The sequence below is a fragment of the Oncorhynchus tshawytscha genome, linkage group LG25, assembly GCF_018296145.1.
Source record: "Oncorhynchus tshawytscha isolate Ot180627B linkage group LG25, Otsh_v2.0, whole genome shotgun sequence".
Lineage (NCBI taxonomy): Eukaryota > Metazoa > Chordata > Actinopteri > Salmoniformes > Salmonidae > Oncorhynchus > Oncorhynchus tshawytscha.
The window spans coordinates 14,252,860-14,324,372 of NC_056453.1; the positions used below are offsets into that span (position 1 = coordinate 14,252,860).

Here is a 71,513-nt window from a genome sequence, read left to right on the forward strand (position 1 = left end):
CATTATCCCACTCATAGATTGACTAAGCGAGACCATCGACATGACTTCTCACAAACTTCTGGCATCTTAAAAGCAAGCTATTTACACACAGCAGTAAACATTTCCCAGCCTTGAGAGAATGTGACGCCACAATGACCATGTCTGTCCCAGCCCTGGGACCTAGAGGCTTTGCACACAAGCTCACACTCATGGTCATCCTACAACCCTCTTCTCCATAGCTAGTAGTACTGTTCATTATCCAGTTCTACTTGAATCAGAATGCATCAACATACTTAATGATCATTTGATGTGTCAAGGACCATAATAGGATACTTCTCTAATTAACACCATTCATCTAAAAGTAAAGTTATGCTTGATACGAAAATCTGTCCAGAGTCTCCCTATGGAGGGTGTGATGCAATTGCACAGACCTCCTCCGTTGCCATGCAGAGGCCAAATTGAGCTCTGTACCGTGTCGCCGTGCGCCTCCCAAATTTTCCAACAATGCGGAAGGCTACGTATAGCTCCGCATTGACATGATTGGTTGATTGTAGGTAGGGGGTGGGAAGTCCTGTATAAACACAAACTCCCTTCCTTGACAACAGCTCTGCTCAACGCCACGAAGCATGAATGCCCGGCTATCTGCTGAGGCCGTATCACCGTAAACGCTGTCAATGCAGATGTCGGATTGACCATGCAGCACCTTTTAATAATGGAGATGAATAATTCTGATCTTACTGGTCAGCATAAGATAACGGTGGATCACAAATCAGGTATCTCACACAAACAGACAAGAATGAGACTTTATTGGACTTACGTGAAGTTTATAACACTAAGATAATGGGCAGTTTACACACAATAACAAACAGACATCTGATTTGTATGAGCATAATTATAACCTGTACAAGTCTTTCCGTACATTGTTGGTTGTGTATTCTCAGTGCATAGCATTACACACAGAGCAACTGTTGCACAGCACAATAGTATCCGAACAGGCTGAAATGGAATAAGGCTGTTTTTTTGTGTGTTTTTTTTTTTAAAGACTGAAAATAGTGTGAGTTAACATACCTTTGCACAAAATTAAACCCAGGGAGAAAAAAAATCCTAAAAATAAAAAAATGGCGAGAGGCAGGAGCCAGGCAGCTAGCCCTGCCCACTTTTGCAGGTAAACGCCTATTTTGATTTATTGCACCCCTTCCATCTGCATGCATGACATGTCCTACAACAGTATTTAACAAGCACTTTTTTTTTTAAAGTTTTTTTTTTTTTTTTTCAAATAGTAAACAAGAGGCACTTTGTGGCAACCACAGACAGGCATCATAACATATTGCACAAATCAGCTAAAAACAAGTGACATGAATCTTACACACTGGCACCTTTAAGATGATTTTAATTATTTTTTAGAGCTGAAACTTAATTTTTGATGCTGCCCGTGAACTCCACACAGGTTTTAGCCTGTGCCATATAGAAATGGTTCCCGTAGGTTTCCCCTTTACTATATTTGTACTTTATGTTAAGGTACTGTGGCAAAATGTTTTTCAAGTGGGGCTACAGATGTCTAGGGGATGGCTTATGGCCTTAACTTGAAGTAACGGTCCAGTGTTTCCAGAGTTCTACGAATGATGTCCTATAATTATATTACAATGAGTGAAGTACTTTTCCTTACAAAAATGGGTAATTAAGCATGTTAAAAAGTAGCTTCTCTGTGTTGGAAAGGTGTGGGCGTACCCAACAGAACGGTGTGGGCGTATACCAGTCATTAAAAATATCAAATGCAAGTAGACAGCTGATTGGACAGCTCAGCCAATAAGGCAGGATGACATTCTCAATGAGGAAATGGCAAGCATTTTTTTTTAAACAGTCTGAGACAACTTTTAGGTGTTGAGTATTTTTTTCCTCCAATGTATGCTTTTGCCACAAATGAGTATAAGACGAGTCAACATTATATGGATAGGAGTTAACTTTTGAAAAAGTTTGAATTTCACTGGACAGTTACTTTAAAATAAGCTCGTTAACAGGGATGCCCTTGAATAGATTCATACATTTAAGCTGCTGAACATCCAGAATAGTAAGCATATGATCCAGATCTACTAATCGGGCTAAAAATAAATACTACCTGCAGAGTGTCTTTAACAGAATACTGTCATAAATAGTTTATTCATTTTTTTCCTCCAGATTTTTTTCATTTTTATATAATAAAAGGGTCAGGACATTTTTCATTCAAACACCTTTTGGTTTCTATGGGGGGATGCATGGATACAAGATTAAGGTACAACTAGCCATATTATTCCACCTTCTTTCACTGATTGCAAGGCATTTGTTTTACTGAGGGGAACAACGGAGGGGGGGGGGGAGAAATACTGTGGACCACTGACTGAAACCCTGCAAAAACCTGTAACAGTGCAAAAGTCTAGTACAATATGTTGCTCTATTAATAGTAGCTTTAAATAAGTACTTGAACTATCAAGTCAGTGCTTGGGCAGAATGGTAGATTTCAAAGCAGTAGCAGAGTAATAAGCATTGTCAACTTCAAGTAAGGCAAAGAATACCTCCATAGGCCCCGCCTCCAAGAACAAAGAAAATGTTGAATAAAATAAGCTTACTTTTGGCAGGTTTTCAGTGAAGTAATAAAATGTAAACAAAAATATAACATCTAGATTAAGTGTTTCTGGGTTAGCTAGTGTACATTTTGCAATGAAGAAGTGTCTCCTTTTGACACATAGGGAAAGTATTCTTTCTAAAAAACAAGTCGAGATAAAACAGAATGTGTGATGGGGTTGTGAAAAGAGGGAAGCCTTAATGTCAAAAGTACAAGAAAAGGCAGCTTACTACCCACTGAAGATTCCTGCCCAAGAGACTGAAGATTTTTGGTCTGGCCCGTAGCATGCCACAGGTCAGGTGTTATTTTTTTTTTTTGGCATGCTTAAAAGAAATTATGCATAATTAAATATGCTCATATAGTTTAGGGATTTGTATATATTTCTGAAGCAAGCACAAGACTTTGTCAAATCTGTAGCTGCATTATTCTCATTCCTCCACGAAATGAAACCTGTTTGTAAAAAGGAAAAGAACAGAACAGAAAAAGAACCCCAGCCAGTTAGGGACAGCGACTGCAGAAGTATGCACGTGGGCGTGCGCGTTAACAGTTCTCACACACAGAAGTAGTGTGTGCCACTGAAATTACTTGCACCATATGATTGGAACAGATTCTTGGCTCTGTTGTTATTATTGATCTTAAGTATGCAGTTTGGCAGTTTGTAAGCACCTTTTGTTGGATATACAAGTGCAACTCCACGGTAACAGAGTGATGCAGAGTCTTAAGAGTTTTCACTTAAAATGTCAAACAAAAACCAATGATTGCAACGTTAAACAAACAATACAAGTCTATGGACAAGGGCTACTTCATTTCCACTGAATTTTACAAAAACGCTTTTACTTGAAGGAAAAGCTTGGTAACAGAATGATTTGTGACGTTGGTGCAATCATTGTTACCAAACTTTACATCTGCACTTGTCCTTCAAGTAAATGTGTTTTTGTCAAATTTTCTGTGGAAATCGTTAAGTAGTCCTTGTGCATAGAGTTGTATGGTTTGTTGAACTTTCCAATCATTTGGTTTTTGTTTGACATATAAAGTGAACAATTTGAGTCTCAGCATCACTCGGTTTCCGTGGAATTGCCAACAAGTGATCCCGGATCTCATTGGACCAAGTACGATAAGGCTGCAAACAAGTCAGTCAAGGAGCCAAAGATCTGATTTCACAAGAGAAAGATACCTAGAGCGCCTAAGTTCACATATTATCCACTCCTGGGTTGATCAAAACCTGCATTAACACCCTTGGATCGGTTCAGAGACAACGCTTTTACATTCAATACCTCTGCTCCCACAGTCTCTGACCAAGCATCAGCTCTAAGCCTATGGGCCTTACTGAACTCAGAGTAGGTCACCATCACCACCAATTCTGGTGTGTCCAGACACATACTAAGATGACAAAAGTGCAGTTTGTCAACAACAACAAAAAAACTACACTTTCTAGAGACTGAGGAGAAACCGACACAATCACTAATGCAGGTTTTGATACATGTTCTAGTACGGCATGTTAAAAGGTACACATTTGGAACAGCTTACCCCTCTATAAGCACATGACACACTGAAGTAGTCACCAATTCAAAACATGAACCATCAAGTCAGTCGGCACTCTATGCTATTGTCTTCTGTGATGATCCCCAAAACTATCTGGTTACCATTAAAATGAGGGGAAACGCCATGTACTGTATCATAAAAACACAAGGCCATTCTAAATGGCTTGCCAAAAGACTGAAATCATGCCTGCAGATACCATGAGAATAAAGTATGTCATTTTTGACCTCCTGGCTAAATACAATCAGATCTTAAATGACTTTAGAAATCTTAGTTTTTTGTTGTTGAAAAACATTGTATACAATTTATTAAACAAGATGGACATCGATTCCAATAACATGCACACTGTTTGTCGTTTAACTATAGTGTTAACGTTATTGCAACACTGGCTTCCCTGCAGTTCTCTGTTATATTATTTATCTTAACATAAAAACATCAACAATACACGGGATACTGCTTTTCTGCATACCTTGAACAGAAATGGTAGAAGGAATGGACATTGGTTAGATGTCATGTAGCTTAATAATAATGACAATAACAATAATCAAAATTCAACTGGAGAAATTCTAACATGCAGTTTATACTGCACAAACTCATGTGAGACAGCCTGCAAAAAGCACAAGGAGCATTCACAGTAGGTAGGATGAAAGGGGGGGGTAAGGGCGTGGTGGAGGACAATGGATGAAGGGGGAGAAAGTGACAGAAGCACTGGCCTTGGTTTCCACAAGGAGATGGAGCAGCCAAATGTAGATTTCCAATAAGCCTCTCCAATACCAGATCCCCCATCTCCTGATCGTGGAAATCTTCTCTAGTCTTTGACAAAAAAAAAGGTACATTACATTACAGCTACTGAACCTTTTTCCACTCAACAACGGTGTCAATACTTTTCGGATGAAAGAGTGGGGGCGGGGCAAAAAAGTAAAAAAATAAAATAAAATTGGTCAGCATTATTGTTCTTAAATTGGTGGCATTTTCCATGACGCAAATGTCTTGCTGCCATAGGTTGGTGAGGAAAAAAGAACTTGCTTTTCAGTTTATATTCAAGTTCTCATTTTTTCCCTCTGAAAGCAGTATTTTTTCCCTCTTTTTCACATCCCATAGAAATCTCTCACACTTTTGTTATTTGTGTGAGTTGCTCCTCGTCGAACGGTTCATTCTCTGGGTCAGAGTCTGTGGTGTCAGAGTATCGGTAATGGTCAGGCTCGTTGTCACTAACGTCTGGCGTTACCGAGGTGGAAGTGCTGGCCTCGGAGTTGAAGGGGTCCTCCACAGTCTTGGTAAAGTACAGCTTCACCTGTAATACCAGAGAAAACAACATCATTATCCACATTCTGAAACATGGTAACAAGAGCTATACCAAGCGGAAACATTTGAATCTAATTACAATGATTTGCTCTTATGAACTGCGGCAAAAGTTCATGAGAGCAATTACGTTGGCAGTCAAATAATTTCCCAATTACTAATAAAAAGGGTACCCCCAATGAAATTAAGTCTCAATCACCTGACTGACCTTGAAGTTGGGGGAGAAGTATCTGTTTGCTTTATCCTTGTTGGCCTTGTCCAGGTCGTTCTTCGTCAGTGAGAGGATCAGGCATTCCTTGTCGTTGTCTCCCGTTCCTCCTGTGGTTTGGATTCCTTCCTGCTCCTTCGGTAACGTCCCGTTCTCCACCTTCTCGTCTGGTCCAGGGATGAAGAAGGTGTTCACCCAGAAGTGAAACATCTTGTCCTAATGGAAAAATACATGGGGGAGGGGTGAATAAAGGCAAGACATGACTCCAAAAAGCAGTTACATCATCTCAACCGCAAAACAAATGTAGGCTATACTCCAATCCAAAATCAGAACGTGTTTTTCAGTTAAATCCTGACATTCCTCATAATGAATCAGAATAGGCTGCTAAAACACCTCATTTAACATGCACATAAAAATCTAAATCATATAATCAGGAACCACACCTTCTTCATCATTTTGTTCTGTTTGTGGAAGAACTCCACCTTGATGTCTCCACACACAGGCAGCGGCTGGGGGAACTCAAAGAACACGTACTTCTCCTCCCGCCGTGTGTTCACCGGGTTGGACGTGTGGATCTTTACCTTCAGCTGGTACACCACAAACTGAGGATCTGTGGGGGGGCACAACAAGTTAACGCCAGTCACTCTCCTGGAGGGTGGAGAGACCACAGCACAGCAACTACAACTGGGTATATATTATTTACATCTAGGCAAATTATGAAAAGAGGACAGCAGAGAAAGGGACAGAATTACATAGTACCACTGCCAGGAATATTAAATATAGAAAAGACTGTTACAGTAACATGCGATAAGGGCCCTAAGAAGAGAAGAGTTGACCAAAGCCAAGCTCATTTAAGGGAGCACTTCTAGTCTAGAATCAGTCCACTGGGTTGTGCGGGATGCAGAGTTGATTGTTACCATATTAAGTTCCACCGACTCCAACAAACACGGACTTCTAAATCTACAACAACCTCCTAGTCAACATGTAAACATTGGATGAAAGCTGCTTATTATTACCCCAGTGCCAATTCCCTTTTCTGAAACCATGTGGAATCTGCTCACTCTTGTTTTTAACGGAAGTGTCCCCTTAGAGAGAGAGAGAGAAAAAAATAAAAAAGAGATTAACACAGAGTTCTGCTGCCCTGCCTGGGCTTGGGGAGGGAGTGGGTGGGTGGGTTATCACCAGGGCTATGTACAAACATACTGTATACAGGCTTACAACCACCCATAAACCGATCCTGACTCACCATTTCCACATGCGAACAGCAACTTCCTGTTGTCAAGTTATTAGGAGCTTAACCAGTATAATAAAAATTACATAATGGCCCTTAAAATCAATCCTACTGACACAAAACACAATCTTTACATTGCTGCTACTCACTAAGATTTTATAAAAAGGAGAGGGGCGGGTGCTTGGGTTTTGATTAAATTAAACCACTTCAAATGTTGTGTGTCGTGTCATGGGAACTGACCACATAGGGTGGGGGGGGGGGGGGGTCACATCATGCTGTGTGTATGTGTTCAGAATTGGGCCAGGGATTGACAAAGTCTGAAAGGCACTTGCCAAATCGAGCAGTCAGGAGTATGTTTTGATTTGCCCGAAAATGTCAATTCATTATTTACAGGAAGAAGTGTCATATATTGCTTGCCTATCCCCTACACACTTTGGGGAGGAATCAGAAATATAATAACTGGAATTCTTTGTATTTTGGTTGTTATCAGTCAAATAAATCTCAGAGCAGGCTCAACTTGCCAGACTGCCGTAACTTGTCTGTCTTTCGCTTAAACAATGGGGAGGAACCAGAAAGATCAGTTTTAGGCTACTGGAATTCTTTGTTGCTTAGTCGTTTTCTCTATTTTTTTTAAAAAATATCACCTGCCCAAAGGTGCAACCTCAGAGCAACTGCTCAGTTCACTTCCCCCAGGCAATAGGTCATCCCTGTAGGGCCCGCTAAAGGGACAGGGGAAGTGTCAGAAAAATGTGGACAAAGGAAGTGAAGAGGTGAAATGCCAGACACAGCTGACAAGAGCAGCCACTGACGACAGACTCAAGCAAAGGGGGTTGTTATATCATAGGTCCTTATAGGCCTGTAGTCATCTTCTGGCTATCCAGCAAGGTATAAACTCCCTTATCTGATGATGCATGCAGCCAAGTCAAATGACCAGTGAGCCAAGCAAATAATAGCAGTGAAAATACACCATGCTGTTTTGACTAGCATAACCATAATTGCAAAACGATACACTCCACTGTGGTTAATGTCAGTGTTGCATGGAGAAAAAAACAACAACAAAAAACATGCAACATCGAGAACCAAAGCTGTGCAGAGCAAAGCAGAGGATAGGGGCAGGACAATCAACTGAAGATCACATTGTGAAAGTGTGTGAAAGCCAGTAGCACACAAGCCCAAGGTAAGACAGGATACAGGAAAGAAATAGGATTGAGACCAATGACAAGAGGAAAGCACTTACTACACGTTCCGCCACTGAACATGGGCACCGTCTCGAACACCATCTTGTGGAACAGCAGAGCCACTGGTTTGTACTCCAGCTGGTTCTTCAGAAGGTGGCTGTAGTAGTAGACATACCGCCTCTGACTGGGGATCGTTACTCCCTGTGGAATGGGAAAGAGAAACACTTAGTGAAACTGAAGATTTTCACTGGCAGTAAAGGGGATGACGACAAGCCTTTATGATTCTAAAAAATGTTGAAGCCTGCAACTATTCATCATGTAGCCTACAATTAAAACAAAGATTAGCGATACTAGCAACACCCATGATGAACAGGTCTATGGTGTTGACATTATCATCATTTTATCTGTTTAACCCTTATCTTACCAGCAAGGTAAGTTGAAAATGGCCTGGGGACGAGTTTGAGTGGAGATCAGAGGGGTTGAATGAGCCAACTAGAAAATGGGGATGATCAGTTTCCATGACAGTAGGACGGCCAGATTGGAACAATAAAAAAATTTACCTTCTTATCTCTGGTCCTGACTTCGCCGTAGAAGTCGAGAGCTTCTTGTGCTTTGAGGAACTTGCCCCGGTGTAACAGGTAAGCACAGATCATGACACCCGTACGTCCCTTTCCAGCTTTACAGTGAATCGCCGCCACATGATTGTCGTCTTCACTTAACCAAAGGTCAAGATCTTCGCAGAACGGTTTGATCAGCTCCAGCTGGGGCGGATTGTGATCCTCAAACGGATATTGTGCAACTGGAGAGAAACAGACAGAGACCGGGCTCAGTTATCGTCACACGTGGGTTTTTAGTGAAAGATTGATTCATTCACTGACTGCCTGAAAGACAGTGATAATGGTTTCACTCTGATGTAATATCTAACCTCTGCAATTGAATTTGGTTGCGTCATAATGTCGCTCAGCGCACCTATAAAAAAGGGACAAACAAAATACGTTGTTATAATACTGGGATTCAAACAGCCGCCTTCTTTCTTTTGTACAGTCTGTCAGCATATTACATGTTGATGTAAGATCCCTCTGATGTGTGCTAGAGTGTTACAGCAACGGCAACCTCAACTTCCACACAGATTCATGAAAAACTGTTAATTGTATATTTTGTGTCTACTTCCCCTCTGATTCTCATGACCACTAATAAGAGAAATGTTGTTAACCAGTAGATATGTTTCCATCCAATTACCAACAGATTTTCAGGAGAATATTATTATTATTTAAATTTTTTAATCTGCATAAAAACAATGAGAATTTCCCCACCAGAATTTAAATAGTTGCATATAAAAGGCTGTGCATGATGATGTAATGCACATAAAAATAACTTGCGGTTAAATTCCCATGTTCCAAACAAAAAATGGGACAAGTTAAATGGGTTTCAACAAGTTAAATGGGTTTCAAATCGTATTTTCAACAATACTGATGCTTTTGTCACACACACACACACAAAAAATGGTCTTGGCACACACATTTTAGCCAACAGTTCACAGATACAGTGCGAGTACAGCATACAAGATAATATTATTATAGACAAAAATAGCAAGATGTTTATTTGTCAAACAGCAGCCCTGAATTGATAATCATGTCACCAGAATCTATATTTATTGGAAAGGAGCATCAAGCTCATCAACGTTCACTTTCACCACCCTGTGAAGTTCATCTCAACTTATCTGTAGCATAATAAGCTGCAAGCTTGTAGTGGGAGGACCACACAATATATCATTGTGTGACTCCCAAGTTTACTTCAATATGGTTATTTTATCAATATTTGTGCATTTAAAAAAATCCCACCTTGTCTAGCGTATTTTGTTTTGTTGACATTTGGAAAGTTCACCAATAGATTTGCTGTTTCGTGACATTTTATCCAGCATATACTTCACTACTCACATTAAAAAAAAATTGGATGGAAACCTGGTTAATGAGAAACCTGTGGTCTTTAGTATCTTTGTAGCGCGCAGTGAGTCATTCGTTTAATGCCAGTCTACTAACTAAACGACTTCATACTGAGTGAGGAAGACATTGTCGTAAATTCCCTTTCCAGGGTAAAATTATGCCAAAGGTTACCATGATATGATTGTTCTACCCCTTCATCACAATGCCTAGGCCTATCCATCAAGAACCACTGATGACTAAAGGCAAATAAGTGGCTACTGCGGTTTGCATTCTCAAAAACATGAGGACTTTTCTTCCTCCGGGCCTATACTCCACAGACATTTTCTGCATGCATCAGACATAACTTTGCAGCACAGCAACCGCCACTGACCATACTGCATATGCACAAGCAAAATAGTCAGACACCCGGGTACTCACAGATTATATATCTTGTAATGATTTTTGTGTTTAGAGTCCAGAAACCTGAGGAGAGAAAGGGAGGAGAATTACTTTTCCATCCGGCACAATTTTTTTCACAGATTCTGGTCCGATCTAAACCTTTCAACACTAACTTGCAGAGTGTAATGACAGCATGTCATAGGGGCAGACTGACAGGCTCTCAGACAAGCACAATAATAGTGTTACAACATTGACTATCCAGGGTTCTACTTTTTCCCAATGGCGACACTGGTGCTACCAACTTTTTCAGCTGGTGGCACTAGCACATGATTTGGTCGCACCAGTTTTATTTTATATTTGATAAAGGCCTGGCCTGTCCCCCATAATGTGCCTGCATTCCTTCCAAAACCTGGCTAACAATGACTAGCCATCTTTTAACTTAGCCCTTGTGTTCTTACATTGATTTGGATAGATTTACTGTAACAGCAAAAAAGAGACTTCAAATAAAATGCAACATTTATTTATTGAAGATTTCAAAGTGCCATGTGTTCTTTTCTGCAAAATCCTCTAGAGAGCAGAATTTGACAAATTTATACTTAATGACTGCAAAAATAAGGCGGGGGGGCACCAGTGTTTGGCTAGCAGTATTTCTTATAGCGTGAGCACCAGTGTTTGGCTAGCAGTATTTCTTATAGCGTGAGCACCAGTGTTTGGCTAGCAGTATTTCTTATAGCGTGAGCACCAGTGTTTGGCTAGCAGTATTTCTTATAGCGTGAGCACCAGTGTTTGCACCAGTATTTCTATAGCGTGAGCACCAGTGTTGGGCTATCAGTATTTCTTATAGCGTGAGCACCAGTGTTGGGCTAGCAGTATTTCTTATAGCGTGAGCACCAGTGTTGGGCTAGCAGTATTTCTTATAGCGTGAGCACCAGTGTTGGGCTAGCAGTATTTCTTATAGCGTGAGCACCAGTGTTTGGCTAGCAGTATTTCTTATAGCGTGAGCACCAGTGTTGGGCTAGCAGTATTTCTCATAGCGCACTTGCGCATCAATAAAGTATCAATTTATGTAGCACATAATCATGATTCTACCAGGTAGGCATAAAAACTGTTTTATAGTTACATTTTAATTGCCTTTTCATCTATCTGAAAACGGTTAGGCCATCATTAGTATCGCTAACGGCTACACAAAGTGGTAATGTATAGGCCCAACATGCACCACACACAGCAGGGCTTGACATTCAGGTAAATTTGCCAGTGTCAACTTAAAGCTACGGGGTAGCTTTAGCCCGGGTCGAGACCTGACAGGAAAGCGAATGATGTGTGCATAATTTCAAAAGCAGGTGATTTTCATATTTCATTGGCGGGCTGAGAAAGTAGCCTATACAGGGTTCAAACAGAGATTGGCAAGTCAAATTCAAGGATTTTCAAGGACTTTTCCAAGCACTTAATTGAAATCGTCAACGACCTACATTTTATATTTCATTGCTGTAATAGCCTAAAGAAAAAAGCTCCCTCCAATGTATGCAACAAAGAAAAGTATGCATTACCACTAAGAATAATGCATTTTTAAATAGGCCTATCCAATGGCACTATGCATTGCCATTTTTACATTCTAAAATATGTCAGAATTACTGTGGGTATTGCCTGACGAAATAGACAGCATGCTCCCAACACACTAATTATATCTGTCCATGTGGTAGCTAGTTAGTCTCGCCATTTGAGATGTTTAAGAGTTGAGGGGTTACTGTATCATGTTTTAAAATGAGAAGGCAACACACACAAAAAAAATCGGAGTATCCTTTGTAATGGAACACTTTGTATGGAAAACCAAGTTGAAGCCAACATTGATGTTGTGATGCTCATAATAACTGCACATGGATGCACATGGATTTACCACAACAGACTAGTGCAACACCCTTCAATTGAAACGGCGTGAAACAAATGAAAGTGCCTACTACCCTCAGAAAAACTGATTAGAAATGAAACCACGAAATAAGTATATTGTGGCAGTAGAACTTCTAAAAATCAGCTACCATAAATTACTTTTCAAGGACAAAAGAGCCCAGAGAAAATGTCTTATTTTGAAGGTGGGCTATTCTATGATGACTAAATTGGACTTGGACAAATATTCTACCAAAATTTCAAACTTTTTAAATACCCATTCTTGCCTTATCATTTACTGGTAGATATCAAAACTTGGAGCATCTTTCCTGCCATTACCGCTGTTGGTCTTTGCTCCACGCAACAACCAGCTGTTGGGAGAGCTGCGCGCTCTCTTTGCCTGACAGATTATCTATAGGCTGTGTGTGCGCAGCAAGCGTGTGATAAATAAACAGACCCAACGAACGCGTCGGGAATCCATCTGTTTTCTTAGCAATTATAGTCTAGAATAAAAATCACATTACAATATTTTTCTCACTGGCCCAAGCGGGCCTCTGACGGGGATGATCGACTGGCCCGTAGAGGGTTTTCAAAATCGCCCCTGTATGTTGAGCCCAGGGGCATTCCCGTTCCGTTGTTGGTCAACTGAACATTACCGTTTGAATAAACCATGATAAAAAAAAGCTAATTGTGAACCAAAGACTAAATGTGACCAGGTAAAAACTTTTTTTTTTTTTTTTTTTTTTTTAAATACTGGCACCCTTGTGACCAATTAAAAATGTGTGTCGCTCAGCCAAGTCAAACGGTTACAAATGCGACTGTTTTGGTCGCAGTATTGAACCCTGCTATCAGTAGGGCATGTTCGTTATGTCGGTTTATTTATTTAACAGATTGGTTAACACATCTAAAAACTACAGTGTCGGGGAAATGACGAAGGCTGCTTTTTCTGTTCACATTTCAAAAAGCCAGCAACTTTCTGTGTCTACTACAGCCTGCGTAAATCGAAGGAAATTGTTTGGACAATACAACAACCAGGGTCAGGTTAAGTTCACAGGTGACTTGCAGGTCACTCCTTTGGTTTCAGTTGACTAATTAGGTAAACCTCTGCAGCTGGGATGACAGAATGCATTTCAAACATCCTATTCTTACCACTGTTGCCCATATAATGATAATCCGTGAGAAACAAGATGAGACCAAAGATAGGCCTAGTTTACCAAAGTTTGTGCAAATTCTGTTATGGAATGGGTTTGGTTAAGGTAGTTAGGACATGTTAACTACCTGCTGTTTTCATTTACATGTAACCCTTTTCAGTCATTTACATTCTAAGAAACCCCTTCATTATTTCGACTGGGACATCCACATTTGGTTTTTTAAGTACTTACCGTACTACGTCATCGATGTTGTTTCTGTAGACACCCTCAAGTCTTTCAGCAGGAAAGCCCATAGCAATTATGTTTGGATAAATATCTGAACGCAGGAGTCAAAGAAACCAGCAGTTTGGCTGCTGAGGTCAGAGACTAAAGGGAAGAATCACACCTAGGCCAATATTAATCACCAACATACACATACAATTATGATTGTCTAGCAATCGTTATTCAATTCACACATCTCGACAACCGTCGCACACACAAACAACTCCTTGATTTGCCCAAACATAGATATCGTATATCACATCTTACACCATACTGTACATGCATTGCTTATTATGCCAGACCAATCATGACAGAGCTGTATGGAGAACAGGACAGAGCATGTGTAATATGGAACAGATGGTGCTCTCTCTACGAGACCCAGTGACGGACATCTAACCTACCAGGCCCCACAAGGGCACCAAATAAATCACATTGTGCCACAGCCAACTGCCCCCGCCCTTCCCATCATCTCTCCGAAAGAGCATTACATCACTCACATCATCACTTAGATATATGTATAATATAAACGCACACGTCGGTCTAATTTCCTCATGTCACTTGGGAAATATATCCAAGCACAAAATAATTGAATTCTTCATACAAAGAAAATGACCTATTTTGTCAAACAATTCATCAGAAATAGGCTATTATTATATGAAATACAAAACGTGATCTCTAAATGATTATTCTATTACTGTTAATTTACTGAGACCCGGGCCGTCTCGTCACACGCTCAACTCCTCCGATAGCGTACTTTACATTTGAACTGGCATAACATCACAATGACATCATGCTCAAAAAGTACCCGAGACTACTGCAATGACAAACGCAACGTCAGCATGAGCCTCACATTTAACTGTTCCTATCAAATAAATAGTCAATGGACTGAATGGGATCAATTAAATTGTTCCAGAACATAGGTAGTCTAAAGGCCTACTGCCATTTTCCAGCAACACCATTTAGGAAATTAATGTAGAATCTTCATATTCTTAAATAGCACAGACGTAGGCCTATAATAAAATATATTTAAAAACCTAACATATCATTACAAAAACCTCTTCTAGTCCCATGAAGACGAGGAGTTTCAAATGGCAAATGTCAGTTAAGGCCCAAACCTCTGCTACTAGTGTGGAGGGAAAGGCTTGCTGCTGATGTGAAATCTCATCACAATTTTAAGGCCAATTCCTAGAACTGAATTCATTACATAACAACCATGGCTACATTGCCTTCCCAAACACTGACCAACAATGCCTGGCACTATAGATATATCAAAACAAAGTGATTTAGCTATAAGACCACGTTTCACTCATACAATATCTAACTCACACATTATCATAGTTGCTTAGTTAGGAAAATCCTAACCCCTTGGTTCCAAAATGTGGGGTTGGGAAAATGTAAATGGGGTACACTTAAGAAATCTGTACTCTTATCAAACAAATGAATAACTTTCTCTTCAAAATGAGTATAGAATACAACCTTTTCGTGTCAACCAATGGCGTTATACAATATGTTGGGACAGCCTACAGGAACAACAATTTTGTGAATATGAACACAGGGCGTTTACTAGGGAATATAATGTTTCCAAATGGGGTCCCCTGCATTTTCTTACATCAATTTGCATTTGTGTGCAGAAAATATATGGGAATCCCTGCCCTAACCCTATTCCAGTTCTGGTTTTTGCACAGAGCTTTCTGAGACCACTGAACCAAGGGACCACAGGCACAAAAAAATGGCTTTGATCATTTCAAGTGCAAGACAAGAAGACATGACAACTGAACATGCCAATAGTACCCGGCACTTCCTCCAATCGCTCATAACCTTTACCTGGCTTTAATTTGTGCATTCTACATGCACCTATACTTTCACAATTTGATTGCATACCTTGGTTAGGTGACCCATTTCAGACAAATCTAGCATCTGAACACTTGTCTTTTAAAGAATGCTCTTCTTCGGTCATTCATAACTAAACATTTTATCCCTGACACTGCTCAAATCAATACAAACAAGCTGACCTCATTAAGACATCAAGACAAGCAAACCAAAGGACTACTGATTACGTTCATTCTAGCACCATGAAATTGGTACATCCCACTAATGAGCAAGTACTATTACCATTTCCCCTCACGCTGATAATGATTCAATGCTTTTGGTCTTTGTGTGGCTAGCAGCAGCAACACTGATTGTGAATATAACGTTAATCCATTAGCTATAGTTTGCTAGATTATTTTGTAGGCCAGAGAACTGCAACAATGCGTCGCAAAAGGTTGATCTCTTTGTTCCCCATCCAGGAGTTAGCTGGCTATATTAGCTAACTAACCAGTTAACCAATTTACAGTTGACAACCAAATAATGAATCAAGACTTCACATTATCAACATCAATTAACTACAGAACATTACCTAGCCTAGACACATTTCATTATGTTCTGATGTTGAATCTCTCATTCAATCATGATGATGTGCAAACTACTAGCTAGCTAGCTAACGTTATGCAAGTTATGGGATATATTTAGCCATCAAGACTGCATTTAATTGAACAGGACAGACACCTTTATCAAATAGCAATTTAGCAAAGAGTAGGTTAGTGTCATTAGCTCCCTAACGTTAGTTATTATTTCACGATATATTTAAAACGTTAACTAGCTAAAGATATATATATATATATATATATATATATATTTATTCGAAGTAATGTTCACCGACTACGTTAGCTAGCTAATCATCTTATGGATAAAGGTTAAGTTATCAATATAGGCATCCATGTGTTAGCTACAGTAGCTAGCTAACTGGATACAGTAGCTAACAACTTAATATAGACAATGATGAACATAGACACATTACTGTAGCTAGCTAATATTACAGACATTGAACAAAAAGGATACAAGTCAAGTCCAAGTCAAACCCATCTTCCTGGTATCTCCTTTTGTTTCGGCTGACAATTTCCTTTATGATTGCAGCCATATCTGTGGCAGGAGTCTTTAACGTTTTTAAATTAAGAGAAAGTATCGTTGCCTTTGTATGAAATGTTGCCAATATTTTTCTCCCTCTCAATCCCGTTGGTGTCAAACGTTGACAGCTAGCTAAGCTAGCCGTGCTAGCTAGAATAGTTTCTGCTGCCGATAGGTCATAAAGGAGGGCCTCACTCCGTTCCACCACAGGCCCGGCTTCACAGGTCCCGCAATTTCACATAAAATCCCCCAGATGAATAGGTGATTAATTATCCAGCCCCCGGAGCGTTGTATTTCAAGAGAATACCAAGTATCTGATTTCGCCAAAAGCGCCGTGATTATGCCAGAAAAGTGGAGAGAAATCTCCCCGATGTTCCTTGCCCAGAAAAGTGACTGACACACTCGATCTCAGCACACACGTAGCTAGATATGGCTAGCGCATAGCATGTCAATTCTTTTAAAAAAGAAAAAGAAGCAGTCATCCGACAATTGTTTTTGAGGGAAAATTGACAGCCTCCAGTTCAAAGACTACAAATGTGTTCGATTTTTTTATTTTTTTATAACACGCCTGCCGTTCTTCCCTGAAACGTCCCTTTCCCAGTACTGACTCGTTTCTCCCAGCCCCAGGCTGCACTCGCGAACTTCCATCATGGCTTCCGTAAGTTCCGTTCCAATTGAAAAGGGCTACGATTGGACAGAACGTTATGCCGCAGTGTAAAATAGTTCATCAAAGACGTCTCTCCGACAAATTGTAAAATAGTGTAGAATACATTGACAAAGCTATCATTAAAATGTATCTTTAATCGAATAATTTAATTTAGAATGAATTATTTTAATCGGTGTTGGAAGGACATGGGTACTGTAGTTGGGGAAGTTACCAATATTTAATTTAGGATTCATGACATTGATATGTATATAATCAAATCAGAGACTTTGCGTTGTGCAACTATATACTCGATGTGCTGGATGCATTTGATGTAGCCTTTTTAAATAAGTACATTTCATTGTCTCATGGCATTGTATAAAATAGATGTCTATGGAGCAAATTGCAGGTGTATTTGATGAGGAATAAATACATTGTCTGTTGCCTTTTCACTATGCATAGACTAGGAAACAAAAATAAACAGTACATGTGACTCACAATGCATTGCTCTCACCATTTCAATGTTTTGATACTTGACAACTTCGGAGTTGTTGCACATTATGCACCTTTTCACAATGCATTACAGACTAGGAAACCAAAATAAACACAGTTGTTGCAGTGTGAGTATCTTGACTTTTCCTAGTTCTCTACCCGGACTGGAGTTTGTAAGCCAGTGTAGATGACAAGGTACTAGTTGTGGTCACTGGACTTGCTGTGTTAGGGCGCCTCCTGTCAGCTTTGCAAGGAACATGATGTTAAGTACCTATATACACATTAAGTAACAATAAAAAATTACGTTTTATGAGAGGGGAGTACCTTCTTTTGCACAATATGGGTTGTAGCCACCTCATTAAATCTAGTTTAATTTATGTTGTTATTTACCTTAAATTGCATCGGTCTGTACTTTACTATTTATATTTTTGCCAACTTTTACTTTACTACATTCCTAAAGAAAAACTCCATACATTTTCCCTGGTACCCAAAATGACTCGTTACAGTTTGACGGGGAAATGGTCCAATTCATACACTTATTGAGTATTTTTTGTCATCAGTCCCATGCCACAGAAATATTGAGGAAATTATTTTAGTGTCTATTCCAAAACAGTAGGGGGCACCTATCACGCCGAGCCTCATGCTGACAACTCCCGGACAAGAGTAAGAGTCGGAAGCGCGAGGTGAGTGTCACACCAGTCCACATGAGCAAACGGTGATGGGTTATTTGTTTTTCTACATATGTTAAATGTTCTTATTAGAAATAGATGGATTGATCCAAAACATTTCACAAGGTGTCCGGGCTAGCAGGATTTTTCCCCCTACAAAGTAACGACTAATTTTGGCAAGAGGCTGCATGCTAACTGGAAGGTCAAAGCTAGCTCTCGAAAACCGTTCAGCGGTTACATTCGCCCACATTTGGCTCCATGTGAACTACAATTCCGACGCTGTAGTTTAGAAAAGGGGGCATATCAGTAGATTGACTTCTTTCATATCAGCAAGACAGAATCACTCATAAAAAAATATACTTACTGTAGCAGTTTTGCACAGAGCCACAAGCTGTGTGTGCCTCCAGTTGACGAACTAACTTGGGTATAAACAAAGGTGTTCAGATCACGGTAGATGGCTAATTAGCACTGGTGGCCGCCTATGTCTTCCTTAAACAAGCGATGTAACGTGAAGATATGACATATGGCCATGTGGGAATACTAATGCCGTGTTTACATGGTAGTAGGAGGTAGATGGCAAACCGGATGTCATTGTTTTCAATGAGAGCACGACTAAATGCCGGCGGTGAATCCCGTCAGCCGCCACCGTAGACTGGACTTGCCGCCAAAGTTCAAATATTTAACTTCTGCCGTCAGTTGTAGCATTGTTTTCTACCGATGTTGATTTGTACTGATTGTTTACTGAAATCACAATAGCAACACATACATACCGTGTGTTGGCTTGGCTTTGCTGTCACCCTCTTTCTTACATGCTTGATCCGTTATGCCAACAGGTATGATGGTTTTTACGTCCCTCGTCTAAACGCAGCATAACCCTAACCTAGCTTTCAAACTGAGGCATTCTGCCTTAGTTTTCAGCCATTAGCTTCGCCCACTTCTACCTCTTGTGAACTACAATCCGATACTTCAATAATCATTGCTTTCAAAACACACGGCCCTTATCTTTCATCAGCGAGAAAGAATCCTTCAAATAAAAAACTTAAACTTACTGTAGCAGTTTTGCATAAATCCATACAGCAATGGATCCGACAAAACTACACTTCCGCTACAGTTCCAGAGTTACGCTTATACACAGGTGTTCAGAGCATGCTAGGTAGCTAACTAGCACAGCTGGTCGCCTCTTGTTTTGTGTAAACAAGCGCTGTAACATGGAGATATGGCCTTGTGGGAAACACTAACCTGATAAATGTGTAGTAATTTAACTTTTCGTTTTTTAAGTATTAATTGGGGAGTGTATATTTTTCTCTGGGTGATTTGTGATGTTTTATGCCATGACTGTGTTTTTGTATTTTAAAGTATGTGTGTGTATATATATATTTATTTATTTTTAGGCTCCTGAGTTGCACAGCGGTCTAAGGCACTGCATCTCTATAGACACCCTGGTTCGAATCTAGACTATCACAACCGGCCGTGATTGGGAGTCCCATAGGGCGGCGTACAATTGACCCAGCGTCGTCTGGGTTTGGCCGGTGTAGGCCATCATTGTAAATAAGAATTTGTTCTTAACTGACTTGCCTAGATAATTTAAAGTTAAAAAAAAAAATTTAATAGAGATTTGATACATTTTGTAATATTTACTTATTTTTTGTTTTTGTTGATATTTTTAACCTTTTATTTAATTAGGCAAGTCGGTTAAGAACAAACTCAAGGGCCGACTGATGTCGGGATGTTGCTTCAATATATCCACATAATTTTTCTCCCTCATGATGCCATCTATTTTGTGAAGTGCACCAGTCCCTCCTGCAGCAAAGCACCCCCACAACATGATGCTGCCACCCCCGTGCTTCACGGCTGGGATGATGTTCTTCGGCTTGCAAGCATCCCCCCTTTTTTCTCCAAACATAACGATGGTCTTTATGGCCAAACAGTTCTATTTTTGTTTCATCAGGCCAGTGGACATTTCTCCAAAAAGTACGATCTTTGTCCCCATGTGCAGTTGCAAACCGTAGTCTGGCTTTTTTATGGTGGTTTTGGAGGAGTGGCTTCTTCCTTGCTGAGTGGCTTCTTCCTTGCTGAGTGGCCCTTTAGGTTATGTCGATATAGGACTCGTTCTACTGTGGATATAGATACTTTTGTACCTGTTTCCTCCAGCATCTTCACAAGGTCCTTTGCTGTTGTTCTGGGATTGATTTTCACTTTTCGCACCAAAGTACGTTCATCTCTAGGAAACAGAACGCGTCTACTTCCTGAGCTGTATGACATCTGCGTGGTCCCATGGTATTTATACTTGCGTGCTATTGTTTGTACAGATGAACGTGATACCTTCAGGCATTTGGAAATTGCTCCCAAGGATGAACCAGACTTGTGGAAGTCTACAATTCTTTTTCTGAGGTCTTGGCTGATTTCTTTTGATTGTCCCATGATGTCAAGCAGAGGCACTGTGTTTGAAGGTAGGCCTTGAAATACATCGACAGGTACACCTTCAATTGACTCAAATGATGTCAATTAGCCTATCGGAAGCTTCTAAAGCCATGACATCATTTTCTGGAATTTTCCAAGCTGTTTAAAGGCACAGCCAACTTAGTGTATGTAAACTTCTGACCCACTGGAATTGTGATACAGTGAAATAATCTGTCTCTAAACAACTGTTGGAAAAATTACTTGTGTCATGCACAAAGTAGTTGTCCTAACCGACTTGCCAAACCTAGTTCAACAAGAAATTTGTGGAGTGGTTGAAAAACGAGTTTAACTGACTCCAACCTAAGTGTTTGTAAACTTCCGACTTCAACTGTATATATAACCTGTACATTTATGTTGTACATAAATAAAAAAAACTTTGTTTCCAAAGCCGTACCGCAAGCGATGCGTTTTAATGTTCAGAACAGGCGTTGAGATCTTAACAAAACACCCACGGTCAGAAGATACTATCATCAGTAGGCAAAAAGGTAGTTGGCGTCTATGAATGAGTTAGGTCAAGCTTTCGAATATGTAGCACGCAAAGTGAAACAACTAGCTAGCAAGTCGTCTTTTCACAGTTTCAGTCATTGTCAATAGTCTGTATTGTAAAATATTTTTGGGGTAGACTTTTAAAAGGCCCAGAGCAGTCACTATTGATTTTCCTCTGAATAAAAATCTAAATGCAACATGTAAAGTGTTGGTCACATGTTTCATGATCTGAAATAAAACATCCCAGAAATGTTCCATACGCACAGAAAGCTTATTTTTCTCAAATTATGTGTAAACATTTGTTTACATCCCTGTTAGTGAGCATTTCTCCTTTGCCAAGATAATCCATCCACCTGACAGGTGTGGCATATCAAGAAGCTGATTAAACAGCATCATTTCACAGGTGCACCTTGTGCTGCGGTCAAAAAAAGGCCACTCAAATGTGCAGTTTTGTTACACAACACAATACCACAGATGTATTACGTTTTGAGGGAGCGTGCAATTGGCATGCTGACTGCTGGAATGTCCACTAAAGCTGTTTTCAGAGAATTGAATATTCATTTCTCTACCATAAGCCGCTGCCAACTTCTTTTTAGAGAATTTTGCAGTAAAGCCTCACAACTGCAGACCACATGTCTGGCGTTGTGTGGGTGAGGGGTTTTCTGATGTCAATGTTCTGAACAGAGAACCCCATGGTGGGGTTATGGTTTGGGTAAGCATAAGTTACGGACAACGAAGGCATTTGCATTTTATCGTTGGCAATTTAAATGCATAGAAATACCATGACGATATCCTATTTTTTTAAGCTATCTGTGACCAACAGATGCATATCGGTATTCCCAGTCGTGAAATCCAAATATTAGGGCCTAATGAATTTATTTCAATTGACTGATTTCACCCATATGAACTGTAACTCAGCAAAATCTTTGACATTGTTGCATTTATATTTTTGTTCAGTATATATACACTGAGTATACCAAACATTAGGAACATCTTCCTAATGTTGAGTTGCACCCCTCTCTAATAAATACCGCTACAACTCTACAAGGTGTCGAAAGCTTTCCACAAGGATGCTGGCCTATGTTGACTCCAATGCTTCCCACAGTTGTGCCAAATTGGCTGGATGTCCTTTGGGTGGTGGACCATTCTTGATGCACACGGGAAACTGTTGAGCGTGAAAAACCCAGCAGGGTTGCAGTTCATGACACACTCATACCGGTGCGCCAGGCGCCTACTACCATACCCTGTACAAAGACACTTAAATATTTTGTCTTGCCCATTCACCCTCTGAATGGCACACATACACAATCCATGTCTCACTTGTCTTTAGGCTTAAAAATCTCCTTAAACTGGTCTCCTCCCCTTCATCTACACTGTTTTGAAGTGGATTTTACAAGTGACATCGATAAGGGATCATAGCTTTCACCTGGTCAGTCTGTCATGGACAGCACACGTGTTCTCAATATTCTGTACACCCAGTGTATTTCACAGAATAATTCTGTGAAATTGTGAAAATTATGCTAATGCCCTTTTAGTGTTTTGGTTGGATGGAGTTTTGGCCATAGTAGCTACTAGCCAAGCTTTATTGTTCAATTTCAACTGTGATCAAGTTGGGAGAGTTTTTTTTTTTTTCCATCCTGCAGACATCTAAGAAGATGGTGTTGAAGGAGATTCCAACTGAAAGTGTTGCCCGGCCTTTGGGCCGGAATGAAGTTATTGGTTTACTCTTCCGACTGACTATATTTGGTGCAGTCACCTACTTCACCATAAAGTGGATGGTTGATGCCATTGATCCCACAAGGAAACAGAAAATGGAAGCACAGAAACAGGTGAAGTTTTCAAATATTGACAAGTTTGACCTGTTTGATTCTGAGCTGATCTTCTGTGGATTATGTATCATGTTTGTTGGGACTGTATTGTAATGTGCAAAGGTAGATGGCTATTTACAGTTGGGGTTTTTAGGCAGAGAAACTCATGAAGCAGATTGGTGTGCAGAATGTCAAGCTCTCAGAGTATGAGATGAGCATCGCAGCACATCTGGTGGACCCACTGACCATGCAGGTAAGAGAGCTGCATCAATACACAATTTCTTGAACCCCAAACCTCATGAAAATATTCTACAGAGTATACAAAACATTAAGAACACCTTCCTAATTTTGAGTACCCCCGCAATTCGTTGATGCATGAACTCTACAAGGGGTCGAAAGCGTTCCACAGGGATGCTGGCCCATGTTGACTCCAATGTTACCCACAGTTGTGTCAAGTTGGCTGGATGTCCTTTGGGTGGTGGACTATCCTTGATACACATTGGGAAACTGTTGAGTGTGAAAAACCCTGCAGCGTTGCACCTGCTACCTGGCACCTGCTACCATACCCCGTTCAAAGGCACTTAAATCTTTTGCCTTGCCCGTTCACCTTCTGAATGGCACACATACACAATCCATGACACAGTCCATGTCACAAGGCATAAAAATCTTTCTTTAAACTGTTTCGTCCCCTTCATCTACACGGATTGAAGTGGATTTAACAGGTGACATCAATAAGGGATCATAGCTTTCACTTGGTCAGTCTGTCATGGAATGAACAGGTGTTCTTTATGTTTTATACACTGTGTATGTTTATGCCTCACAACTAACCAATGTGATGCTCTCTCTACAGATCACATGGAGTGATATTGCTGGCCTAGATGAGGTCATCACTGAGCTGAAAGACACTGTCATACTTCCCATCCAGAAGAGACACTTGTTTGAGGGATCCAGACTGCTTCAGCCACCAAAAGGTGAGTCTCTTGTTTCATAAAATATTAGCTTATTGAGACCGGTAATGATAGACACAATGCATATGAAGGTTCAACAGACCACCGTCAGTCTTTAACACTCCTCGTACCTATTCATTATGATAACAGGTGTGCTGCTGTATGGACCACCTGGCTGTGGAAAGACACTGATTGCCAAAGCAACTGCCAAGGAAGCTGGTTTCCGCTTCATCAACCTGCAGCCTTCCACCCTCACAGACAAGTGGTATGGAGAGTCCCAGAAACTGGCTGCTGCTGTCTTCTCTTTAGCCATTAAGCTCCAGCCCTCAATCATCTTCATCGATGAAATTGGTAAATGCTTATTTTACCGTTGGTATACAGTACTTTGAAATCTTGTCTGGGTACTTCAGTTAAGCCAGTTATGTAGTGATCATAACCACCTCCTGTTGGTCCTGTAATTTTCTGTTCCAGACTCTTTCCTGAGAAGCCGTTCCAGCTCTGACCACGAGGCCACAGCCATGATGAAGGCTCAGTTCATGAGCTTGTGGGATGGGCTGGAAACTGACTACAACTGCCAGGTGGGTCCATCATGAATGAAATCCAGTGGGGCAAAAAAGTATTTAGTCAGCCACCAATTGTGCAAGTTCTCCCACTTAAAAAGATGAGGCCTGTCATTTTCATCATAGGTACACTTCAACTATGACAGACAAAATGAGGGAAAAAAATCCAGAAAATCACATTGTAGGACTTTTAATGAATTTATTTGCAAATTATGGTGGAAAATAAGTATTTGGTCAATAACAAAAGTTTATCTCAATACTTATATACCCTTTGTTGGCAATGACAGAGGTCAAATGTTTTCTGTAAGTCTTCACAAGGTTTTCACACACTGTTGCTGGTATTTTGGCCCATTCCTCCATGCAGATCTCCTCTAGAGCAGTGATGTTTTGGGGCTGTTGCTGGGCATGACTGACTTTCAACTCCCTCCAAAGATTTTCTATGGGGTTGAGATCTGGAGACTGGCTAGGCCACTCCAGGACCTTGAAATGCTTCTTACGAAGCCACTCCTTCGTTGCCCGGGCAGTGTGTTTGGGATCATTGTCATGCTGAAAGACCCAGCCACGTTTCATCTTCAATGCCCTTGCTAATGGAAGGAGGTTTTCACTCAAAATCTCACAATACATGGCCCCATTCATTCTTTCCTTTACATGGATCAGTCGTCCTGGTCCCTTTGCAGAAAAACAGCCCCAAAGCATGATGTTTCCACCCCCATGCTTCACAGTAGGTATGGTGTTTTTTGGATGCAACTCGGCATTCTTTGTCCTCCAAACACGACGAGTTGAGTTTTTACCAAAAAGTTCTATTTTGGTTTCATCTGACCACATGACATTCTCCCAATCTTCTTCTGGATCATCCAAATGCTCTCTAGCAAACTTCAGACGGGCCTGGACATGTACTGGCTAAGCAGGGGGACATGTCTGGCACTGCAGGATTTGAGTCCCTGGCGGCGTAGTGCGTTACTGATGGTAGGCTTTGTTACTTTGGTCCCAGCTCTCTGCAGGTCATTCACTAGGTCCCCCCGTGTGGTTCTGGGATTTTTGCTCACCGTTCTTGTGATCATTTTGACCCCACGGGGTGAGATCTTGCGTGGAGCCCCAGATCGAGGGAGATTATCAGTGGTCTTGTATGTCTTCTATTTCCTAATAATTGCTCCCACAGTTGATTTCTTCAAACCAAGCTGCTTACCTATTGCAGATTCAGTCTTCCCAGCCTGATGCAGGTCTACAATTTTGTTTCTGGTGTCCTTTGACAGCTCTTTGGTCTTGGCCATAGTGGAGTTTGGAGTGTGACTGTTTGAGGTTGTGGACAGGTGTCTTTTATACTGATAACAAGTTCAAACAGGTGCCATTAATACAGGTGTGGAGGACAGAGGAGCCTCTTAAAGAAGTTGTTACAGGTCTGTGAGAGACAGAAATCTTGCTTGATTGTAGTTGACCAAATAGTTATTTTCCATAATTTGCAAATAAATTCATTAAAAATCCTACAATGTGATTTTCTGGATTTTTTTTCTCATTTTGTCTGTCATAGTTGAAGTGTACCAATGATGAAAATTACAGGCCTCTCATCTTTTTAAGTGGGAGAACTTGTACAATTGGTGGCTGACTAAATACTGTTTTTGCCCCACTGTACAAGGATCACGTGACACCTGTCTGGTTGAATCTGTTTCTCACTTGCCTCTCACCTTTTCCACATGCAGGTCATCATTATGGGGGCCACTAACCGTCCACAGGATCTCGACTCTGCCATTCTGAGGAGAATGCCCACAAGATTTCACATTAATCAGCCTGTGAGTATATTCACAAACTGTACACATGTTTATCAGTACTATGAATATGTTCTATGATATGATTATGCAGTACTATATGAGATGACCTAAAAATGTATTTAATTCCTGCTAAAAAAAGTATTGTTTTCTTGCAGAATGTCAGGCAGAGGGAAGAAATCTTGAAACTCATATTGGACAATGAAAATGTAAGTTCTACGCCTAAGTCATGCTAATTAAGTTATGCTTTTTGGCAGTGTGTGTTTTCACTAAACTTCCCCATGCATTTCCCAGGTTGAGCCCACTGTTGACTTTGTTGAGATAGCGAAGGAGACTGATGGATTCTCAGGGAGTGACCTCCGAGAGTTGTGTAGGGACGCTGCTCTGCTCTGCGTGCGGGACTTTGTCCATAACACCCATGCCAATGACAGGTACCACACCCCTTATTGAGCCCTTCCTCGAGGACCATTACCACTGTCTTACATTGGCGTTTATATATGAGCATTCGTAGTGATTGAAGATGTCACACAATTACAGTGCCTTCTGCAGTTACCGGCAATATACTGACCTTTTCTTTGTCTCCTGGCTCCCCCCTCCAGTCTAGAAGAGGACTGCATCCGGTCCATCCAGCAGCAAGACATGCAGAAGGCCATCCAGAAGATGAGGAAGTCCAAGTCTGCAGGGGGACAGAGCATACTGATGCATGCTGCTATGGATTGAGACTCGATGTGCAAAAGAGAACTATTAAGCCTCTGGATATGTTTTCCTTATGTATAAAGAGTACTGATTGAAACCATGAAAAGATGCACACAATGTAATGTCTATCATAGTATCACTTTAACATTTTTACTTCAACAATTAATTTACAACATTTGGTTCATTGCATTTATATTAAATATTTTGGTCAAAATGCAATTTATTATCTTGGAAGTTAGGAGTTACATGATACTTGTGTTGGTGTTAGTTTCTTATCCATATCTGCTCAACCGAGGTCTCACCGAAGCATGCTCTCAGACTGCAAAATATGAGCACAGCTTTGGATCCGTTCAGGTTTGACAATACACATGCTCGTCCTTATTACACACACACAGCAATATTGATTTAGCCTTGGGCCTTTCACCTTCCATTTTTATCTGAACATGAAATGTTTCTTTTGATACTGTATATTTAGAATTATTCTTTTTTCAGGAAAGCTGTTAATCAAACTAGCTCGTGTAACATCTGTAGTAAAATGTGCTACTTTTAGTAGGCACTGTCATCCTTTGACTATTAGGTAAATGTTATACAATGAGTGGTTCTCGGATGTCTGAATTATATGCGTTAGATCATACATTTTATCATGCATGATAAAAGTTTCTATATCAGAAAGAGCAATTCAACTTTTCACCGAAAGTGAATTATCGCTGTGGATGTTGTGAAGAGAACACGATGCAACGATGCTTGGGGTAAAGATTAGTGTCATGGCCTTCCATTTCCTTCTTTTAAATACATAGGGGTAGGTTAGAGCTGTAATATCGTGAGCTGCTAATGTTAAGGTATTTATTCATTTATTATTCAAGTTTAATTTTGTTTTTAAAACTTCAATAGATCAGGAAACCTGTGTGACAGGTTGTGTGTCTGTTGTGCTTTCAGGTCCTTTTTATGTCCCCTTGTCAGTCCAGGTTTCATTAGCAGTAGAATATAGAAACTGCTTGTGAATACTTCCTGTGCCGTTTGTCTCTTATGCTGCATTCATGTGCTAGAGCGAACTAGGAAACTCGGAAATGTCAGACTTGCTAACTGGTTGTAGTTATATACGTGCCGCCTTCAACCAAGTCGTAAATGTCAAGAGATTCCTAGTTCTGACTAGCACGTGAACACAGCATTGTAGTTTCTGTTTATCTCTTATGATGACCAGGATGCTTAATTGTTGAGTGATTGATTATTTATTCATGACAAACTTCTAGTATCTCCCACAAGCAACAGCCATTGGAACTTGTAAATATATTGAATGTGTGATTGCCAATTCATAGTTTACTTGAATGACAAGTTCTGTGGACATACAGTTTTGGGGATTGGTGGAAATAGTTGTGTTTATTTTTTAAACTTTTGTTTCGATAAAATATGCTTGCTTTTCTTTTTTCTTTTAAATAATGGTATTGTTGATAAGTTCCTGATTGTGACTAATATGTTAATTGAATCATGTTTTTTCAATTAACAAATCGGCCAATGTGCTTCGTTTGTATTACCCTGCATTCTGGTGTCTGCTAAAATATATTACACAAATACATCTTTTGATGTCATGTAATTTATTTGCTTGACATTTCCTATACTCTGAAAAGTATTCTGAAATATAAAAAGGTAAATACAGTCTAAGAACATGAGTTAATATGTCATCACTTGATATAGTTTCATTCCATTATACAAAGGTAGTTAAAACCCCTTCCACTCACATACCACAAACTTCTTGGTCACTCATCAATGGAATTACATCATTTGTCTTCTCACAGCTTAAAAAACATCTATCATAAATGTTTTAAGTTACTAACTTGGCTGTTAAGATGCATAGATGGGTAACAAAAGTGATCTGTTAATAAAATATTCATATTGACTTCAACTTAGGTGCTTACAGATTCCCTTTGATCCACTCATAAAATTAAACGATATAAAAATACATGTTTTTAAAGCTATCAGGCATGTATTCCATTTATGCCTAGATTTCTACAGTACTTGTTTGAAAATGAGAATATAAAATAGGAAGGAGTGATCCGTCTGTTCAAACCAGGATGTGTAGGTGTTCATTTGGCCTTCTGCAGGGAGCTGTAGTACTCTGTGAGGACCTTCCAGGCCTTATTGGTCACCCAGAGGGTTTTCCCCACTGCGCTTCCCCAATCCTCATCTTGGTCACTGAGATTAACTCAAATTCCTGGTGTCTGGAAAGGTAGGTAAGAGAAAAAAAAAGTGAAGCAGCTTGACTCTCAGGGATAGAAACATTTTTCTTGAGCCCTAGTTATTGCTTACAACTACATCCCAGAGATTTTCCTGGTCAGGCCACATACAGTCATCTGGAAAAACATATGTGCCAAGAAAATTGCTATGTCTATGAACCTCTCCTTATCATAGAAGTCCACAGTTCTTTGAGTCTTGTTGTAAGGCAGAGGTGAGGCCAGGGGCCATGGGAGCTCATACAGGTCCTGTTTGGTTTCTGGGTGAGGCATGAGCGATGGCCCGACCCACGATGTAGAAGTTGGCACCAGCTATCATCCGTGCCCTGCAGTGTGGCTCAACTGATGTGACCTGATTCTACTGAATAGAACAATACTTAGAAATACTTCAGAGATTAGTGTCCAGTAAGTACAAGTTAAGTCCAGTATGTACAAGTAAGTTAAAATATATTTAAGATGTAGTGCAGGTGGAAACCATTACTCTACCTCAGTGGGTCTGGTGTACTTCATGGGGGAGGGGAATAAGGACCAGTACAGGCAGTATTACCATCCAGAAGAGTGTTGATGTGCAGAACCTGCAGGAACTCCCGCTCCCTCCAGAAGCCCTTGAGGGCCAGCAGCACGTATCAAACCCCAAAAACATGCATACAAGAAGGATTTGTTACCTTGGTAATGCTGACGGTGGGCGGCGTCTTGGCATCACTCAGTGCCAAGTCAAGCTTGTTCTCTGGCACAAAGCGCTCATTAACTTCCTCTGTCACACTAGTTGGCACAATACAAAAAAAAAGGGATCAATATGTTAGTATATTAACAAGTTCACACAGTTCAAAGGAGCCTGAAAATACTCATTTGAATCATTTCGTCCAATGACTAGGGCATTTTCGTCATGGTAGAGATAGGGCAGTCCCAGTAATTGGAAAAAAAACTGAATTAGCTACACCGCAGACAGACGAGTCCCAACAAGGTCTCAGGGACCATAGATAGACAGTCCTGTTACTTCAGCAGCTCGACCACCTGCTGGATGCACTCATTCGCTGAAATCTCTCCGGTCTTCAGCACAAGCTCAGGTAACTCAGGCTTCTCCAAGGGTGAATCGATGCCCTTAAAGCCTAAGGGGAGAGGATTAGGATACCTGTTCAGGACCATGTCAATAATTGACACCTCGTTAGTGCTGTAGCTGTACATTCTATGACCCACTCTCTTTGCTTGTTTAATAGCATAGCATGTAAAGTGGTAGATTTTAAAGCCATATGATCTTTACTGTTAAATGTAGCTCTGTAATGTAATGTAAAAGAGAACTGGAACACTAGAGGGCAGAGTCAGTCAATCAATCACATTTATTTATAAAGCCCTATTTACATCAGCCGATGTCACAAAGTGCTACACAGAAACCCAGCCTAAGACCCCAAACAGCAAGCAATGCAGATGTAGAAACACGGTGGCTAGGAAAAACTCCCTAGAAAGTCAGGAATCTAGCAAGAAACCTAGAGAGGAACCAGGCTCTGAGGGGTGGCCAGTCCTCTTCTGGCTGTGCCGGTTTGAGATTATAACAGTACATGGCCAAGATCTTCAAACGTTCATAGATGACCAGCAGGGTTGTAGAGGGTGCAACAGGTCAGCAACTCAGGAGTAAATGTCAGTTGGCTTTTCATAGCCGAGCATTCAAAGTTAGAGACAGCAGGTGCGGTAGAGAGAGAGAGTGGAAAACAGCAGGTAGCATATCCGGTGAACAAGTCAAGTTCCATAGCAGCAGGCAGAACAGTTGAAACTGGAGCAGCAGCTCGATCAGGTGGACTGGGGACAGCAAGAAGTCATCAGGCCAGGTAGTCCTGAGGTATGGTCCCAGGGCTCAGGTCCTCCGGGAGGGAAAGGGAGAGAGAGAGAATTAGAGGGAGCATTCTTAAAATTCACACAGGAACCCGGATAAGACAGGAGAAATACTCTAGACATAACAGACTGACCCTAGCCCCCCGACACAAACTATTGCAGCATAAATACTGGAGGCTGAGACAGGAGGGGCCGGGAGACACTGTAGCCATGTCCGACAATACCCCTGGACAGTGCCAACCAGGCAGGATAACCCCACCCACTTTGTCAAAGCATGGCCCCCACACCACTAGAGGGATATCTTCAACCACCAACTTACTACCCTGAGACAAGGCTGAGTATAGCCCACGAATATCTCCCCCACGGTACGAACCCGAGGGGGGCGCCAAACCCAGACAGGAAGATCACGTCAGTGACTCAACCCACTCAAGTGACGCACCCCTCCTAGAGATGGGATGGAAGAGCACCAGTAAATCCCGGTTGAGAGAGGGGAACCGGCCAGGCAGAGACAGCAAGGGCGGTTCGTTGCGCCAGCGTCTTTCCGTTCACCTTCACACCCCTGGGCCAGACTACACCCAATCATAGGACCTACTGAAGAGATGTGTCTTCAATAAAGGTGTCTTCAATAAAGACTTAAAGGTCGAGACCGAGTCTGCGTCTCTCACATGGATAGGCAGACCATTCCATAAAAATGGAGCTCTATAGGAGAAAGCCCTGCCTCCAGCTGTTTGCTTAGAAATTCTAGGGACAATAAGGAGGCCTGCGTCTGGTGACCATAGCGTACGTGTAGGTATGTACGGCAGGACCAAATCGGAGAGATATGTAGGAGCCAGTCCATGTAATGTTTTGTAGGTTAGCAGGAAAACCTTGAAATCAGCCATAGCCTTAACGGGAAGCTAGTGTAGGGAGGCTAGCACTGGAGTAATATGATCACATTTTTGTTGGTTCTAGATAAGAGTCTAGCAGCCATGTTTAGCACTAACTGTAGTTTATTTATTATGTTCAACATAGGAGGGCCAAGCACAGGAAGCAGCTCTTTCAGTAGTTTAGTTGGAATAGGGTCCAGTATGCAGCTTGAAGGTTTAGAGGCCATTACTATTTTCATGAATGCGTCAAGAGATATAGTATTAAAAACCTTGAGTGTCTCCCTTGATCCTAGGTCCTGGCAGTGTTGTGCAGACTCAGGACAACTGAGCTTTGGAGAAATACGCAGATTTAAAGAGGAGTCCGCAATTTGCTTTCTAATGATCATGATCTTTGTATCAAAGAAGTTAATGAATTTATCACTGCTGAAGTGAAAGCCATCCTCTCTTGGGGAATGCATTTTAGTTAGCGTTGTGACAGTATCAAAAATAAATGTAGGATTATTCTAATTCTTCTCAATCATGTTGGAAAAATAGGATGATCGAGCAGCAGTGAGGGCTCTTCGATATTGCATGATACTGTCTTTCCAAGCTAGTCGGAAGAGTTTCCAGTTTGGTGGAGCGCCATTTCCGTTCCAATTTTCTGGAAGCTTGCTTCAGGGCTCAGATATTTTCTGTATACCAGGGAGCTAGTTTCTTATGACAAATGTTTTTAGTTTTTTGGGGTGCGACTGCATCTAGGGTATTACGCAAGGTTAAATGTAGTTCCTCGGTTAGGTGGTTAACTGACTTTTGTACTCCAACATCCTTGGGTAGGTGGAGGGAGTCTAGGAATCTTTGGGTTGTCCGGGAATTTATAGTACGGCTTTTGAGGATCCTTGGTTGGGGTCTAAGGAGATTATTTGTTGCAATTGCAAACTTAATACATTTCTGGTCCGATAGTCCAGGATTATGAGGAAAAACATTAAGATCAACAATATTTATTCCACGGATCAAAATTAGGTCCAGAGTATGACTGGGGGGAAAAAAAACACTGAGTCAATAATGGCTCCGAAAGTCTTTTGGAGTGGGTCTCTGGACTTTTCCATGTGAATGTTAAAGTCACCAAATGTGTGAATATTATCTGCCATGACTACAAGGTCTTATAGGAGTTCAGGGAACTCAATGAGGAATGCTGTATATGACCCAAGAGGCCTGTAAACAGGAGCTACAAAAAGTGATTGAGTAGGCTGCATATATTTCATGCCTTAGAAGCTCAAAAAACAAAAATGCAGTAATTTTTTACATTTGATTGAAATTTGCTATTGTAAATGTTAGCAACACCTCCGCCTTTGTGGGATGCGCGGGGGATATGGTCACTAGTGTAACCAGGAGGTGAGGCCTCATAACACAGTAAATGACACCATTCCTCATTTACAGCGATGTTTCAGTCTAGGCCAATCACATCAAGATGATGATCAGTGATTGGCTCATTGTCTATACTGCCTTGGAAGTGAGGGATCTAACAATCAGTAGCCCTATTTTGAGATGGGCGATATCACAATCTATTTCAATAATGACAGGGATGGAGGAGGTCTTTATTCCAGTGAGATTGCTAAAGCGAACACTGCCATGTTTAGTTTTGCCCAACCTAGATCGAGGCACAGACACGGTCTCAACGGGGATAGCGGAGCTGACTACACTGGCTGTGCTAGTGGCAGACTCCAACAAGCTGGCAGGCTGGCTAACAGGGTGGAGGCCAGGCCACAGGCTATCTCATTGTGGAGCTAGAGGAGTTAGAGCCCTGTCTATGTTCATAGTTAAGATGAGAGCACCCCTCCAGCTAGGATGGAGTCCATCACTCCTCAGCAGGCCATGCTTGGTCCTGTTTGTGGGCGATTCCCAGAAAGAGGGCCAATTATCTACAAATTCTATATTTTGGGAGGGGCCGAAAACATTTTTCTACCAGTGATTGTTGTGAGACTGCTGTAGAGCTCATCACTTCCCCTAACTGGGAGGGGGCCAGAGACAATTACTCGATGCCGACATCTTTCTAGCAATGAACACCTCGAGGAACGACAGCCCAGAGCAACCATGGATCTTCCTGGCTTCATCTCGGTCCTACGCACAGGAGGAAGAGACTGGGTAGCAAAAATCAACAGGATTGGTATCTTGATTTTACTTCCATAACAAAAACAGGTTTTCAAAACCAGATAGTAACAGAAGTGAATGCAGAGACACAGTATAGCAGCTATACAAGCCAGAGCTCAGATCCAACACAGTGGATGATTTAGAGATGGCCCTTTGATAAGTTTCCAACTAAGTATCTCATATCAAGTGCGAATTGAACAGGTCTGTCTGTTTATCCGTTTCATTCACTCACCTTAGTGAATGGAGTAATGAAGCTGGTGATGCAGGATCAATCCTGCGTCTGCAAACAGCTTGGCCACCTCAGCAATGCGCCCGATGTTCTCCCTGTCCACAGAGGTGAAGCCTACGTTACTATCCAGTCCCTGTCGGATGTTATCCCCGTCCAAGGAGTAGCAGGGAATGCCAAGTACTCGTCCAGGGCAACGCCGACGGTTTTCTTTCCAGCACCTGACAAACCCTTAGTACACAGTGACATAGTCAATATTGACAACACATCCATTATCCAACAAGGCTTATGTGAAACTCTGTAGTGTAGTATTGGAGAGAGGGTTTTCTTTGCTTACCTGTGCATCAAGTCATTCCCAAGACCCAGTATACCTTCACATATGTTTAATTTCCAAGCAGAGCAATATGTCCGTCTTTGTCTAGCTTTGATAAGAGAAACTAGAGAACAGCAATTCATTGTTCCTTTGGAAAGGGCCCTGTGCATAAATGAGAAGGTGGTGGGAGAATGCAAGTGGCGAGTGACACCTGATAAATGTCTTATGATCCATCTATAAGCTTTATGTACATGAAATAGCTGAAAGGAGCCATGCACAGTGAGCTGCACTACTCTGGACTCTCCTGTACAGCTGGCTACTATTACTCTGAATGCAATGGGAAGGATAGTAAAGAGTTTACAGCTCATTGGGTCCTTGTTAGAAGTTTTTAAAAAAGGGATCCGACTACTGACCATCAGGGCAGAGATTAGAATGACATAGATAACCCAAACCCAGGGAAGCTTTAACTGGATAGAATGGAAGTCTTTCAGATCTGGAAATAACAAGGTACACTAATGTCGCTCCAGCCCTTTCTAGTTATACTGTCCAGCCTCACTAGGTGCATCTCTGTGGCTTCGCACGCTGTGTGCAGGCGGACCAGGTTGGTGGGGGCTGCAGAGGGACAGGGGGAAAACAGAAAGACCTATTCATTCATACATTCCTGCAGTGTGGCAGTCAGGCCCACTGCTCGCTGGCTGCAACCCCTCACACACAGGCCTGGCTGTGCCTCTCCCAGGTCTGCCCAGAATGAGCTTCATTCATTTGGCCCATGGGCTCAGTGACTCCCGCAGTACATAGCGGCTTACTGATACCGTTAGACACAACTTCTCAATGAGCCCTTGTTAGGGACATGGATAAGCTTAATCAGAATTGGTCCAACTGGCACAACTTTGCGCACTGTTTTGCAGCCATAACCCAGATCCAGGTGTGTAGCCTGGATACCTGTCACTAAATATGCCACAACCTGTAATAGCACACATCTCAGCTATTTGAAACAGTTAAACACATCATACACTATCATATCATATAGTAAACCATAATACATTCTATACAATAACCTTCATTAGGTTGATATTATACAGAGCAGTCTCAATTCGCCAGTGCGTGGACTCTGCAAGGTGCCGAAAGCGTTCCACAGTGATGCTGGCCCATGTTGACTCCAATGCTTCCCACAGTTGTGTCAAGTTGACTGAATGTCTTTTGGGTGGTGGACCATTCTTGATACTCACGGGAAACTGTTGGATGTGAAAAACACAGCAGCGTTGCAGTTCTTGACACAAACTGGTGCTCCTGGCACCTACTACCATACCCCATTCAAAGGCACTTAACTCGTTTGTCTTGCCTTTTCACCCTCTGAATGGCACACATACACAATACACATCTCATGTTTGGCGTAAAAGCAACACAGCTCATCACCCTGAACACATCATCCCCACTGTCAAACATGGTGGTGGCAGCATCATGGTTTGGGCCTGCTTTTCTTCAGCAGGGACAGGGAAGATGGTTAAAATTGATGGGAAGATGGATGGAGCCAAATACAGGACCATTCTGGAAGAAAACCTGATGGAGTCTGCAAAAGACCTGAGACTGGGACGGAGATTTGTCTTCCAACAAGACAATGATCCAAAACATAAAGCAAAATCTACAATGGAATGGTTCAAAAATAAACATATCCAGGTGTTAGAATGGCCAAGTCAAAGTCCAGACCTTAATCCAATCGAGAATCTGTGGAAAGAACTGAAAACTGCTGTTCACAAATGCTCTCCATCCAACCTCACTGAGCTCGAGCTGTTTTGCAAGGAGGAATGGGAAAAATTTCAGTCTCTCGATGTGCAAAACTGATAGAGACATACCCCAAGCGACTTACAGCTGTAATCGCAGCAAAAGGTGGCGCTACATAGTATTAACTTAAGGGGGCTGAATAATTTTGCACGCCCAATTTTTCAGTTTTTGATTTGTTAAAAGTTTGAAATATCCAATAAATGTCGTTCCACTTCATGATTGTGTCCCACTTGTTGTTGATTCTTCACAAAAAATACAGTTTTATATCTTTATGTTTGAAGCCTAAAATGTGGCAAAAGGTCGCAAAGTTCAAGGGGGCCGAATACTTTCGCAAGGCACTGTACATGTATTGTAGCGTCATACCGAAGAAGACTTGAGGCTGTCGTCGCAAATATGATATTTCAGTTTTTTTTTTTATTACATTCACAAAAATTCATAAAAACCTGTTTTTGCTTTGTCATTATGGGGTATTGTGTGTAGATTTGAGGAGGAAAAAACGATTTAATACTTAGAATAAGGCTGTAACTTAACAAAATGTGGAGAAGGTCTAGGGGTCTGAATACTTCACGAAGGCACTGGCTCAAACTGAATAACACGTTGTTCGGAGGCAAATCTCAGGTATTTTCAGAGTGCTGGCAGAATGGGGATATGGAAGTATGCGTCTTTCAGGTCCACTCTACTGAACCAATCCCCTGGTACTGACTGAAGGATGGTTTTGATTCTAAAAGATGATTCAGGCACCTTAGGTCTAGGATCGGACGGAGGCCTCCGCCATTTTGCGGCACCAGAAAATAGATTGAGTTGAACGCGCAGTTTTGTTGCACTGTTTCCATCTCTTTGATTGCATGCCTTTCCAGGAGCAAGGAGACTTCTGAGCAGAGCTTTTGCTTTTGAGTAGGGTTGCGAGCCGTTGCTTTCAAGACATCCCTGAAGGGTTGGGGGTCGCTGACAAAATTGTAGTGCGTAGCCCTGTGTTAGAGTGCATAACACCCATTTGTTGGCCGTTGACCTTTTTCTAGCTGGAAAGGTGGTGCTCGAGGAAACAGTCTTGTGCTAGGGAGTTAGTCTCATCAGGACAGAGGCCCTCTGCGCGAGGTGGTGAATAAGGGACGCGGTCTGCATATGGTGCACCTCTGCCTCTTTGGGGAGTCTGCGCTCCACCTCTTTGGTAAGGCCATGAGTGTCTGTTCCACCATTCCTGAGCAGGTACAGTGTGAGTCTTTACCCCTTTTTCTCCCCAATTTCGTGGTATCCAATTTGTAAGTTACAGTTTTGTCTCATCGCTGCAACTCCCGTATGGACTCAGGAGAGGCGAAGGTCGAGAGCCATGCGTCCTCCGAAACACAACACAACCAAGCCGCACTACTTCTTGACACAATGCCCACTTAACCCGGAAGCCAGCTGCACCAACGTGTCAGAAGAAACTCCGTACACCTGGCGACCGTGTCAGCGTGCACTGAGCCCAGACCGCCACAGGAGTCACTAGTGCGCGATGGGACAAGGACATCCCTGCCGGCCAAACCCTCCCCTAACCCGGACGACGCTTGGGCCAATTGTGCGTCGCCCCATGGGTCTCCTGGTCGCGGCAACCTGCGACAGAGCCTGGACTCGAACCCAGAATCTCTACTGGCACAGCTAACACTGCAACTCAGTGCCTTAACTGCTCCACTCGGAAGGCCCTAGTACAGCGTGAGTCTGAGCCTGGTTTCTTGGCTTCCCAGTTGGGGCTCTGGGATGGGAGTAATAGTTTGCTGGCTGATGCATTCTAGGCTTTGGAATGAGGAGCTGAAGATCCATCTGTGCTTCTCGGTCTTCCTTAGACACTTGGAGGAGGTGGGCCACTGTTGGGCCAAATGTCTGGCCAGGTGATATGGCTACACCTAGGAGTGGAACCTTCTCTTTGTTAGGGAGCTTGGACTGCGCTAACCATAGGTGGCGCCATGCAACACAGTGTTGCTAAAGATTTCCCAACCATCTGAGTATTGCCTTGAAGGTATTGGATGAGCAGGTCTACATCCCAACCATCTGAGTATTGCCCTGAAAGCCTTGGATGAGCAGGTCTACATCCCGACCATCTGAGTATTGCCCTGAAAGCCTTGGATGAGCAGGTCTACATCCCGACCATCTTGAGTATTGCCCTGAAAGCATTGGATGAGCAGGTCTACATCCCGACCATCTGAGTATTGCCCTGAAAGCCTTGGATGAGCAGGTCTACATCCCAACCATCTGAGTATTGCCCTGAAGGCATTGCATGAGCACATCTGTAACTAAAAACAGTTATTTTATGGTATCAGCATTGGAGTTTGCAGAGGCATTCCTGCAGCTCTTTCTGATAGTATCGCTGCTGAATTTCTAACCTAATCCTGGCGGCTAAATCAGTGCCGTCATTTTTCCTGCCTTGGAATCAGAGGAGGCTGGTGGGAGGAGCTATAGGAGGAAGTGCTCATTGTTATGGTATAATATACTACAACGCACGAAAGTCTTTGAACAACGGGATAGATGTCTCAGTCTTTGAAGAACTTAATCAAACTTGGATGTGGACACCATGGCAGTAGGTGCATGTTCCCCGTTGAGGTTCCTGCATGCCATCGCAAAGATTTCAGAGAAGGGCCTCCCGAGTGGCGCAGCGGTCTAAGGCACTTCAGCGTCACTACAGACCAGGGCTGTGTCGCAGCCGGCCCCAACCAGGAGACCCATGAGGCGGCGCACAATTGGCCCAGCGTCGTCCGGGTTAGGCCGTCCGGGATATCCTTGTCCCATCACGCTCTAGCGACTCCTGTGTTGGGCCCGGGCGCATGCACGCACGCCAGTTGTACGGTGTTTTCTCAGACACATTGGTGCAGCTGGCTTCCGGTTTAAGCGAGCAGTGTGTCAAGAAACAGTGCGGCTTGGTAGGGTTGTGTTTGAGGACGCATGGCTTGACGACCTTCACCTCTCCATAGTCCGTACGGGAGTTGCAGAGATTGGACAAGACTGTAACTACCAATTGGATATCACAAAAAAAGGGGTAAAAATAAGTAAATACACTTTCAGAGAATTATATTTTCTAGTTGACCGTCACTGCCAGGAAGGGAATGGACGATGCTAGAGCTGTGGTACAGAGCATCATCAAAGAGTGCTCATAATCTGTGCCATAAGAGTGGGAGGCTCAGGGACAGTACGTCAGTGTCATCTGATTCAACAACCACACTCCGGTCAGAGGTAGGGGTTGGGTTTGGTACCAGCGGGGGAAGCCTGGCCAGGATGTGCTCGAGGCCAGACTCATTGGTTGCCATACAACAGTGACAATCTCCTTGTATCTCAGTCGAGGATGAGCGATGGCATTTATTGGGCAGTGGATTGGAGCGTTTGGAATGATCATTGACCTGTGTGGCAGACTCATCTGATGAGAATCCAGAGGCACCACCCCTAAAGCTCACAAGTCAAGAATTCAATGCTCTTGGTTAGAATTTCTGACAGTGAGTCCAAGAGCTGCTACCCTGTGCAGCCATTTGAGCATGTTCATTTCCCAAGCCAAGAATGCAAAGTGTGTGCTCATCTGATGCTGGGAGTTGTTTTTCACACTGTTGACATTTGTGAAACATCAGTCTGTGTACAGCACTGAATCAGTGTGCAACAAATAGATTTTCACATAAAGTCTGTTCCATGAAAAAAATACAAAAAAATATATATTTTTGTTCTGGTGTATGCTTCAATTGCTCTCGGTATCGGCTTCAGATCCTTTGAGAGAAAGTTAGATTTACCTTTGGCTCTGACCAGTCGTGCTTTGGGGTCGAGACTCCCGCCTAAATATTTATCAAGGTCCGTGTTCGAAACTCCCACTTATATGAAGCCACCTTACTGGCACAGTCAAGCTTGTACTGTCTCTGTCAAGCAGGGACCGGTAGCCTACATCACTGCTGAGCTCCTTGATTGGCTAACTTCTGAGGTAATAGGATAGACTCAAAGCTAACTAGCTAGCCAACACACAAGGATGGAAAATGCTTGACAAAAAGCAGAAATAGTTAGCTAGTATGTAGAAAGGTAATCTAAAGACTATTAATAGCAGTCTTGTAATGTAAAACACAAACGTGCAAGTGAAGAAAAGGCTGTAGGTCACGTCACACTGCCTTTTGCATTGACGTATCACGTGGGTTCAGTAAGGGTGTGGCGTAACAGTAAACATATTTAATATTCATCTCAATCGCATCGCGTGAAGGGGAAGGAGTTCCCATAGGTAATTTGCTGATCCGTTGCAAAATCGAAAGAAAACCATGTAATCAAGAGAACCCATGAATGGCATTTGATGCCATTTACAAATAACCACTGTCATGGAACATTTGAACCATATGACATCATTTACTGATTTTGAAATGGGTTGCTCAATTTGCATTGGATACAAAAGCAAATATGTCAAAATCTCAAGGCATTTACTTTAATCTGAAATATTTCACAAACAAATCAAATGACAATGTAGAAAATAATTAAATAAAGCTAAGGTAACCCCAAATTAAAAGCTTATTGTTCAAAATGTATATTTTGTTCACAATGCAGTCCAATGATGTTGGAGTCCATATTAAAAAAAAAAAGCTAACTTGAGTAAATGTTTCTGAAAATGAGTGCAAATATAAAATCAGCCCAAACAAAATGACTCATTACAGAGCAAAAAAATGTAACAAACAAACAATTTCAAAGAGTTTCTTTCTCAGCAAGTAAACCCAACCCACTGCATCTATCCAGTGGCAGACGTTATATTCTACTCAATGTTTCTTTCTGCGTTTGGAAAAAGCATACTGTATGAAAACACAAAGGCACCTGAAATCTGCAATATAATATAAATCAATATGAAACCGTGAAATAGCATAAATATAAAGCTCTCCCTCCTCTAAAAAGAGTGAATTCAATTAAGACCCTGGATGACCCTAGAAAAGAAAGCAAGCATCATGATAACTTGTGCTAAAGTGACACCTGGGGAAAAAAGGGGGCCCAGTAAAAGCTATCTGTGAAACCTGTTACTTCTAAAAAGATACCAGAAAAAAAAGGAACTGGTTTAGACAAAACCTTTAAAACACCTTCTCTTGCATGACACAGACGTTGGAGTCTTCAAACCCATGTATAGAAAGAGCCCTCCACCTTCACATGCCCCAAGCTCACAGCTCACAGTTTCTGTTGGGTCTGGACGGCTCGCACTCCTTCTCAAAATTGCAGCCGTGCAGCAACTCTCTGTAGGTCTCTCTGACCGTATTGTACAGAGGAGCCAGGTGGTTTATATTGGGGAATTTCAGAGGTGTCTCGTTGAGGAGGAACTGCAGCCGGAGGCCTTCACTGCAGTCATACAGCACAAAGACCAAGTTGGCTGCGTACGGCACGATGCGGCTGGTGCGGAAGGTGCGGCCATGTTGCAGGTCAAAGTTGTCGGCGGTCAGGGGCGTCTCGTCTCTGAAAAAGCCCATGAGGGCCAACAGGGGCAGGAGGGTCTCGGCATGGCCCACCTGAATGGTCACAGCCTCAGATACATGCCCAAACCTGAACAGAAAAAAAAGGGGACGTAAGTAACAATTCAAAAATCATGATGATAACCAGCCACACTTACTATGTTATTACAATGTTATAACTACTAAGGGAAGTGAAGTGAAATGCATCAGAGGGAAAAACAAAGGAGAAATTATCAATTGCCATGTAGCAGTTTACTTCAATGACTTTCCCCATTGTAGAGAGCCCATTTTTGAAACAGGTGTAACAATTAATGGGTGAGGAAGTGATGGATATACCCTCAGGGACCCAATAGTTTTTCAATAACAAGCAAGGAGAGTGGCTTGATAACAATGATTGGCCTATTTAAGCACTTGTGTTTAAATTATACGATCATGGTAGGCAAAATGACTGGACTAACTTTACAACCAACTCACCTGATCTCATGAGCAGCCTTATCAAGGCGACTGAACAGGTCATGAAAAAGAGCGCAACTGGACTTGCGGTTGATGTCATGACCATAGCCCCTCTTCCAGTACTGTTTCAGGTCATTTTTGTACTCCAGCACCTGAAAAGGCCCAGGTGATTGTGTTAATGAAAATGTGAAAGACTGGTTTGAACTGTATGACTGAACTGGGTTCTTCCTTGTATATGAGGCAGAGGCAATAGCTCCCCCGCTGTGTACATACTTGGGCATCAGTCTCATCAAACAGGTTGCACCAGGGGGAGTTCAAAGATTTGATGGCAAACTCGTATGAGCACAGGAAGAATGCAGCCTCCACCAGATCTGGTGAGAAACAGGGGAGAATTATTGAATGAATTCAACTGGCATAAGAGGATTGCAAGTTTCAACCGTAACATTATGAATTCCCTAAACTACACAAAGTGGCTACGATTTGGAACCAAGCAACAAGTCCAGTTGCACATCTATCACTCCAGTGTTCATTTGCTCAATTGTAATTTCTTCGCTACTATTGGTCTATTTACTGCCTTACCTCCTTATGCCATTTGCACACACTGTACAGACTTTTTCTATTGTGTTATTGACTGTATGTTTGTTTATTCCTTGTGTAAGTCGGTTGTTGTTTGTGTCGCACTGCTTTGCTTCATCTTGGCCAGTTCGCAGTTGTAAATGAGAACTTGTTCTCAACTGGCCAACTTGGTGAAATAAAAAATAAAAACCTGGTGTGATGTGATTGTATGGAACTTGCAGTTGGGCAGCCATCTTCATCTGCACTATTTTCATCTCTGCTGAGGCCTTGAAGAGGTGGACCTCTTCGAGGGCAGTTTTGTTGTTCTCCACATCGTCAACAAATTTTTTGCACTGGTCAAAGAATCTCATCAACTCATCATTGATTTCGTGGCTGGGTCCAACTTCTGTAACAAGACAAAAAGAGAATACAATAAGTCCAAACATTGTGTATTATTGTTGCTGATCTCAGCCCCACCAGACTGTACTAATGGTGATCAGCAGTGCTTCATTTGTAAATCGATAGGTCCCGGAACACAGTGTCAGTGTGAGAGAGGGGGAGTTATGTGGGGGGCTCTGAGGTACCAGATTACATTGAGAGAAAAAGTTTCAAACACAATGTAGCAGCGCAGCAGACAGAGAAAACATATAGCAGGCTACTGTTACATGGTGGTGAAATGGACAGCACTCTCCAAGGTGCTGATTAATTCAACGCATTTTATGGCCACATACTTGAGTAAAGCGGCGGGGCTTCTACAAGTCCGAAATTCTTATAGCCTAATTTTGTAGACAATGTACAGCAACATTTTTGACGTCACTGTAGAACACCCACCATATGCATGAGCACACATACTCAGCTGTGGGGCTTGCAAGACCCCAATTTCATATAATTTTCAAGACATCAATGTAGCAGTAGATCAAATATCATAATATCGGAATATAACTTCAAATAAAATAAATCAATGTAGGCTACAGCAGGTTATACTTTTGCGGGTTCTTGAACTCCAAATTGCACCTGCTCCGAGCACTTTGTCAGTGGATGCACTGCAGGATTAGCAGTGCTGCTAGCTAAGGCATCGCCATCAGGAACAGTTTACCCCTCACTCCTCTCCGACACTGATAGTCCTCTGGCTGGTTCTGGGTTCGATTCACCATCTTTCTCTAGATTTCTGGACTTGAAAAATGTCCTCAAACTCGATTTGCCTTTACTTATCCATTAAAAAAAAAATGTTTTGCCTTTCCCCACGTTTCAAATTCAGTAGGGAGATGACTAGCCTTGGCTATGTGATGTAATTACGTAGGGAACTCTTCACTAGCTGACCACCACTACCAAGATCTGTGTCAAGATCAGTTACTTACCCTACCGGCCCTCCCCATAACCTATGTACAAATAAGAGAGCAGAGCTGTGTTCGAATACCCATACTAACATAGTTTGTAGTATATACTCATTAAGTATGTTAGCATAACAAATTACTAGCTAGACATCTTACGACTTCATTAACAATGTCCATTGAGAACGAACAACGACGATACCACTTAGCTAAGCATGACGTGAATAATAAATTCAATAAACGTTGGGTAGTTAGTTAGATAGCATATAATTAATAAACTGACAATAAACTGTCGATTTATTAGTAGCCAAGTAACATTAGGTAGCTAGCTAACATATCGGTACATACAAGCAACTGCTGTAATGATATGCTATGCGGTTCGTAAGGCTAGCGTAGCAAAACAAATTGTCTGCCAACATCACGTGTAACGTAACTTATTTGAAAAGTAATTTTAAAAATGTATTACATTGCTCAAAATTTATCATAATTATAGTTAACTAATTTAACTTATGAACTTTTTGTACTTACATTTGTATCTGCTCTCGTCAGACTTCGGCTGCATATTTTCCACCACTTTCTTAAAATCTGAAAATGTTGTGAAGCCACGCTAATTTCTGAAGAATTGCATTATGGACCCTAAAAGCACAGAAAGTGTCCACTGTTGTATACTTCGAATTTTGGCGACTGTAGTAAGACATCCAGGAGCTTTTGGCATACTAACTTTATACAATGGCTGGGTATAATCCTGAATGCTGATTGGTTAAAACTGCATTCCAGACAGTGTCTATTCCACAAATTACCACCTGCTATGACAAAAATACCTATTTACTCTGTTCCATCTGCCTCATCAGCCCAGCCAGGCAATTTATAAACGTAACTATAAAACACATCTAGACATTCTCACATTTCTTTTAGACTAACATTTACAGGGGCCTAAACACCTTTGCCAATATATCCACCAAACACCAGCTTCTCGGGCATTATTACTTAAATGACCAATAAGCATACTACATACTAAATGTACATCACAAATGGTAGTTTTCAAACACAGCTCAGGTTTATGGCGACGACAGACATGGCAGCTCTGCTTCTAGCTCATTAGCAACCTTTTAAGTATTTGTTTTTGTGTGTGGATTATTTATCACAAGCATGCGAAATTACGTCTGCTAAATATGTGTACGTGACCAATAAAATTAGATTTAGAATCAGTGTGGCAGGATAGGATGAATACGCTGAAGGCTCACCGCGCTTTTACATTAACGTCTTTCTGGGAGCGGGAGAAGAAAAAAAAAAGCACTGGTGATCCGTGTTTGTGACTGAGTGTGATACCCCCAGGCCTATTTATAATTCAGATAATAGGAAAAAGACTTAACTATGTTTACTCTACAAACTCACCTGTTACTTTCCAAAGGTTGAGTAGGCCTTCTTGGAAAGCGACAATGCTGTCCACGCATCTGTGTTTGGAGCTAGTGATGAAACGGATACGATGGCTCCTGAGGTTTTCCTCTGACATCAAAGATGGAAAGAATGTTGCCAACCTGACAGCCAGATGCCTATGGTCATCTCGCCCCTTTTCCACAAGCTTGCCATCCATGTCTTCAGTGTACCACATTTCCCACTTGGTTTTTATGTCAGTCAGCCATTTATCGGTGTTCATTGCGTCGTTTAGAACAAGGTCATAAAGCCGTTGCATCCTTTTGATATTTTTGACCGTTGGATATCGTGTTCCATGCCGAATTATGGCGGTCACATGAACAGCAGTGCAATCGGTACATCCCGGTTTTAAAAGGGATTTGTTTACCGAGAGGATGTCATTAATGAGATACGGGTTTACTTCCTCATATCTGCCTTTCGTTCCGAAATAATTTGCAATCGCAGGTATGCTTGAATTAACGTTAGCATTTGCAACTGAGCAGTATGAAACCCGGGTCAAAGCTAGACTAAATGTCGTGAACAACAACGTGTGTTTAGATAACGCTGATGTCATTTCGTCAAATTAGTTGAGGTAGAAGCAATTGATACTTACAAACTACTAAACTAAGTTAGCTAGTACATTGCTGTCTGCTTTGTTTGTTGTTTCGCTGCGAACTTTGAACTTGGCAACAACAGAAAAATGGAGCTCCACAAGCCGGACAACCGTATTACATCCCTGCGTTTACGTGTGGCAAGGGACCCACACTAAACTGCATGACTTAGTTATAATCGGTGTAGAAATTGGACATAAATCAAGATAATAAAACAAACCGTGTTCTGTGGGATATCAAAATCAATCAAATATCCCAAACGCAGCTAGACCCAGTGGATTCAACATAATTTGGTTTCTATCAACAAAGAAAATACCACTTCTTCCCACCAGAGGGCGACTGCTATACAATAAAAGGTTTATCACAGTGCTTTTTATGTGCCTGAGCACGAGACACATTTTCTCTTATTTCCCGAGATTTGCGAAATGCCAGGATTGTAATAGTTCCGTATCTATTCATCAGCAGAGCAGTAAGAAAATGAGAAATGGGCTTTGCATTAGTGAAATTGCTGAAAGAATTTCAGGTGCCGTGCACATTCCATCTTTCGGAGGCAAAGACTTCCCTATCGGACGCCACACACGCGATTTCTTGGTCTGTTTGACTGCTCAGTTGCAAGCTAAATTCCAAATCTGTGTTGCGCGCAGACGGCTTCGATAATAGATGGTGTAATGTTTAAGTACATTTACTGTCTATCATTATGCAGGAGCCTGTGGCTATCCATAGTTAATTAGAAATCTCCCAGGTGTACATAATAGAGAGGACACCTTTCATCAACCACTCCTTACCTTCTAGGCAAAAAAATCCCCGGTACAGCTGTGTCCATCTCCAGAGATAAATGGCACAGGTGCAGTGAAAAATTCTAATGGAAGCTTGCACTTCTATATTGTTCTTGTTTTATAAAGAATGAATCATGCAATGATATGCATATCACGTGATATATATATGATTTAATAATACAGGTGTATAGTGTAACCCTAGATATACATTACTTGCATTGCCTTTCAAATTCTTTACAATTGAAAACTTGTTTTTAAGAAAAAGCTTTTAACTGCCTAGGGGGGGGAATATTTATGGCCTAATCTATGGCGTATGGGAATTGGTGAACAATTAATGTCCATGATTTAAGTCGTTTTTATGTAATTTTACATCTTAAAGTTAGTGTGGAAGAGGTGAATTTTTTTTTTGTTGTCCATCAACAATGACAAACCACCAGAGTCTGACACCTTGGATGGAAAATTTGACCTTGGACGTTGTTCAAAAGGACACAGCTTTGGTAGGCCAGGTAGGCTGTTCTCCTGTACTTGGTAGGTTTAGGCGTAACCATATATATATTTTTCTTTCTCTTGGTGGTTAATCCCAGTTTGAATGGGTAAATGATACCTGCATACGTAAACGGCCTATTGTATTTCTATTGTGCCAATAACACGTACCATTGGGTCTCTTAGGCGTGACTGATGGATAAACACAAGACCTGCATGACAGTGAAGGTTGAACTCGATGTCCCTGGTTGGGTACAGACTATCTGTAAATAGAGGTGGTGTCTGTGTCTGGCAGAAGTTCCCGTTATGTTCCTGAATTATTCACGGGCCTCGTTAGGAAAACCTCAGTGCCACTTTTGAGAGCGAGAGAGAGGTTATAAATTGTGGTAATTTATCCCTGTGTTGGGTTGAGTAGACTGCACTCATGGGCGAAGGAGTTTCTCATTACCTGTGGCTGTTCTGCAATTAGTTTTTCTCAATGATAATGCCTACTAAGAGACTGGCTGAAAGGCAATGCCTTTGTTTGGTAGGTAGGCTAATATGCTTTGAAATGTATACACAGTGATGAGGGTTGGATCTGATTGTAGCTGTGCGTGGCTTTCCCTGGCATCAGTAATATGGTCTTAATTCCTTCCATTGGCTGAAAATGGACCAATCTTTTTCTCAATTTAGCCTATGGTAAATTTAACCAAACAAGCTTGATATAATGTTTAATTTCCTCAACTTTCTCATCCACCACAGGCTGGTTTGCCTTTCAGATGGATGTGGTTTGGGTGTGGTTTTTCACAGTCAGTCAAAGGCCAAAGCACACACTGCTGTGTTGTAGGCATCAAGATGTTTATTTATTTCACCTTTATTTAACCAGGTAGGCAAGTTGAGAACAAGTCCTCAATTACAATTGCGACCTGGCCAAGATAAAGCAAAGCAGTTTGACACATACAACGACACAGAGTTACACATGGAGTAAAACAAACATACAGTCAATAATACAGTATAAACAAGTCTATATACGATGTGAGCAAATGAGGTGAGATAAGGGAGGTAAAGGCAAAAAAAGGCCATGGTGGCAAAATAAATACAATATAGCAAGTAAAACACTGGAATGGTAGATTTGCAGTGGAAGAATGTGCAAAGTAGAAATAAAAATAATGGGGTGCAAAGGAGCAAAATAAATACAATAGGGAAAGAGGTAGTTGTTTGGGCTAAATTATAGGTGGGCTATGTACAGGTGCAGTAATCTGTGAGCTGCTCTGACAGTTGGTGCTTAAAGCTAGTGAGGGAGATAAGTGTTTCCAGTTTCAGAGATTTTTGTAGTTCGTTCCAGTCATTGGCAGCAGAGGAGAGTAAGGAGAGGCGGAGAGGCGGCCAAAGAAAGAATTGGTTTTGGGGTGACTAGCGAGATATACCTGCTGGAGCGTGTGCTACAGGTGGGAGATGCTATGGTGACCAGCGAGCTGAGATAAGGGGGGACTTTACCTAGCAGGGTCTTGTAGATGACATGGAGCCAGTGGGTTTGGCGACGAGTATGAAGCGAGGGCTAGCCAACGAGAGCGTACAGGTCGCAATGGTGGGTAGTATATGGGGCTTTGGTGACAAAACGGATTGCACTGTGATAGACTGCATCCAATTTATTGAGTAGGGTATTGGAGTCTATTTTGTAAATGACATCGCCGAAGTCGAGGATTGGTAGGATGGTCAGTTTTACAAGGGTATGTTTGGCAGCATGAGTGAAGGATGCTTTGTTGCGAAATAGGAGGCCAATTCTAGATTTAACTTTGGATTGGAGATGTTTGATATGGGTATGGAAGGAGAGTTTACTGTCTAACCAGAAATCTAAGTATTTGTAGTTGTCCACGTATTCTAAGTCAGAGCCGTCCAGAATAGTGATGTTGGATAGGCGGGCAGGTGCAGGTAGCGATCGGGTGAAGAGCATGCATTTAGTTTTACTTGTATTTAAGAGCAATTGGAGGCCACGGAAGTAGAGTTGTATGGCATTGAAGCTTGCCTGGAGGGTTGTTAACACAGTGTCCAAAGAAGGGCCAGGAGTATACAGAATGGTGTCGTCTGTGTGGAGGTGGATCAGAGACTCACCAGCAGCAAGAGCGACATCATTGATGTATACAGAGAAGAGAGTCGGTCCAAGAATTGAACCCTGTGGCACCCCCATAGAGACTGCCAGAGGTCCGGACAGCAGACCCTCCGATTTGACACACTGAACTCTATCAGAGAAGTAGTTGGTGAACCAGGCGAGGCAATCATTTGAGAAACCAAGGCTGTCGAGTCTGCCGATGAGGATGTGGTGATTGACAGAGTCGAAAGCCTTGGCCAGTTCAATGAATACGGCTGCACAGTAATGTTTCTTATCGATGGCGGTTAAGATATCGTTTAGGACCTTGAGCGTGGCTGAGGTGCACCCATGACCAGCTCTGAAACCAGATTTCATAGCAGAGAAGGTATGGTGAGATTCGAAATGGTCAGTAATCTGTTTGTTGACTTAGAAGACCTTAGAAAGGCATGGTAGGATAGATATAGGTCTGTAGCAGTTTGGTTCAAGAGTGTCCCCCCCTTTGAAGAGGGGGATGACCGCAGCTGCTTTCCAATCTTTGGGAATCTCAGACGACACGAAAGAGAGGTTGAACAGGCTAGTAATAGGGGTGGCAACAATTTCGGCAGATAATTTTAGAAAGAAAGGGTCCAGATTGTCTAGCCCGGCTGATTTGTAGGGGGTCCAGATTTTGCAGCTCTTTCAGAACATCAGCTGACTGGATTTGGGAGAAGGAGAAATGGGGAAGGCTTGGGCAAGTTGCTGTGGGGGGTGCAGTGCTGTTGACCGGGGTAGGAGTAGCCAGGTGGAAAGCATGGCCAGCCGTAGAAAAATGCTTATTGAAATGATCAATTATGGTGGATTTATCAGTGGTGACAGTGTTTCCTATCTTCAGTGCAGTGGGCAGCTGGGAGGAGGTGTTCTTATTCTCCATGGACTTTACAGTGTCCCAGAACCTTTTTGAGTTAGTGTTGCAGGAAGCAAATTTCTGCTTGAAAAAGCTAGCCTTGGCTTTTCTAACTGCCTGTGTATAATGGTTTCTAGCTTCCCCGAACAGCTGCATATCACGGGGGCTGTTCGATACTAATGCAGAACGCCATAGGATGTTTTTGTGTTGGTTAAGGGCAGTCAGGTCTGGGGAGAACCAAGGGCTATATCTGTTCCTGGTTCTAAATTTCTTGAATGGGGCATGCTTATTTAAGATGGTTAGGAAGGCATTTAAAAAAAATATCCAGGCATCCTCTACTGACGGGATGAGATCAGTATCCTTCCAGGATACCCCGGCCAGGTCGATTAGAAAGTGAGCACTGATAAATTAGCTTGGCTGTTTTAAGATAGAGGTCGCACTTTTGGGCTTTAGATTTTGCACTTTTCAGGTTCTTACAATGTCTCCAATCGTTAAGTTTTGTCCTGACTCATCTAGCTGATATTTAACTGCTTTTGTTGCTGATGAAGCACTGGTTAGTGCAAATAGGGGGAATGGACTGAGAGAATTCCTGAAACACACAGTTCGTGTCTGTTGGTAGTTATCCCTATGAATCACACTAGCAGGATCTGTCCTGTTTGACACACGAAACAAATATATTTGTAAAGTGGATGGAAATAACTTGATCTTGGTCCAGTTGAGTCATTGTTTTAATTTCCATCTATGCAACAGTAGTGCCTAAACCATCACGGTTTGTTGAAGAAATTTAAGAAAAGTTTTAATTCACCAATTTGTATTGCAATAATGTCATGACTCATTTGTGGCCTGAAACCAGGGGTCAAAACTGAGACGAGTGTGGACCGGAGACGAGTGTGGACCGAAGTCGAGACATGTTTGAACTAATCTCTATAATATATAAACAACTTTTGGAAATCTCATATGCTAAGCTAGCCATTAAAAAGGTGTGGTCCACAGATCTAATTGAATCTGAACAACCCTTTAACTGGAACAGAGTATGGAAAAATATGACCTTGGCGTCCTGAAATCCAATCCATCAATTTATACATTTGAAGTTTGTTCACAGACTATATTTTATACCAAGGAAACATTTTACGATGAGACTGTCCCTAACTCACAACTGTTCACTTTGTCCCCTAAATCAGGTAGGCACATTCCTCCATATGATGTGTGAGTGACCTTCAGTTAAATGGGGCGGCACAGTAGCCTAGTGGTTAGAGCATTGGACTAGTAACCGAAAGGTTGAAAGTTTGAATCCCCGAGCTGACAAGGTACAAATCTGTCATTCTGCCCCTGAACAGACAGTTAACCCACTGTTCCTAGGCTGTCATTGAAAATAAGAATGTGTTCTTAACTGACTTGCCTAGTTAAATGAAGGTAAAATAAATCAATAAAACATGTAAATGCTTCTGGGGAAAAATTACAAAATTGCATGTATGCAAATATTCAATGATTTGCATTTATTAACTATGATACAGTGGGGCAAAAAAGTATTTAGTCAGCCACCAATTGTGCAAGTTCTCCCACTTAAAAATATGAGAGAGGCCTGTAATTTTCATTATAGGTACACTTCAACTATGACAGACAAAATGAGAAAAAAAATCCAGAAAATCACATTGTAGGATTTTTAATGAATTTCTTTACAAATTATGGTGGAAAATAAGTATTTGGTCACCTACAAACAAGCAAGATTTCTGGCTCTCACAGACCTGTAACTTCTTCTTTAAGAGGCTCCTCTGTCCTCCACTCGTTACCTGTATTAATGGCACCTGTTTGAAATTGTTATCAGTATAAAAGACACCTGTCCACAACCTCAAACAGTCACACTCCAAACTCCACTATGGCCAAGACCAAAGAGCTGTCAAAGGACACCAGAAACAAAATTGTAGACCTGCACCAGGCTGGGAAGACTGAATCTGCAATAGGTAAGCAGCTTGGTTTGAAGAAATCAACTGTGGGAGCAATTATTAGGAAATGGACATACAAGACCACTGATAATCTCCCTCGATCTGGAGCTCCACGCAAGATCTCACCCCGTGGGGTCAAAATGATCACAAGAACGGTGAGCAAAAATCCTAGAACCACACGGGGGGACCTAGTGAATGACCTGCAGAGAGCTGGGACCAAAGTAACAAAGCCTACCATCAGTAACACACTGCGCCGCCAGGGACTCAAATCCTGCAGTGCCAGACATGTCCCCCTGCTTAAGCCAGTACATGTCCAGGCCCGTCTGAAGTTTGCTAGAGAGCATTTGGATGATCCAGAAGAAGATTGAGAGAATGTCATATGGTCAGATGAAACCAAAATATAACTTTTTTGGTAAAAACTCAACTAGTCATGTTTGGAGGACAAAGAATGCTGAGTTGCATCCAAAGAACACCATAACTACTGTGAAGCATGGGGGTGGAAACATCATGCTTTGGGGCTGTTTTTCTGCAAAGGGACCAGGACGACTGATCCAGGTAAAGGAAAGAATGAATGGGGCCGTGTATCGTGAGATTTTGAGTGAAAACCTCCTTCCATCAGCAAGGGCATTGAAGATGAAACGTGGCTGGGTTTTTCAGCATGACAATGATCCCAAACACACCGCCCGGGCAACGAAGGAGTGGCTTCGTAAGAAGCATTTCAAGGTCCTAGAGTGGCCTAGCCAGTCTCCAGATCTCAACCCCATAGAAAGTCTTTGGAGGGAGTTGAAAGTCTGTGTTGCCCAGCAACAGCCCCAAAACATCACTGCTCTAGAGGAGATCTGCATGGAGGAATGGGCCAAAATACCAGCAACAGTGTGTGAAAACCTTGTGAAGACTTACAGAAAACGTTTGACCTCTGTCATTGCCAACAAAGGGTATGTAACAAAGTATTGAGAAACTTTTGTTATTGACCAAATACTTATTTTCCACCATAATTTGCAAATAAATTCATTAAAAATCCTACAATGTGATTTTCTGGATTTTTTTCCCCTCATTTTGTCTGTCATAGTTGAAGTGTACCTATGATGAAAATTACAGGCCTCTCTCATCTTTTTAAGTGGGAGAACTTGCACAATTGGTGGCTGACTAAATACTTTTTTGCCCCACTGTAGCTCTTGAATCCTTGACTCTCTGAATCAGACTATTACTGGCAGGCAGCACTGCGGCAAAAAAAAGCGATGTCTCTTAGATAGCAATCATCTCACTCTCCCAATTCGCCAGTGGATACAGTTACTATTAAATCTTTTAACATTAGAGTTTTCCAACAATTGGACAAATATACTTAACTCTGTAAAGCATATCAGTTAAGCCCAACACATACAAATAAACAATATACAGTATATGTACTTCACAGTGCCTTCAGAAAGTATTCACACCCCTTTTCCCACTTTTTAATGTGTTACCGACTGAATTTAAAATGGATGAAGTTTAGATTTGTCACTGGCCTACACACAATACCCCATAATGTCAGTGGAATTATGTTTTTTGACATTTTTAGATATTAATAAAAAAATTAAATGCTGAAGTGTCTTGAGTCAATAAGTATTCAACCCCTTTGTTATGGCAAGGCAAAATAACTTCAGGAGTAAAAATGTGCTTAGCAAGTCGTATAAGTTGCATGGACTCACTCTGTGTGCAAAAATAGTGTTTAACGTGATATTTGAATGACTATCTCATCTCTGTACCCCACGCATACAATTATCTCTAAGGTCCCTCAGTCGAGCAGTGAATTTCAAACAGATTCAACCACAAAGACCAGGGAGGTTTTCTGGAGAAAGACATTTTGGCTGGGTGGGGTTGGGGGAATGGAATGGGATGGGAGGCTGGGGGTGCAGGCCCATTTCTTTTTTATATATATTGAATTTACTACCAATTAAACTGTTTCTTACTGTTTTTTTATTTATTTTGAGTGTCAGCCTACTGGTACATGTTTTATAAACGTATCATTTGAAATGGATAATCCCCCCCCAACAAAAAAATAACAAAACAAACAAAAATGTGGTAAAAAAAAAGTGTGTCCCGAAGTCAAACGTTCAGTTGTTCGCTTACAGATAAATGCCCGTGTGAAGTGCACGGGCAGCTTTCCATACTGTCTGAAAAGTATGCAATGGTCCTCCACCGTTCAACTGGCAGGGCCACTGCAGAGATGGGCAACTTTTTATCTCACAGCATACTTCATTCCCAATCCCAACGTTAGTAATGTACTGTATCAGAGAGAGCAGATCATTTATAGACCTTGTGAAGTTGCATAATGATTTTTACGGCTGCTCCATTTCTCTTTAATATCTTCTCTGCGAAGAACGTTGTCTATAATTATTTCTAGGTATTAGCCGACCTGTTCCGAAGTATGTAGAGGTGTAGATCCTCTACATCTGTCTCATACTTTTAAGGGGATGTCTCATATTCAAGTTTTTTAAAGCCAGTGTTTCGGTGCACCAGCGCCACTGCTGAATGGTCCAAACCAGTCAACAACCTTTTGGCCTGAGCTACGGTTCTTCTCGCTCCAGCTTGGTTGCGGTGGTGTTATCAGATCAGTGGGGAAGGAAGTTATCATCAAGCAATAAATGATGCCAGCTGGTCACCACACCTAGACCGTACAACCCCATGTCCCCTGTTCTAATCCTCTCCCACCGCTTCTCCTTCGACGTGGCTTTACTAAAGCCGAATCGTGTGGCTGTCTGACAGCAATGAGGTGATGCTGTGGCCAAATTTAGAGGATTGGCCCACGTTGTCTTTCGTGAGTAAAAGAGATCACCAGTCGGGTATGAGGGCAGTTTCTTGATGAAAAGCTGAGTTTTTGAATTGGCGCAAAATGGTCTAACGCTCCTCCCTCAATGATTTTAGTATGTCTAGATTGAGTTGAGTCACCAGAAGCTGCCGTGAAATAGAATGTGCTGCTCCAATAGACACCACAGTGGAAACTTCGCATCACATTTCGAGGAGAAAATGACTAATTCTCTAAAGTAACGTGCTGTCTCTCTGTGGACTCTGTAGTCTGACTTTTTCCTCCAAAAATGATTTGGTCCAAGTGAGTAAATGTCACCTGTTAGGTGGCTGGAGGCAAATGCTTTGAATGCACATAGGCCTATTTCCATTGAATGTGAATAGAGAGGAGGGTTGAAATTTGAGGTCGACCGATTATGATTTTTCAACGCCGATGCGGATTGTTAGAGGACAAAAAGCCGATACCGATTAATCGGCCGATTTTTAATATGTATATATATATATATATATATATACACATTTTTGTAATAATGACAATTGCAACAATACTGAATGAACACTTTTATTTTAACTTAATATAATACATATGGGCTTTTGGATGGGTGTTCTTAAGGTGATTCCACAGGTTGGTGGTATTTTTTGATTTAGCCGTTGCTGACCCCATGCTTACATCTTTATCACAAATAAGACACCTTGCTTTCCCTGGTGCCAATTCCATGTAATAGTCCCACACGGGTGCTCTGCTTTTCTCTGCCATCTGTAAAATGCACACACAGCTCTGAAGTGACAATAATACCGAAGAGTCTGCTTAGGAGACAAATACTCTCAACTGTTTGGATAAAAATAGAGTTTAAGTTACCTGTGATGAATGTTGAAAACAAAAACTGTCATTTCTATATGCAGGAAATCCTATTTTAATAATGGACATGGTAAGAATTGACTACCAAAGTGTGAGTCATAATTCCCATGACACCTTCTAGCAAAATCTGTAAAGCGGTTCCTTCATGAATTTATTCCATAGGATATTTTTAGATTCGCTTAAAATAAGGTCTGTGTTTCGTGTAGGCTTACACCACCTTGCCAATTGTATAACTGTGTAGATATCCATAGAAATCAAATCAAGTCATCAAATCAAATCAAATTTTATTTGTCACATACACATGGTTAGCAGATGTTAATGCGAGTGTAGCGAAATGCTTGTGCTTCTAGTTCCGACAATGCAGTAATAACCAACAAGTAATCTAACTAACAATTCCAAAACTACTGTCTTATACACAGTGTAAGGGGATAAAGAATATGTACATAAGGATATATGAATGAGTGATGGTACAGAGCAGCATAGGCAAGATACAGTAGATGGTATCGAGTACAGTATATACATATGAGATGAGTATGTAAACAAAGTGGCATAGTTAAAGTGGCTAGTGATACATGTATTACATAAGGATGCAGTCGATGATATAGAGTACAGTATATACGTATGCATATGAGATGAATAATGTAGGGTAAGTAACATTATATAAGGTAGCATTGTTTAAAGTGGCTAGTGATATATTTACATCATTTCCCATCAATTCCCATTATTAAAGTGGCTGGAGTTGAGTCAGTGTCAGTGTGTTGGCAGCAGCCACTCAATGTTAGTGGTGGCTGTTTAACAGTCTGATGGCCTTGAGATAGAAGCTGTTTTTCAGTCTCTCGGTCCCAGCTTTGATGCACCTGTACTGACCTCGCCTTCTGGATGATAGCGGGGTGAACAGGCAGTGGCTCGGGTGGTTGATGTCCTTGATGATCTTTATGGCCTTCCTGTAACATCGGGTGGTGTAGGTGTCCTAGAGGGCAGGTAGTTTGCCCCCGGTGATGCGTTGTGCAGACCTCACTACCCTCTGGAGAGCCTTACGGTTGTGGGCGGAGCAGTTGCCGTACCAGGCGGTGATACAGCCCGCCAGGATGCTCTCGATTGTGCATCTGTAGAAGTTTGTGAGTGCTTTTGGTGACAAGCCGAATTTCTTCAGCCTCCTGAGGTTGAAGAGGCGCTGCTGCGCCTTCTTCACGATGCTGTCTGTGTGAGTGGACCAATTCAGTTTGTCTGTGATGTGTATGCCGAGGAACTTAAAACTTGCTACCCTCTCCACTACTGTTCCATCGATGTGGATAGGGGGTGTTCCCTCTGCTGTTTCCTGAAGTCCACAATCATCTCCTTAGTTTTGTTGACGTTGAGTGTGAGGTTATTTTCCTGACACCACACTCCGAGGGCCCTCACCTCCTCCCTGTAGGCCGTCTCGTCATTGTTGGTAATCAAGCCTACCACTGTTGTGTCGTCCGCAAACTTGATGATTGAGTTGGAGGCGTGCGTGGCCACGCAGTCGTGGGTGAACAGGGAGTACAGGAGAGGGCTCAGAACGCACCCTTGTGGGGCCCCAGTTTTGAGGATCAGCGGGGTGGAGATGTTGTTGCCTACCCTCACTACCTGGGGGTGGCCCGTCAGGAAGTCCAGTACCCAGTTGCACAGGGCGGGGTCGAGACCCAGGGTCTCGAGTTTGATGACGAGCTTGGAGGGTACTATGGTGTTGAATGCCGAGCTGTAGTCGATGAACAGCATTCTCACATAGGTATTCCTCTTGTCCAGATGGGTTAGGGCAGTGTGCAGTGTGGTTGAGATTGCATCATCTGTGGACCTATAGGACAAGGTAAATCTGATCAATATTGGCTAAATATAAGTGAAAGGCATTTTTTTGTAGAGTGGATTTCTGAAAATATTTTGACAAAAGTTACCTTAACCAAGTGAGATTTACACGGGTATCAAAGACTATGGCAGGCAGAGCAAACCCTGGATATCACAAGTAGTGTTTTTATTACACACACACCTGTTTTAGTACGAAGGATGGATTCCTCACTGATTTTTCCACTCTGTCATCAATAGTTGTCTGGCCATGTGAAGTTACTGAGAATACTCTGTATGCAATACACGTTCAGTGTTTCTATTATGGTTTGAAGAGACCTGAGTAGGAAATAAACTGACGTTTGTAGGGGGTAGTACTTTAACTTTGTTCTGAGGCTAGTTTTTAGTTTTATGGGTCAGACGCACTGAGAAATCTGACTGCCGATAGGTAGACTACTTTGCACCTCTGCAGTGTCGGCAGTTAACGTTTTGTTGTTCACAAAGAATCTGATTCATTTAAATACTCCAGGCCACAAGGTGGCAGTAGATTTTTTTGGCTTGTGCCTACTGTAGCTAATGTAAGCTAACTAGGAAGCTGTGCTAATGTTGTTGCTAGCTAGCTAGATAATAACCAGATAGCTAGCAACATAATTACATCACAATGGATTTGTTTTTGAATGAAGCAGCTGCATGTTACCTATCAAGAGTCGTGGATTAGCTAGCTACCCACTGGGCACACACTGGTTGAATCAATGTTGTTTTGAATGAAATGACGTTGAACCAACTTGCAATTGATGTTGAATTGACATCTGTGCCCAGTAGGTAGCTATGTTGTCCTAAATGGTGACGCTAACCGTTTTGTTAACGATAGCTAGCAAGCAAACTGAACCTAACTCTGATTGTCTCAAAGTCAAATTCTCGGCCACTGATGAGCATTGCGATTCTACAATAGAAACTACAGGTTTGTCGGTACCAGGTCGGTTCACAGCAGGGACGTATTTTGTTCTAGCAAGAGAAGGAACGGCCTCTTACTGTGCTAAGTACCTATCGGCAGTCAGATTCCTCAGTGTGTCTGTACCATTAGGTTTAGGCTTCCTGTAACAACTGATTCATCATATGACGCAATCAGTGCTCATCATGTGATTTTTGACTGTTATCTTGAATGATGTTGTGAAACTGCTTGACCGTGTTAAATCTTTTAGATGTTCAATATAGACTGTGGCTCAGACTGATACTGTAATCACTAAATTGCAAGAATTAGCCTCCTAGATATCCCAAATCAATCACTCCTGCCTCACATACCTATTCAACAAAAATCAAATTAAATGTATTTATATAGCCCTTCGTACATCAGCTGATATCTCAAAGTGCTGTACAGAAACCCAGCCTAAAACCCCAAACAATAAGGCAGAACAGTTGAAACTGGAGCAGCAGCACGGCCAGGTGGACTGGGGACAGCAAGGAGTCATCATGTCAGGTAGTCCTGGGGCATGGTCCTAGGGATCAGGTCCTCCGAGAGAGAGAAAGAAAGAGAGAAGGAGAGAATTAGAGAACGCACACTTAGATTCACACAGGACACCGAATAGGACAGGAGAAGTACTCCAGATATAACAAACTGACCCTAGCCCCCCGACACAAACTACTGCAGCATAAATACTGGAGGCTGAGACAAGGGGTGTGACGTCGTTCTTTGATATCCTCATTTGTTGTACGGTCCAATGCACTGGCCTATGAGACCTACAGGGTTGAAGACTTAAAATCTGTCAATGGATGACAGGACACTTGGGACACCCCTAATGTTTAGAAAGATAACTACTTTCCCTGTTGTAGGCCTATATGTTAATACTAATTTCAATGGTGGTGGACATCGCTAAGTCGGACTCTTGGCATTCAGGTTTCTTTCCCACGGTTCCTCTCTGTGGCTCTGTCATTCACACTGATTTGAGAGCACTTCTACGTTGTGGCACGTACAATTTTGAATAGGCCACATCATGGTCACAATAGGCCCACAATTTATATTCTGCTTTATAATGACGTTCTAAATTAGACTCATTTTGTTGATTCTTGCTCTTGGCTACTCTTCTTCCCGGGGGACTTTAAGAGCTCCGATGGTCGGTCTGAACGTGAACAATCATTGCTTGTGGTACGGCTTTGGAAACATAAGTAAGGTATCTTTCATATCAGCGAGGGGGGGGGGGCCTTTTATAGGGTTGGGGTTAGTGTTCCCACACGGCCATTTTTCCATGTTTACAGCGCGTGTTTACGAAAGTTAGATGGAAAACCGAGGCAACCACCTGTGCTAATTATCTATCTAGCATGCTCCAAACACCAATATGTAACGGAAGAAGGCCGCCAGAAACACGTCGTAAGTGTCAAATGCTTTCGGCTGCAACTGTGACAAAGCCAGTTATAACAGTGTATTACAGTAAATGTACCATTTTTCATTTGTGAAATTATTTTGATTTGATATGAAAGTAAATGGCTTTCTTTCTAGAACTGGATCGCAATTGAGAATCAATGTCTGACGTATGTTTGTTGTTGAATGCTGTTGAGCGCTGTCGTGGAATTATCAGCATTTTAAGGTAACATTTGTAAGCTGTTTAATATTCATCAAATGTGTGTAAGTTACTTCTTCCAGAATGGTATTTTTGTGTAATTCTGTGGTGAGGTTGCAGTTATCTGTTCTATGTCAAAACTAAGTTGCCTGGGCCGCTGAGAGGGGAGAGGTCAAAGTGTCATCATGTGTAAACATATCTTTTACTCCCTACCTTTTCTCAGGGGGGGGGGGAGGAGGGTGGAATCATTCTATGCTCCCTCTTTGTTGACCTGTAGGGTCACTCTCCTATCCGTGAGTATGTCCAGGAGTTCGTATTTAGAGTGGGTTGTATCTAAATGACAATTTGATATATGCCTGTTGATATGGAGGATTTGGTTTATGGTTCTGAGGTTTGGAAAAGAAGACAAAGCTGAACGATTAGTTATGTCTATGCTGTCTGACTATGTGTGTTCTTTGCTATTAAAGGAACTCAGTTGCATTGTAAGGGGACTCTCAGAGGATTCACTGGGAGACACTGAATTATCTGAGAGTCACAGGATTGTGATAAGAGCTCATATAATTAAAGATGGACTTTTATAACTAACTCTGACGTGTGTGTGTGGTTTGCTCCCATGATTAGGTAAATAGAGGAAATTTCCACGACAGCGCTGAAACCTGAACTAGAGACCTCTGTTTAAAAGTTGACAGTGTTTTTATATACTTATAACAGATCCGGCGGCTCTGTTTGGCTTAGTTGGTGTGAGCACTGCTGTCTGTCCTGGGATCCTGCCAGATTCCGCATAGGGGGAGAGACACTAAAGCCCAGCTAGCCTAGCTGGCTCGGCGGTCTCAAATGGAGGTAGCTGTTGAACGTTTCCAGCACTGCAGGAGCTGTGTTGACTTTGCTTTGTTCCAGGACAATGTGGACCGCGCTGACTTTCAATGTAGTAATGGCTTGCTACAGGAGCGAAGTGGCTACTCTTAGCAAGCAAGTAGCAAACCTACACAAGCTACTGGGGAATCCACGCCAGCCTACTTTTTCTTTTTCTTCCACCCCAGTAGCCGGACACCGCTCTGGTCTGGTGGAAGTTTTGCTGGCATGCCAGCTCTCCACATCCGACTGGCAGGGTTCCATCCCTGAAGGGGCCTCACCCTTCCCTGGAGAACAGAGTTGTTCTCGACCCAACTAACCAGCCATGGCGGTACGTCACTCGCCAAATTAAGTCGAAGAAAGCGTCCTCTGGCAACTGGGGTCTCCATGGAGATGTTGAGGAGATGTTGAGCCCGGATTTGACACAAACCAGAAACAGCTTTGCCGCCCTAGATCCAGAGGTTCTGCCGCACTCTTCCTTGAGGGCTTCCCATTCAAGATCGGATCCGGAGGTACCTGCGTCTTCGTCCTCTCTGGTGGATTCTACCTCGGGTTCAAATTCTTGGAACTCCCACCCTCATCAGACCGGAAGGCTGCCTGAGAGACCGGCCCATTCAACATTATCAGCTGTCATCATAGGCAGCTCTATGGTGAGAAACATCTCGATTCTCAATGCAAAAACCCTGTGCTACCCAGGAGCACGAGTACATGACATCACAAGGCTGCTTCCGACTGTTCTACGACAGATGCCAGGAGATGACTCTGTTGTAGTCCATGTGGGGTCAAATGACATCACGACGGCTAGCTCAGAACATTTGGAAATGGATTTTGAAGAACTGATTTTAGCATTAAAAGACCAAAAAAAATGTCCAATCGTTTCAGATCCAGTACCATATTTGGGCCGTGGATGTGAAAGATTCAGAAGACTGCTGGAATTACACATCTGGCTAAAAGATTACTTTAGCTCTGCTGGAGTCACTTTTGTAGATAACTTTGACACCTTCTGGAAACCGAAGATACTCTACAGGAATGATGGAGTCCAGCCAAATCATCTTGGCTCCTGGACTCTGTCCACGCATTTCAAGGCTACGTTGAAACAATTACTTTTCAATGATTCAAGAACAGCTCAGTTAATCCCTACCATTGTGACAATGAGTCGTCATAATCCTGCATCAAATGTACATGATCCTAGGGGCATTGGCAAACACAATGTAAGTAACTTAATTTATGTCCCCCTAATTGCACTGAATACCTCTGTTTATCCTACAGCTAGTGTATGCAGTAATCATGAGCCTATGAACCAGAGTTACACTGTTAGCACTGAGGCGGTGTGACCTAGTAGGAAGACCACTCTGTGCAGCTCACTCACATGAGCAAGTCTACTTCTGATAAGCTTCCCAGTAAAGCATTAAAAACACTCACTTAGATAATACCTTTGGTAGCAATAGATGGTTATAACATCTTCCGAAAATACAGAAATTCCAACGGGGGCGGTATTGCGGTCTATATTCAGAACCATATTCCTGTAAAGCTTAGAGACAATCTAATGTTAAATACTGTTGAAGTAATATGGCTCCAGGTTTATCTGCCTCACCTAAAGCCCATTCTTGTGGGAAGCTGCTATAGACCACCATGTGTCAGTATCTGGATAATATGTGTGAAATGCTTGATAATGTATGTGATATCAATAGAGGTATCTTTTCTGGGTGATTTTAAATATTAACTGGCCCTCATCAAGCTGCCCACTCAATAAAAAACTTCAAACTGTAACCAATGCCTGCAACCTGGTTCAGGTTGTCAGTCAACCTACAAGGGTAGTTACAAACAGCACAGAAATTAAATAATCAACATGTATTGATTACATCTTTACCAATGCTGCAGAAATTAGCTTTAAAGCAGTATCCAAATCTATAGGATGTAGTGATCACAATATAGTAGCCATATCTAGGAAAACCAAAGTTCCAAAGACTTGACCTAATATAGTATATAAGAGGTCATACAAAACTTTTTGTAGTGATTCATATGTTGATGTAAAGAATATTTGCTGGTGTGTAATGAGGAGCAACCATATGCTGCACTTGGCACATTTATGAAATTGCTTATTCCAGTTATTAATATGCATGCACACATTAATGAAATTACTGTAAAAACTGTGAAATCCCTGTGGATTGATGAGGAATTGAAAAACGGTATGGTTGAGAGGAATGAGACAAAAGGTATGGCAAGTAAGTCTGGCAGCCCAACTGATTGGCAAACGTACTGCAAATTAAGAAATCATCTAACTAAACTAGATAAAAATAAAAAGCAGCTATACTATCAAACAAAGATGAATGATAGTAAAAAGCTTTGGGACACCTTAAATTACATTTTGGGGGAAAAAAAACAACTCGGCTCCATCAATCATTGAATCAGATGGCTCATTCATCACAAAGCCCACTGATATTGCCAATTAGTTCAATTACTTTTTCATTGGCAAGATGAGCAAACTTAGGGATGACATTCAAGCAACAAACGCTGACACTACACATCCAAGTATATCAGACCAAATTATGAAAGACAAGTATTGGAATTTGGAATTCCAAAAAGTCAGTGTGGAAGAGATCAAAATAATTGTGTTGTCTATCAACAATGACAATCTGGATGGAAAATTACTGAGGATAATAGCAGACGATATTGCTACTCCTATTTGCCATATCTTCAATTTAAGCCTACTAGAAAGGGTGTACCCTTAGGCCTGGAAGGAAGCAAAAGTAATTCCGCTACCTAACAATAGTAAAGTCCCTTTTACTGGCTCAAATAGCCGACCAATCAGCCTGTTACCAACCCTTAGTAAACTTCTTGAATAAATTGTGTTTGACCAAATACAATACTATTTCACAGTAAACAAATTGACTTTCAAACAGACTTTCAGCACACTTATAGGGAAGGACACTCAACAAGGACAGCCCTTACACAAATGATTGGCTGAGAGAAATTGATGATAAAATGATTGTGGGGGCTATCTTGTTAGACTTCAGTGCAGCTTTTGACATTATTGATCATAGTCTGCTGCTGGAAAAACGTGTGTTATGGCTTTACACCCCCTGCTATAATGTGGATAAATGGAGTTACTTGTGTAACAGAACACAGAGGGTGTTCTTTAATGGAAGCCTCTCAAACATAATCCAGGTAGAATCAGGAATTCCCCAGGGTAGCTGTTTAGGCCACTTGCTTTTTTCAATCTTTACTAATGACATGCCACTGGCTTTGAGTAAAGCCAGAGTGTCTATGTATGCGGATGACTCGACACTATACATGATGTACAGCGACTGCAATGACTGCAACACTTAACAAAGAGTTGCAGATAGTTTTAAGTTGGGTGGCAAGGAATAAGTTAGCCCTAAATATTTCTAAAACTATAAGCATTGTATTTGGGACAAATCATTCACTAAACCCTAAACCTCAAACAAATCATCTAATAAATCATGTGGAAATTGAGCAAGTTGAAATGACTACTGCTTGGAGTAGCCCTGGATTGTAAACTATCATGGCAACATTGAAACAACAGTAGCTAAGATGGGGAGAAGTATGTCCATAATAAAGCTCTGCTCTGCCTTCTTAACAACACTATCAACAAGGCAGGTCCTACATGCAAGAAATGTTTTGTCATACAGTCTGATATACCACAGCTGTCAGCCAATCAGCATTTAGGGCTCGAACCACCCGGTTTATAATAAAGTATATGTCACGGGCGTCATAAGAAACGGACCATGGTGCAGCGTGGTGAGCGTACATATTCCTCTTTATTAGAAATGTCGCCAACAAAACCAATACAAAACGACCGTGACGCTTAACAGGGCTATGAATGCCTCTAACAAAGTTAACTACCCACCATGAAGGAGGGAAAAGGGCTACCTAAGTATGATTCCCAATCAGAGACAACGATAGACAGCTGTCCCTGATTGAGAACCATACCCGGCCAAAACATAGAAATAAAGAAACATAGAAAACAAAACATAGAATGCCCACCCAAATCACACCCTGACCAAACCAAAATAGAGACATAAAAAGGCTCTCAGATCAGGGTGTGACAGTATATATTAGGCTATCAATGAGCATGGCTAAGCTATTCTTCATAGTGCCAGTGAATTTTGACGTTGAACATTGCCAAATGCATCAGTTTAATTAGGACTAAATGTGCAATAAAAAAAGTATTGTCTATAGCTTATTTAATGAAACCCTGGCTGGCTGTTGATGTTCTAGGTCAGGGCTCTCCAACCTTGTTCCCGGAGAGCTACCTTCCAGTAGGGTTTCACTCCAACCCCAGTTGTAACTAACCTGTTTCAGTTGATCAACCAGCTAATTATGGAATCAGATGCGCTAAATCAGGGAGAGCCCTGTCCTAGACAATACATTGCAAAGCACCATCCCCGCTAAACGTTTTGGAAATGGCAAGTTCACTTTCTCATCCATAAACACAGTCAAGTGCAAATACGGTTAAGCAGCTCAAATCAGCAGGATGTGGGGCATTGTTATTAGGAAGGACGTCTATCATGGATGGATCGCTAAAATAATGATTAGGTTCACACTTCATCAATTTAAATATTATGGGGAGACCTATACATTTGGCAGCCAAGCACGAGTTATCAGTGTAGCCTATTATCGTCTACATATGACGTTGAAATGCAGTATATTCACGCCTACAATAAAAACCTCCAGGCTTCCGTCATGAGCAGGGTCGACCCTACCATTAGGCAAGATTTGGCCGCGGCACTTGAATTTGGGGAGGCATTTTGACAATTGGCTGGTGCCCCTGATTGGCTACTATACCGTCCGCGGTACCCCAGCCACAGCTCATAGAGTTGCTGCAGTTCCCGCCCCCACCCCATTCCCGCTTCTCCCCAAGTTCACTCCCACTATCATTTGTAGCTATGGTGATGTATGTGTTTATATGGGATTATCCAATTGTGAAACATTAATAAAAATGAATCTGCCAATTAAATGATGGTATTTAAAAAAAATGTTTGTGACGAAAACGATTAGTGATTAAGGCAGTAGCCTAACCTAGCCTGTTAAAGTTAGCCAGCTACTACTAGTGGATATCATTTTAACTAAAAGTGATCTATAGAGACATGGTAGCAAATAGTTTTTGTCTCTTAGATTTGAAACAATCAGGAAGCAAATATTTTTAAAAAACAATGACAAAAGAGGCACAATCTCTAAACCAAAGAAATTCACTGGTGAAATGTATCAGAGTGCAGCAATTATGGATACTCCCCTTTTTTCAATTTTCGCCTAAAATGACATACCCAAATCTAACTGCCTGTAGCTCAGGCCCTGAAGCAAGGATATGCATATTCTTGGTACCATCAAAGGAAACACTTTGACGTTTGTGGAAATGTGAAAGGAATGTAGGATAATATAACACATTAGATCTGATAAAAGATGGTAAAAAAAAAGTTGGTTTGTTCTTTGTACTATCTTTGAAATGCAAGAGAAATGCCATAATGTATTATTCCAGCCCAGGTCCATTTAGATTTTGGTCACTAGATGGCAGCAGTGTTATTAAAGTTTTAGACTGATCCAATGAACCATTGAATTTCTGTTCAAAATGTTGTATCAAGACTCCCCAAATGTGCCTAATTTGTTTATTAATAACTTTTCATGTTCAAAACTGTGCACTCTCCTCAACAATAGCATGGTATTCTTTCACTGTAATAGCTACTGTAAATTAGACAGTGCTGTTAGATTAACAAGAATTTAAGCTTTCTGCCAATATCAGATATGTCTATGTCCTGGGAAATGTTCTTGTTACTTACAACCTCAGGCTAATGTGATTAGCATATGTTAGCTCAACGTCCTGCAGGGGACCCACCGATCCTGTAGAAGTTAAAGAAAAGGACTAAAAGGATATCTATTGTTTGCTTTATTTTTTTTAAACAAATACTTAAAATGTATCCAGATTATATCATGCGTTCTATAACAATGCTCAACTCAGTGATGCCTTAAAATGCCCGCGAAAGACGTGACTCCGATGCATATGGGGATATATTGATTCCTCTCTATGTCAACTGAAGCTAAACTGCAGCCTATAATATTCGAGGAGATTAAAAAAAGGGAAGCACTTCTGTTGTTGGGTTATACAACGGAGTAAGCAGTTGAAGCTTACAGTTTTCTGTGTCAGTAGAGCCTCTGTCTGGGTGGAAAGGTAACCTTTGAAAGTGCCATGCTTAGATTCATAAGGATGTCTAAGATGTAATTATTTTTGTCTCACCTAGGGCGGCAGAACGTCCAGGGCATTGGGGATTTTTTCAATGTAATCAGATTTAAAATATTAGGCTATGTTATTGACATTGAAATTATTTTATATAGCCTACTAACCAGATGTAAAAAAAAATGTGTTTAATTTGTAGCATAGGCCTATTAATTGTGCTGTTATGATTAAAAAGGTGAATTAGAGGAGGCAGTTTGGAAAAAGTAATCCTTTGTGAATCTTCCTCTGGAATATCGCACATGCTTGGATGTCAAAACCATAATCTCTAGTAATACCCATCCGAATAAGGCTATAACATGGAAAAGAATAGGCTTATCAGCGTAGAGTGCACTGCGTCATGCCATGGGATTCGTCAAGGCTGCACACAGCAGAAATATCACTGAAATATTATAGTTACTACACATCACCTTCTATATTCAAACAAAATAGGCCTTTTATAGGCAAATGAGCAGCATTATGCTCATGTCAGTCCTCTAGAATGCAAATGTAGTCTTCCAATAATGGGTAGGCCGTCATTGTAAAATACGTATTTGTTCTTAACTGACTTGCCTAGTTAAATACATCAAATAGAATGTTTAATGAGGTGTGTATGTGTGTGCGCATCCGTTTTGGGAGTCGAGCAAGAGTCTGAGTAGACTCCTTTCGATTCCAATCACAGGAGTCAGAGTCGACTCGCCACTAAGTCGTGCACCACTAACCCTAACCACAAGAGAGCTGCTCACATTTGAAATACCATTGTTTCATGTGGTAACGCGCTTGAGTCGCCTTCGTAGAAACGAAGACTGTTCTCAGGGAACGCCTGGTTGTAGCTAGATATGCTCGACTCGCGTCGGGGACAATTTTAGTTTACCCTAAACCTAACCTTAATCTAATTAGGCAAGTCAGTTAAAAACTAATTATTATATCAATAACGGCCTAACCCGGATGGCGCTGGGCCAATTGTGCGCCCCTCATGGGACTCTTAATCAGGTTCTGTAGTGACGCCTCTAGCACTGAGATGCAGTGCCTTAGACCGCTGCGCCACTCGGGAGCCCCTTCTTAGGTTGGGGACGTCCCAAGGATTCCGGGTAGCAGAATTACGTCAAAAGACGCACTTATTTTATCTGAAGAAGTGGCGCCGATGGGCGATGGATCCCTTTGTTAATGTAAAGCACATGAGGTGAAAGAGAGAGCCACATCCTGTAAGCATACCCTCCCGTGTTCTTCGAATGTCTTGCATGGAAGTTACCTCTCCCGCGCTTAACACAAAGTTGCCTCAATTTGCATGTTTGTTCATTTTTTACGAGGAATAGTGTAGCGTATTACTATTTTCGTGTCGGGGATCATTCGGCAAAATAGACACAGCAGCAACAAGGTAACATGTTTTTTGTTTAAAATTATTCCACAGAACCTGAAACATTTTAAACCTATTTGACTCTCATAACGGAATTTGCTTTCTCTGCTGTACTGTATTGATACAAGAACAATATAAGACTTTCATGCCCTCCTGAACGAGAGCGCGTGCATAAGTGTCAACATTCTGTGGTCCTGTTTGTGTGCATACATTTCGAAATATGTTGAATGGGTGACGAATTTTAGTCCGCTCATTATGAATATTTTACTTTTACCATTATAAAGTTTTTTTATGGAATAATATTATAATACTATACATTTTGTATAGTTACAATTATTTTCTTCTTTGAGTCATCACACTATTTAATAGATTGCATACAGTCTAGGATCGACGTGATTGGTTGAGGGGAACATAAAGCCTAATATGTCAAAGTGATGCAAATTTATTTTGAATATTTACTAAAATGTTTTTTTATTTTTCTCCCATTTTAGTACAAAAAGTCACTGCATCGAACAGCTGAAAATGCAATCCCACCTTGGTGGGTTATCCTCTAGATAAACCTGACTGGATACTCCATTTGTCAGCAGCACCCAATGTGCTTACCACATGATGTGTGACTTCAGGAGGGCTCAGGATTTGTTAGTCGTGAACACCTCTGGACTCTCCCTCCATTGTTTCTCCTTCTGTTTGCAATGTGTACGCCACAGGGTTTGACATGAAGAAAGTGGTCCATTGGTCAACGAAGGACGTGCTCCTGTGGCTGACTGATGTGGGAATGCAGGAATACTCAGAGGCCTTACGTCACCTGAACGGCAAGGGCCTCATGCAGCTCTCTAAAGCGGACTTCCAGACGGCTCCTCTGGCCCTTGTCACCTTGGACGGAGGCAGACAGCTCCTGGACAAGATGGAGACTCTCAGGACAGAGCACCACATTGAAACGCATAAAAACAGGCATGCCAACGGACACGCCATCTTGGCCGTCAACAGTGAGGTTAATGGGAACAAGCCCAAGAGGAATGGTGTGGTCAATGAGTTACACAAGGAGCGGATCCAGATCCCCATGCCTGAGATCACCCGCTCTCCATTTCCTGAGGAGTGGGGGAAGACGGGCGTGGCTTTTGTCTACGCCACGATCTGCTTCATCTTCACCACCATTATGATCTCTGTGGTCCACGAACGTGTGCCTGCCAAGGAGGCCACTCCACCCCTACCAGACAAGTTCTTTGACTTTTTCGGGCGAGTAGACTGGGCTTTTTCTATATGCGAAATCAACGGCATGATACTGATCGTCCTGTGGCTTCTACAGTGGGCACTGTTAAAATATAGGTAAATGACCAATATATGCTACAGTAATTCATAACGACTTGAATTAGAACATCCATAACTTATTGAATGATCCACTCCATGTTAAAGGATGTTCTGTAATGTTTAAGGCTGTGGCGGTCATTACGTTTTGCCAGGCAAGTTATTGTCATGCAAATGACTGCCGGTCTCATAGTAATTACCTGTTAATTAACATCAACGCGTTTAGCATCTCCAGGCATCCACGCATAGGCCTACAAGCCTCATACAAGCTTGCCTTTGGAACATCTACATTTCTAAAAAAAAGTATAATACATCAATTTAATAAACACCATCACAATAAATCCATTATTTATTTTAGGCAGGTCTAAAGAAACATGATATGAAGATTTGTTTCTCTCCAGAAAAACAGAATATGAGATGGCCTACTCTGTTGTCTGGCTATGCGTCATGCCATAGGCTTTAAGCTAGTTCATTTAGCAGACAAGATATGCTCATAAGTCCCGTGCCATTATTTTACATGATGTGATTTTATAGTAAGGAGAATATATTTGAACTTAGCTGAATAAAATAGAAATGATATTTCTCCCGTTCTGGATCGAGTGCGCATATGAAGTTCCTATGTTGAGCGTATAAGTGATCATTTGAAACAGGTCCTATATGCTTGATTTTGAGTTATTTAGCAACTTGTGAATGAGACAAACCTTACAATGTCTTAGAAATCATACATATATGGGCTGCGTAATGTGACTTTAGGCTATTGATGATGTGAGAAAGTTGCAACAAAAGCTTGCCTCAGGCTGCACACGCTGTTCTCTCATCAAGTGATCATATTTTCACCCATCAGACTATTCTCAATTTAATCTTGTCTTTACTAATATGTCAAATTAGTTCAGGTCAGGGGAAAAAAGACATATCATCTGTATGCACTCGAATAGCGAATGGAGGCTACTCCGGTTTTATAGGGGAGCATGGAGAATGTGCTTAATATTAGCAGAAATATATATATATTTATATATATATATATATATATATATATATATATATAAATATATATATATATATATAGTAGCAGCTGGGATCCTCCTCTTTTTAGTGGTAAAAACTAAACATTAACTTCAACTCTCTGTGCGCTCGAGAAATGAGATGGAAATGCATGGTGGTGAGATTCTGTAGCTAAAGGTAATGTCAGCAGCCTATTACTAGGCTATTCAAAATCAAATACAAATTCACTATAATTGTAGGCCAACTCTGTAAGCTGCCCTGCACAATCAATGAACCAACAGCATCGCCTAGGCCTATATGTTCTCTCCCAGACATATGGATAGAATGTTTCGAGTGTAGCATAAGGTAACCA

General features: G+C 41.7%; 4 protein-coding genes and 1 pseudogene across 10 annotated transcripts in view; 2 read left to right on the top strand and 3 right to left on the bottom strand.

Annotated features, from left to right (window-relative positions):
- Positions 1-768: 768 nt before the first annotated feature.
- On the bottom strand, positions 769-17,272 carry LOC112224277 (phosphatidylinositol 3,4,5-trisphosphate 3-phosphatase and dual-specificity protein phosphatase PTEN). 4 transcript variants are annotated; one of them, XM_024387746.2, is made up of 10 exons: positions 16,531-17,272; positions 13,621-13,705; positions 10,397-10,441; positions 8,962-9,005; positions 8,597-8,835; positions 8,096-8,237; positions 6,644-6,712; positions 6,071-6,237; positions 5,619-5,843; positions 769-5,411 (listed from the first exon to the last, which is right to left on the bottom strand). In XM_024387746.2, exons 1-10 carry the CDS (start codon positions 16,607-16,609, stop codon positions 5,226-5,228), a joined length of 1,281 nt encoding a protein of 426 aa, XP_024243514.1. In that variant the 5' UTR covers positions 16,610-17,272; the 3' UTR covers positions 769-5,225. The 4 variants fall into 4 exon arrangements, with proteins under 4 accessions (XP_024243514.1, XP_024243515.1, XP_024243516.1 ...); XM_024387747.2 differs by having other exon boundaries at positions 5,628-5,843; positions 16,531-17,267; XM_024387748.2 differs by lacking the exon at positions 6,644-6,712.
- Positions 17,273-18,343: 1,071 nt separating this feature from the next.
- LOC112224279 (outer mitochondrial transmembrane helix translocase) lies at positions 18,344-28,692 on the top strand. Of its 3 annotated transcripts, none has more exons than XM_024387750.2 (10): positions 18,344-18,414; positions 22,989-23,174; positions 23,308-23,406; positions 24,004-24,124; positions 24,251-24,451; positions 24,572-24,678; positions 26,358-26,447; positions 26,582-26,632; positions 26,718-26,854; positions 27,023-28,692. In XM_024387750.2, exons 2-10 carry the CDS (start codon positions 23,001-23,003, stop codon positions 27,141-27,143), a joined length of 1,101 nt encoding a protein of 366 aa, XP_024243518.1. In that variant the 5' UTR covers positions 18,344-18,414; positions 22,989-23,000; the 3' UTR covers positions 27,144-28,692. The 3 variants fall into 3 exon arrangements, with proteins under 3 accessions (XP_024243518.1, XP_024243520.1, XP_024243519.1); XM_024387752.2 differs by having other exon boundaries at positions 23,341-23,406; XM_024387751.2 differs by lacking the exon at positions 18,344-18,414 and adding an exon at positions 18,423-18,446.
- A 133-nt stretch (positions 28,693-28,825) lies between these two features.
- On the bottom strand, positions 28,826-35,217 carry LOC112224763 (annotated as a pseudogene).
- Positions 35,218-40,888: 5,671 nt separating this feature from the next.
- Positions 40,889-46,938, bottom strand: LOC112224280 (multiple inositol polyphosphate phosphatase 1). The gene is made up of 5 exons (XM_024387753.2): positions 45,637-46,938; positions 43,122-43,316; positions 42,629-42,726; positions 42,377-42,507; positions 40,889-41,993 (listed from the first exon to the last, which is right to left on the bottom strand). Exons 1-5 carry the CDS (start codon positions 46,226-46,228, stop codon positions 41,618-41,620), a joined length of 1,392 nt encoding a protein of 463 aa, XP_024243521.1. The 5' UTR covers positions 46,229-46,938; the 3' UTR covers positions 40,889-41,617.
- A 21,326-nt stretch (positions 46,939-68,264) lies between these two features.
- LOC112224281 (phosphatidylcholine:ceramide cholinephosphotransferase 1-like) overlaps positions 68,265-71,513 on the top strand; it is a 12,929-nt gene continuing 9,680 nt past the window's right edge. For both annotated transcript variants that reach the window (XM_024387755.2, XM_024387756.2), the window contains exons 1-2: positions 68,265-68,875; positions 69,346-70,180. In XM_024387755.2, coding sequence (XP_024243523.1) covers positions 69,570-70,180 — 611 coding nt within the window. In that variant the 5' untranslated portion in view covers positions 68,265-68,875; positions 69,346-69,569. The remainder of the gene's footprint in view (positions 68,876-69,345; positions 70,181-71,513) is intronic.

What these genes read in the sequence shown, in the direction of transcription:
- LOC112224277 (XM_024387746.2), bottom strand. Translation starts at nt 16,609, where the DNA reads ATGGCTGCAATCATAAAGGAAATTGTCAGCCGAAACAAAAGGAGATAC. An exon ending in GTTTGACTTGGACTTGACTT is followed by an intron (nt 13,706 to 16,530) that starts GTATCCTTTTTG and finishes TCCTGCGTTCAG; the next exon opens with ATATTTATCCAAACATAATT. An exon ending in CCAACTTCAAGGTCAGTCAG is followed by an intron (nt 5,412 to 5,618) that starts GTGATTGAGACT and finishes CTGGTATTACAG; the next exon opens with GTGAAGCTGTACTTTACCAA.
- LOC112224279 (XM_024387750.2), top strand. Translation starts at nt 23,001, where the DNA reads ATGGTGTTGAAGGAGATTCCAACTGAAAGTGTTGCCCGGCCTTTGGGC. An exon ending in CATCTTCATCGATGAAATTG is followed by an intron (nt 24,452 to 24,571) that starts GTAAATGCTTAT and finishes TTTCTGTTCCAG; the next exon opens with ACTCTTTCCTGAGAAGCCGT. An exon ending in TCATATTGGACAATGAAAAT is followed by an intron (nt 26,633 to 26,717) that starts GTAAGTTCTACG and finishes TGCATTTCCCAG; the next exon opens with GTTGAGCCCACTGTTGACTT.
- LOC112224280 (XM_024387753.2), bottom strand. Translation starts at nt 46,228, where the DNA reads ATGACATCAGCGTTATCTAAACACACGTTGTTGTTCACGACATTTAGT. An exon ending in ATACAATCACATCACACCAG is followed by an intron (nt 42,727 to 43,121) that starts GTTTTTATTTTT and finishes GTTTCTCACCAG; the next exon opens with ATCTGGTGGAGGCTGCATTC. An exon ending in TTGATGAGACTGATGCCCAA is followed by an intron (nt 42,508 to 42,628) that starts GTATGTACACAG and finishes GGGCCTTTTCAG; the next exon opens with GTGCTGGAGTACAAAAATGA.